Source organism: Triticum urartu, chromosome 2A (genome assembly GCF_056163025.1).
Source record: "Triticum urartu cultivar PI428250 chromosome 2A, HENAU_Tu73, whole genome shotgun sequence".
Taxonomy (NCBI): Eukaryota; Viridiplantae; Streptophyta; class Magnoliopsida; order Poales; family Poaceae; genus Triticum; species Triticum urartu.
This window is the reverse complement of record NC_141874.1, coordinates 558,716,305-558,788,393: the sequence shown is the minus strand read 5'-3', so window position 1 is coordinate 558,788,393 and position 72,089 is coordinate 558,716,305. Positions and strand designations below refer to the sequence as shown.

The window sequence follows — 72,089 nt, the reverse complement described above, 5'->3', positions numbered from 1 at the left end:
GCCTTCGGAGGACTTCATGGATCAAGCAGGAATTAAGGAAGAACTTAACGCATATTTGCGTAACGCTGATCTTGTGAGCTTCGAGGAAGAAAAATGACGTCAGTACCACTACCTCACTAGCTCCTTTGTGAGGAGGTTTGAATTTTCATCTTCACATAATTCTCAAACTGTCCTATTTGATCTTTATGAAAATTCTTACACTATGGACTTAGAGGACTTTACCACTGCTTGCAAACTTCCACAATGGGGTAGTGCCAGTGAACCTCGCAAATCTGAATTTAGAGATTTTCTTGGTAGTATAACTGTGGGGGAATCTAGAGATATAGCACAAGATACCATAGGGAGCATTCACTTTCCTGCTATACATTATTTTGCTCTCTTCATAGGTAGATGCATTAACGGTAAAGATGAAGCATGTCACATGTGTGTCCCTGACCTCAGTATTCTTAGGGGTGCTGTGTTAGGAGATAAATCTTATAATTTGGGAGCCATTGTTGCACGTAGGTTGCATCTTAATAGATTTAATGGAGATTTCTTCGGTGGAATTTATGCAACCTGCATAGCTAATTTTCTTGGTATAACCATACGTGAGGATGATATTGAGTTGCCTCCTGCTTATTTGGATTATGAGGCTATGGTTCGTCATCAGTTTGTTGAGAGGAACGATCAGTTCCTCCAGTACCGACTAATCTTTGACAGACGACGCACCTATCACGTCGCTCTCCCTGCTTCTACTTTCTTTGACTTTCAGGAAAAAAGGAGATATTTTATAACCAGAGGGGAGGCAGAAAAGTATAAGAGGAGAGCTGAGATAGCTCGCCTCCAAGCTACAGCCCACGATGCAATGACTGCTGCATCTCAGTACGACCCCAACTACAACTTTGGATATCCGCCAGGCCATCCATGGCATTAGACCAACTTAGGCCAAAAGCCTAAGCTTGGGGAAGTATGCATTTCTCACCGACATTACATTCATGTTCACACACTCATTGCTAGATGTCGGTGCTCATACTTTTTCATTGTAATATCCATGCTAGTTTATTTCCTTTTTATGTTTTCTTCTTGTGTGTTTGATAAACCTTAAGAAAAACCAAAAAAATTAGTTGTAGATTTTAGCTAGTTTTAATTTCCATGCTTGTAGTAGTAATTAAAAAGAAAACCCAAAAAGATTTCATGTTCTTCTTTTGCTTGTTGGGAGCTTTCCCGTGTAAATAGTTTTATTTCTTTCCTTTTCTTTGGGGGTCGATAGGAGAAGACCATAATTAAATTTTTGAAGTGGCTCTTATATGCATTATTGTTGATCTGACAAAAGAGCCCATATTGCCTTGTCTTCTCCTGTTTATTGAATGCTTGCAGATTCCAGCTTAGTCCAATGCACGTGCACTATTATTATTATTATCCACATCGTTCGGTCGTGCAAGTGAAAGGCAATAATGATGATTATATGATGAACTTATTGAGATGAGAAAAGCTGGTATGAACTTGACCTCTCTTGTTTTTGTAAATATGATTAGTTCATCGTTCCTGATTCAGCCTATTATGAATAAACATGTTTGCAATGACAACTAGAGATCATAGTTTCTTGTGCCATGCTTAATTAGCTAGGAGCTTATAATGGTTTACCTTGCGTGCCAACATGCTATTAAAATGGTTGTGATGTGGTATGATAGGGTGGTATCCTCTTTTGAACGATTCGAGTGGCTTGACTTGGCACATGTTCACGCATGTAGTTGAAACAAAATCAACACAGCCTCTACGATATTTATGTTCATGGTGCATTATATCCTACTCATGCTTGCATTCGGTGTTGATTAATTTTAATGCATGTTCGTGACTGTTGTCGCTCTCTAGCTGGCCGCTTCCCAGTTTTTTTCTAGCCTTCACTTGTACTAAGCAGGAATACTGCTTGTGCATCCAACTCCATAAACCCCAAAGTTATTCCATATGAGTCCACCATACCTACCTATATACGGTATCTACCTGCCGTTCCAAGTAAATTTGTATGTGCCAAACTCTAAACCTTCAAATAAATATCATGTTTTGTATACTCAAATTGCTCATGTATCAACTAGGGTTGTCCGTATCTTCCATGTTAGGCGGGTTATTCTCAAAAGGAGTGGACTCCGCTCCTCACTCACGAGAAAATGGCTGGTCACCGGGATGCCGAGTCCCATGCTTTATGCAAACTAAATCAAAATAATTGCAGACAAAACTCCCCCTGGGACTCTTGTTAGTTGGAGGCACTCGTTGTTTCGAGCAAGCCATGGATTGATGCTTGTTGGTGGAGGGGGGGTATAAACTTTACCATTCTGTTTGGGAACCGCCTATAATGTGTGTAGCATGGAAGATATTGCCATCTCTTGGTTGTTATGTTGACAATTAAAGTATACCGCTCAAAATATTATCCATCTCTATTTCAAAACGGAGCTCTGGCACCTCTACAAATCCCTGCTTCCCTCTGCGAAGGGCCTATCTATTTACTTTCATGTTGAGTCATCATCCTCTTATTAAAAAGCACCATTTGGAGAGCACCGCTGTCATTTACATTCATTACTGTTAGTTTACATTGAGTATGACTTGACTGGATCTCTTTTACCATGAATTACAATGTCTAGTCAGTCCTTGATCTTTAAAGGTGCTCTGCATTTATGTTTTACGGTCTCAGAAAGGGCTAGCGAGATACCATCTTGTTATATCATATTGTGATTGTTTTGAGAAAGTGTTGTCATCCAAGATTTATTATTATTGCTCGCTAGTTGATTATGCCATTGATATGAGTAAACATGAGACCTAAGCGTTATTGTGAATATGGTTAGTTCATAATCTTTGCTGAAAACTTGAATGCTGGCTTTACATATTTACAACAACAAGAGCAAACAGAGTTTGTAAAAGATTTTCTTTATCACTTTCAGTTTATCAACTGAATAGCTTGAGGACAAGCAAAGGTTTAAGCTTGGGGGAGTTGATATGTCTCTGTCGTATCTACTTTTCAAAGACTTTTGCCCTTGTTTTGAACTCTAACTTGCATGATTTGAATGGAACTAACCCGGACTGACGTTGTTTTCAGCAGAATTGTCATGGTGTTATTTATGTGCAGAAACAAAAGTTCTCAGAATGACCTGAAACTCCACGGAGCGTATTTTTGGAAATAATAAAAAATACTGGCAAAAGATCAAGGCCAGGGGGCCCACACCCTAGCCACGAGGGTGGGGGCGCGCCAACCCCCCTGGGCGTGTCCCCCTACCTTGTGGCCCCCTGGAGCTCCTCTGACCTCAACTCCAACTCTATATATTCATTTTCGGGGACAAAAAAATAAAGGAGAAGGATTCATCATGGTTTACGATACGGAGCCGCCGCCAAGGCCTAAAACCTCTCGGGAGGGCTGGTCTGGAGTCCGTTCAGGGCTCCGGAGAGGGGAATTCGTCGCCATCGTCATCATCAACCTTCCTCCATCACCAATTTCATGATGCTCACCACCATGCGTGCGTAATTCCATCGTAGGCTTGATGGACGATGATGGGTTGGATGAGATTTATCATGTAATCGACTTAGTTTTGTTAGGGTTTTATCCCTAGTATCCACTATGTTCTGAGATTGATGTTGCTATGACTTTGCTATGCTTAATGCTTGTCACTAGGGCCCGAGTGCCATGATTTCAGATCTGAACCTATTATGTTTTCATGAATATATGAGAGTTTTTGATCCTATCTTGCAAGTCTATAGTCACCTACTATGTGTTATGATCCGGCAACCCCGAACTGATAATAATCGGGACCACTCCCGGTGATGACCGTAGTTTGAGGAGTTCATGTATTCACTATGTGTAAATGCTTTGGCCTGGTACTCTATTAAAAGGAGGCCTTAATATCCCTTAGTTTCCGCTAGGACCCCGCTGCCATAGGAGGGTAGGACAAAAGATGTCATGCAAGTTCTTTTCCATAAGCACGTATGACTATATTCGGAATACATGCCTACATTACATTGATGAATTGGAGCTAGTTCTGTGTCACTCTAGGTTATGACTGTTACATGATGAACCACATCCGGCATAATTCTCTATCATTGATCCATTGCCTACGAGCTTTCCATATATTGTTCTTCGCTTGTTTACTTTTCCGTTGCTATTATTACAATCACTACAAAATACCAAAAACATTACTTTTGTTATCATTACCTTTTGCTACCGTTACCACTACTATCATATTACTTTGCTACTAAATACTTTGCTGCAGATATTAAGTTTCCAGGTGTGGTTGAATTGACAACTCAGCTGCTAATACTTGAGAATATTCTTTGGCTCTCCTTGTGTTGAATCAATAAATTTGGGTTGAATACTCTACCCTCGAAAACTGTTGCGATCCCCTATACTTGTGGGTTATCAGAAGGTGCACCAGGTGGGCACAATCCACCTGGGCGTGCCAGGACCCCCAGGCATGCCCTGGTGGGTTGTGGTCCCCACATGGGCCCCCTCACTTATCTCTTCACACCACGTCGTCACCTACCTCCAGAAAAAAACATTGCTCTCTCTCTCTCTCTCTCTCGTGTTCTTGCTCTCAAACCCGCAGATTTTGATCTCTTTGCTCGAAGCTCCATTTCCAAAATTGTTTCGGGGGATTGTTGCTTGGTATGTGACTCCACCGTTTGTCCAATTAGTTTTTGCTTTAGTAGTTTATATTTTGAATAATTAGCTACTCTAGGTGCTGCTGTAGATGAGCTTGCATGTTGAATTCTTAGAGTTCTAAGTAGTTTGAATGCTTGCTATGGCCTCTATATATGTATCCCTCTAAGTAGTTGCTATCAATCTTATAAAGTTTTGTTGAGAAAATTTTGTGGACTAAAAATTTCAGAATTTTTGTTCATAGGAAAAAGATGAATATCTTTAGGAAGTTTGCTTCTAAGAAGAACTCCAATGGAGTTATTGGGGCGTCGTATGACAGTTATCTCCATCCCCGGAGGTTGGCGGAAGTACGGCCGTGCGAATGGCCACATACCCCGTTCATGGAAGAGGCTGGAATCGTTCAGGAGTTCACACAATATGCTGCTAATGCCGGCCTCACCAACTTCATCGCAGCTGAATGTGAACAGTATCATCTCCTCACAAACATCTTTGTTCAAAGTTTTAATTTCCTTCCTAGGAATAATCCTCCTCAGGTGCAATTTAAATTATATGTTGAAACCCATCGGATACCACTTACTGAATTTTGTGACATATGCATGATCCTTTCTGACGGGAGCTTAGTTGAGCCTAGACTGGCAGAGTTTGAGGCCTTCTATCGTACCTAGATAGTGGGAGATGAGAGGGGGGTGTCGGCTACCACTGCCACTGGCTTGCATTTTCCTACTGTTCATTACTTTGCTCTTTTCATTGCAAAATGCTTGCTTGCTAGAGAGAAGGTGGGTGCACTCAGTTCACCAGACCTTGATATTTTACGACGTGCACTAGAGGGCGACAACACTTATAGCTTGGGAGCTATTGTGGCACGCCGCCTCCACATTAATATGAAGAAAATATGCCCTAGAGGCAATAATAAAGTTGTTATTTATATTTCCTTATATCATGATAAATGTTTATTATTCATGCTAGAATTGTATTAACCGGAAACTTAATCCATGTGTGAATACATAGACAAAACAGAGTGTCCCTAGTATGCTTCTACTTGACTAGCTCGTTAATAAAAAATGGTTAAGTTTCCTGACCATAGACATGTGTTGTCATTTGATGAACGGGATCACATCATTAGAGAATGATGTGATGGACAAGACCCATCCATTATCTTAGCATTATGATCGTTGAGTTTTATTGCTATTGCTTTCTTCATGACATATACATGTTCCTCTAACTATGAGATTATGCAACTCCCGAATACCGGAGGAACACCTTGTGTGTTATCAACCATCACAACATAACTGGGTGATTATAAAGATGCTCTACAGGTGTCTCTGAAGGTGTTTGTTGGGTTGGCATAGATCGAGATTAGGATTTGTCACTCAATCTATCGGAGAGGTATCTCTGGGCCCTCTCGGTAATGCACATCACTATAATCCTTGCAAGCAATGTGACTAATGAGTTAGTTGTAGGATGATGCATTATGGAACAAGTAAAGAGACTTGCCGGTAATGAGGATACCGACGATCGAATCTCGGGCAAGTAACATACCGATGACAAAGGGAACAACGTATGTTGTTATGTGGTTTGACCGATAAAGATCTTCATAGAATATGTAGGAGACAATATGAGCATCCAGGTTCCACTATTGGTTATTGACCGGAGATATGTCTCGGTCATGTCTACATAGTTCTCAAACCCGTAGGGTCCGCACGCTTAACGTTCGATGACTATATGTATTATGAGTTATGTGATTTAATGACCAAAGTTTGTTCGGAGTCCCGGATGAGATCACGGACATGACGAGGAGTCTCGAAATGGTCGATAGATAAAGATTCATATATTGGAAGGCTATATTCGGACATAGGAAAGCTTCCGAGTGATTCGGGTGTTTTTCGGAGTACCGGGGAGTTACAGGAATTCGCGGGAGAAGTAATGGGCCTTATTGGGCCATACGGGAAAAGAGGAGGCAGACCAAGGGGAGGTGGCGCGCGTGCCCCCATGGGTCCGAATTGGACTAGGGGAAGGGGCGGCGCCCCCCTTGCCTTTTCCTACTCCCTCTCTCTTTCCCTCTTTCCTTCTCTCATACTCCGAAAAGGAAAGGGATTCCTACTAGGACTTGGAAGTCCTAGTAGGACTCCATACTCTTGGCGCGCCACTAGGAGGGTCGGCCTCTCTCCCTCCCTCCTTTATATACGTGGGCAGGGGCACCCCAAAGACACACCAAATCTTCTCTTAGCCGTGTGCGGTGCCCCCTCCACAGATACACACCTCGGTCATATTGTCGTGGTGCTTAGGCGAAGCCCTGTGCCGGTAACTTCATCATCACCGTCGCCATGCCGTCGTGCTTCTAGAACTCTCCCTCGTCCTCAACTGGATCAAGAGCTCGAGGGGCGTCATCGTGCTGAACGTGTGCTGAACACGGAGGTGTCATACGTTCGGTGCTTGGATCGGTTGGATCACGAAGACGTTCGACTATATCAACCGCGTTACTCAACGCTTCCGCTTTCGGTCTATGAGGGTATGTGGACACACTCTCCTATCTCATTGCTATTCATCTCCTAGGTATATCTTGCGTGATCGTAGGTAATTTTTTTTGAAATACTGTGTTCCCCAACATAATAAGTCCAAGGGCAAAATACATGTTGGTATTTACGCTACTCGTTTGGCGACTCACTTTAATGTTGAGATACGCCTTCATGATTACCCTCTGACTAAGGTCTACTTAGATCGTGCTACCATGGATCACCACCAATTTAGTGATATCAATTCTCCTAACATCCCTATTCCATATAACCTGGTTTTTAGTGTGAGAACTCGTGATATTATTCCATTGCCTGCTCCTGCTCTGTTTGATCCTGTTGCTAGGGGCGTATATAGGATTATGCCTGTGGATATCATCGCCTACCAGAACGACCAGGTTGCAGCAGAGGAGGAGCCTCAGCAATGGGATGCGTGGATGCCTGCTCCTCAGCACCCCGACTACTATCCAGGCCTTTGATCAACTGCCAAGTTAGGCTAAAAGCCTAAGCTTGGGGGAGTACGTGTTTCCACCGACTTTATATTCATGTCCACTTATTCCAGTTGTCGGTGTCTTCACTTTTTCATTGTATCATCCATGCTTAATTTTATGTTCTTGCTTTCTTCTTGTGTGTTTGCAAAACCTTAGAAAAACCAAAAAAATTAGTTGTAGTTAGTTTACTTTCTATGCATGGTTAGCTATTGCACTAAAAAGAAAACCCAAAAAGATTTCCTTGTTCTTCTTTTTCTTATTGGGAGCTTTCCCGTGTAAATAGTTTTTCTCATTTTTGCTTTTCCCTTTTATTTTCTTGTTCAAGAAAACCGAAAACTCCAAAAAATATTTCCGTGTGTTTCTCTGAACTTCTTTTCTTTTTATTCGAGTCATACCGAGGAGAAGACCACGATAAAAATGTTGAGTGGCTCTTCATTTGCATAATTGTTGATCTAACAAAGAGCCCATTTTACCTTGTCTTCTCCTGTTGAATAAAATGTTTGCAGATTCCAGCTTAGTCCATGGCACTATTGCACTATTATTATTTTCACAACATTCGGTCGTGCAAGTGAAAGTAAATAATGACGATATTCAATGAAATGGTCGTGGCAGAGAGAAACGAGTATGAACTCGACTTGTTCTGTTTGTGTAAATATATTTAACCTAGTATCCATGATTCAACCCTTTATGATTAAACATGTTTGCAATGACAATTAGAGATTATAGTTTCTCATGCCATGCATAAGTAGTTGGGAGTGGATAATGATTTATCTTGGATATCAACATTGTGTTAAAATGATTGTGATGTAGTATGATGATATGGTATCCTCCTTTGAATGTTTGAGTGGCTTGACTGGCACATGTTCATGCATGTAGTTGAATCAAAACCAACATAGCCTCTATGATATTTATGTTCATGGTGTTCATATCCTACTCATGCTAGTGTCCAATGTTACTTATGCATAATGCATGTTCATGACCGTTGTTGCTCTCTAGCTGGCCGCTTCTCAATCTAATTGCTAGCCTTCACCTGTACTAAGTGAGAATTCTGCTTGTACACCCAAAATCCTTGAACCCAAGTTATTCCAGATGAGTCCACCATACCTACCTATATGCGGTATTACCCTGCCGTCCTAAGTAAATTTGCATGTGCCACCTCTAAACACTTCTAATAAATATCCTTTTTGTGTGCCTGGATCGTTCATGGAACGACAGGAGGTGGTCGGTATCTTCCATGCTAAGCGGGTTATTCTCAGGTCGAGTGTTTATTCACTCGCCATCGCACGAGAAAAGGGCGGTAATAGGGATGCTCAGTCCCAAACTGCAAACAGAAAAGCTTACAAATAATCAAACAAAAACTCCCAATGGAGTCAAAAGCTTTACTTTTATCGCTTGGGAACCGCCACTAGCGTGCTTAGCATGAAAGATATTGATAACTGATGGTCGTGAAGTAAACAAGAAGGGTGCATGTCTCAAAATATCATTTACCTCTGTTTTAAAACTTAATCTCTGGCACCTTTGCAAATCACTGCTTCCCTCTTCGAAGGGACTATTTATTTACTTTTATGTTGTGTCATCACCTTCTAAAATAAGCATCAGAACCTGAGAGCACTATTGTCATGCTGATGCATTGTGTGTAGCTAATGTTGGGTGCATCATGACTGGATCTTTTCTACCATGAATTACAATGTTTAGTCGTTGCTTGAACTTTGGGGGTGCTCTGCATATATGTCTTGCGGTCTCAGAAAGGGCTAGCGAGATACCACTATTGTCATATTATATCATGGTTGTTTTGACAACATGTTGTTGTTTGAGATACCTTATTATTGCTCGCTAGGTGATTATTTCATTGATATGAGTTAATATAAGCTTTAAGAGTTATTGTCGGCATGGTTAGTTATAATGTTGGTTGAAAACCTTGGTGCTCTTTAAGCTTATTTATGCAAACAAGAGCAAAAGAGTTCGTAAAAGTTTTTCTTTTTCACTTTCAGTTTATCAACTGAATTGCTTGAGGACAAGTAAATGTTTAACCTTGGGGGAGTTGATACGTCTCCAACATATCTACTTTTCCTAATGCTTTTCCTCTTGTTTTGGAATCTAATTTGCATGATTTGAATGAAACTAACCCCAGACTGACGCTGTTTTCAGTAGAACTACCATGGTGTTATTTTTGTGCAGAAATAAAAGTTCTCGGAATGGAATGAAACTTTGCGAGGATTTTTTATATCAATAAAGAGAATTTCTGGAGCCAAGATCCACCGGAGGGGGCACCTGGGTGGGCACAACCCACCAGGGCGCGCGCCCCTCCTGGCGTGCCCATGTGGGTTGTCCCCACCTGGTGGCCCCGCAGACCCTGAAACCTATGCTATAAAATCCTATTTTTCAGAAAAAATCAGGGAGAAAGAATTATCGTGATCCACGAGATGGAGTCGCCGTCACCTCCTGTTCTTCATCGGGAGGCCAGATCTGGAGTCCATTTGGGGCTCTGGAGAGGGGGGTCTTCATTCTTCGTCATCACGGACCCTTCTCCATCGCCAATTCCATGATGCTCCCCACTGGGAGTGAGTAATTCCTTCGTAGGCTCATTGGTCGGTGAGGAGTTGGATGATATTCATCACGTAATCTAGTTAGTTTTGTTAGGGCTTGATCCCTAGTATCCACTATGTTCTAAGATTGATGTTGCTATGACTTTGCTATGCTTAATGTTTGTCACTTTGGGCACGGGTGTCATGATTTCAGATCTGAACCATTTATGTTATCACCATTATATCCATGTGCTAGATCCAATCTTGCAAGTTATAGTCACCTACTACGTGTTATGATCCAGCAACCCCGGAGTAATAATAGTAGGGACCACTCCCGGTGATGACCGTAGTTTGAGGAGTTCATGTATTCACCTTGTGTTAATGCTTTGTTCCGGTTCTCTATTAAAAGGAGGCCTTAATATCCCTTAGTTTCCAATATGGACCCCACTGCCGCGGGAGGATAGAACAAAAGATGTCATGCAAGTTCTTTCCATAAGCACGTATGACTATTTACGGAATACATGCCTACATTATATTTATGAACTAGAGCTAGTGACATATCACTCCTCCTAATGGAGCAGTTGGTAGTCTCCGCTCCGGGGTTTTTTCGTCCCACCTCCCACTTTCGCTGGATTTTTTCATAGGTTTTTTTTGTCCCACCCCCACTTCACCGGTTTATTTTCGCGTCACCCTCTCACACAATGAAAGAAATCTGAACATATCAGAGTTTTCCATGTTGGCGCAAATTATTTAGTAATGTGTAATAAATCATGATCAATCTCTAAAGATCAAATCTAAATTAATTAACATTACCTTAAATGCTCAATCACATTAATTAGAAAACAAATAATTGATTTTCAAAAAAATAGCTCAATCACATTAATTAGGAAACAAATAACCGATTTTAAGAAAATTAATGTGTAAATCGTAACAAAGAAATCTCATCAGGCGAATGAGGCCCCCTCGAACGCCCTTGCACAGCCGCCATGTTCCCTCTCCCCCACCCAAAGTCACCCTCTTCCCCACTGGCGCCGCCCTCCACTCACCTTCTTTTCTTAAAGCGGGGAGGCCCCAGATCGAGTCAAGGAAGTCAGCGGGGCGGCGGCCAGATCCATCACGGCCACATCTCGTCGAGATGGACCGCGCCGGGAGAGGTAGATCGAGGGGGCGGACACCGTGTGCATCTTCTCTCTCGGGACGCCACTCCGACCCGATCCGGTGTGCGGCAACGAGGGGCTGGTGACGGGCGACGGCCGGCCCTCTCCCTCCCCTCCGGCCCTCCACTCTATGTTTCCTCCAAATGATTCTCCTCTAGATGGCGATGTGGGGTCTCTGTAACAGGTGTGTTATTCATTTGAACGGCGGTCGCCTTTGTGCAGTCATCGACCACTATCGCCATGTTCATTGCTCCCATGTGTTGCTACTTCACGTCAATAATACAACCTTGAGTATTAGTTTGATAATTCATCTTGAAGGCGTTACCTTTGGCAGCACATATTAGGTATAACTAGATGATACCCCGCGCGTTGTTGCAGGAGCTCTTAGACGTATTCGTAGGATAATACCTAAATTGAATAACTTTGTTTGCATAGTAGTTAGATATATCTACTATGCAAACAAAGTTATTCAATTTAGGTATTACATAAGCAATCTCACACGACTTACATGGACACTAAGAACAATGATTCTGAAATGGGGACGTTATTAATGGAAATGTACAATTTTTCTTGAGATACTATGTTTACTTAGGATCTACAATGAATGGTAATGCAGGCATTAAGATGTAAACTAATATTAATCTATGTATACTTCATATTTGTAAAAGGAAGTTTATTCCTACAATATAGTAGGGTAACGTGATACTAATTGTGTCACAAAGGAGCCATATCTAGATGTGTGACTTCAAATGTATTTACTTAAAATAACATCATGTCTGGATTCATAAGATAGATACTTAAGCAGAGGAAGACAGGTAGATCAATGACCCAGCAAGGCTTAGTGAACACAGATGAGAGGGAACTTGCAAGAAATATAAAATAAAAGGGTTGAAACTTAAATTGAGTATATATCATACAATAGATAAACCTGTGTTGCTGATGATATATTCAAAACTTCAAATACATCTACATTGCTCGAGAAAGCAGTGGAATGATTTATGTCATCTTCATGTATTCGCTCGTACTTTCTTTGAACATCCGCAGAGCCGCTTTCAATATCTTCTGCAACAACGCATAACATACAAAAAATCAAATGCTAGACAATGTAAAGTTCATATGTATTTATAGTAAATCTTTTTTGGTCCTCTAGGAACAAACTTCCCATGAATATAGGCCTGAATATATTGAGTCTTTTCGTATAATTGAATATTGCATTTCAGACTTTAATCTTCTCATCCCCTAAGAAGCACAAAAATGACACTACATGGTCAACGATGATAACAGATATACACTTTTGAAGAAAATCAAGAAAAATGACCTCTCATATCATTACCAAGGCTCGTAGGAAAGAGAATCCTACAGTACGTAGCTTTGAAGAAATATATTCCACTGGGCTCTGTCTAAATGTTATATCTACAAGATTGAAAACGTTGCAGAGGCCGGTCTGCAGGTAGCTCGGAATCCACCACGCTGAACCAGTATCGGGATGTGTGCTGTCAGCCGTATAGCCTTTTCCAGCGTGGCATGAAAGGTTGTATATTAGCGTATTCCATGGTAGGCCCCTAATAGGAGGGATAAGTATCTGACATAGGCGAGGTAGCATCTCTTCATCCAATTTGGCCAGTCTATGGGCTGACTAGTGATTTGATGGGCCATCACTTCTTTTTGCAGGTCGCCATTATTGAGACTATTGATGAAGGAGAGTTTTGTCAGGGAGGGTTCCTTGAAGATACACGTTTATTAGCACCCTAATCACAAGTCCTTTAGACAATAATTTGCTCACAAAATAGTTTTTTGCTTAAATGTTGTACTTTGAGAGATTAGCGATGTCAAAATAGAGAAATACTTAGAAAGAAAACTAAACAAACGAACAAGAGCGTTCTATGCGATGCCTGATGAACAATACTTTCAATTGTGGTAATTACTTCGATCAAGTTCTAACATCTAATTGTACATCAACATTGCACACGCAGGCGAACCAATCTCTGGTTGAGATGGTTAGATGGACAGTGGTATCTCCAACCCATCAGGGTTCAAATCCCGGTGCTCGCATTTATCCTGGATTTATTTCAGGGATTCCGGCGATACGCTTTCAGTGGGAGGAGACGTTCCCGTCGACTACGAGCCGCCTACAGTGACATGCTGGCTCAGTCTCTCGGATGTGCTTATAGGGATAGGGTGTGTGTTCATAGAGGTGAGTGTATGCGCGTGTATATGAGCGCTTATGTCTGTACTGATGCTAAAAAAAAACATTGCACACGCAGGGTTTGGGTGCAGGTAATCTTTAAATATTACACATGCACACCTTTCACCAAATAATCTTTCCTTAAATATCACCTTCCGGCAAATCACATGCACACCTTCCCGTTAAATCAACTTTATTTAAACATTACCTTCCGCCAAATTACATGCACATCTTCCGCGAAATAAACTTTCCTTAAATATTACCTTCCGCCAAATCATATGCACACCTTCCGCTAAATCAAGTTTGTTTAAATATTACCTCGTCAAAAAACATGCACACTTTCTGTCAAATTACATGTATGCTTAGTACCGCTAATCTATAGCCTCCGCCAAATATAATGTGGACTAAAAGTAGTTTCCACCAAACATTGCATGGATTAAAAGTAGTTTCCGCCAAAGTAAAAAAAATTAGGAACTTCCTTGCGCCATCCGAACAGAGAAAGGGCACATGGTGGCTTTTGATTGGCCAAAAGAATGTTTGGACTCCCGCAAAGCTTCTCTTTGTTTGTCTCCGGTTTGTGGGAATACATATGTTCGGACGCGTCTGCAGACCGATGCAGGATTACGTTGGATGGCAAACCGCGTCCGAACAGTACGGTCCGAACGCTTGCGAGGCGTTTAAGCGTCCCCTTTGAAGATGCTCTTATCCTAATTAGAGTTTTTATTACTCGTCGGTTTTAGGGTACCATTGGCATGGTGAATTGTCCACTAATTAGAGGATTTTTGCTAAAAAAAGAAATACGCAGACGCATGTTTGAAAGTCGCCCAGGACAGCCATGGCTGTAACAGACTGCGATGGGTGAGACGTCTGGATGCTTATAAAATTGATACTTTTTGCTGCCTGCTAGTATATTGATTTCGAGCAGTCAACTCACTGCTTCACCACACGCATCAAACTGTAATACGATTTGCACTATTCCCGTACCTGTATATTGGGCCGTATATCTCAGAAAAACCTGACAGAAGTGAATCACAAAGCATATTTCCACGAGGGGTATACCGAGCTGCCTGACGCTCGGCCTCTGCGACGCCGCACTCGAGTTACAACAGCCTATTGCACCTCCTTTCCAAGGCACTCCTCCACAAGGGCTGCATAGCCAGGATAGGAAACACAGAAAACTCCACGCATTGGGTTTTCAGCAAATCTTGTCCGGAGAGACCTCTGCCGACGGGAGAGACCTCCACCTGAACATCTACACTGGTCAGCAGAAGGGCGGGCGCGTATTAGCAATCAGGGTCGCTCGAGTTTATCTTGCGCAGTGGGTCGCACCTCGCCGGACGCAGGTACTGTCGACAGGGTCAGGGCGGTGTCGTCGAGATTGTGGCAGCGGCTCCCCGAACTCGCACCGGATGGCGTGCCTCGCTTGCCAGGGGTGGTTGAGCAGTCGCGCATGGTAGCGTCGCTGCGCTCGTCGGGCCACTCTCGATCTAGGAGGTTTTGCGTACTGGATGCAGGCTGTTGGTGGACTTTTATGATGAGAGTGACTCATCGGTTACTAAAGGAGGGATGGGAAACGAACAGATTTACGTGAGTGGAACCGAGCGTGGCATTGAAGTATTATTTATCTATATAGTGCTTTTTAAGGATTTGTCTCTAGATGATGTGGTAGCTTGTGCTTCTGGTTGGGCCCCTCATGTAAGCCAGCAGTGGAACGATGACGTGGCTGGGCTGATGATGTGGATAGCCTGCATGTTAAGAGAATTAGTTTAGTGGGGATGAACTATTTAGGTATTATAGATATACTTCACTCTTCATGACTGTTGTACTCTCTTCCCATAAAGTCGGATCTGTTCATCCTTTTAGTGCAATTTATTTCCTGTCAGCAATCTGCTACGCATGCAATCTTATGAGAAATTTTTTATTTAGGCCATCCTTTTCATAGTATTACTCAGGCATCACTTTTTGGTCTCTGGGTATCAGAATTACTATGGACGTGTTCTGATCTCCTCCAGCTTCACAAAACTTCACAAAACCAGCTTCTCTTTGGCAGCTTCTACTCCATGTAGCGATTCCAGATCCGTTCTGCTGCATCGGCAGCTTCTCCAGCGTTGCAGCCCAACTGGGAAACTGTGGCCTGTTCGGGATAATATTGGGCCGACTGGAGGCAGCCCAATTAGGCTAGCGAACATACCGATTCGAGGGGAAGTGGGTCAGCGAGATGAGAGGGATCGCTACAGTAGACAAAGGTTCTATTTTACCGAGAGGGAGAAGCGAACCGGTATCTTTGGCGGTGACATGCTCTCGTAAATAAGGTGAACTCCAGCTTTTTCAATCCGTGAAGCTGGGCCAAGCTCGCTTCAGATTTTTGCACTACGGACTGGCTTCACTTCGAGAATCCAGCTTCTTGGAGCCCAAGCGTTCGGGTCAAAATCGTCCGTGAAGTTTTTGAAGCCTGGAGCTGGAGGAGTTCAGAACAGGCCCTATATCCTACACAAGCTAGATTTGTAGGTAAGACTGACAATTAATCATACTCTGTTGTTATGCAACACCAAGACTCTTGACCTTTTCAGTCCAACAGTATCCCATAGCTACATAGATAGAATAGAACCACCATAATCTGTAAAGTAGCAGAAGAGCTAACCATATTCAAACTGCAAAGAAAAAGTATAAAGTTATTTTTACAGCAAGACTAGCTTTGAGAAAAGAAATGCATATATTTGATTGGGAAAAGAAGACATGCTAGCTCAAATATTTTCTGATGCAATTATGCTCCATTTGATAGCAGAGTGGTAATATGTCCCTCAATGATTCTAAATTTCTATTATCTAAAAAATTTTGTTTGCTGGTCTTTGCCGCGCTGCTTTTAATGCCAGGGTCTCAGTAGAATTGTTGTTCCACCAAAATTCATATGTGAAGAGGAGTTCCTGATACTAGATGAACATAGCAACCTACTTATCTACAACCAAGGTAGAATTATCAGCGGGTACGCCAGTCGGAGTTATTGACTGAAGAAAACCCGCAGATAGCTACCATCAATGTCACTTAAGTAAATAGCCCAGATCTTACACATGACCGTTGTTTTTGAAGCCTTATCTGCAGTTGAGACTATACGGCGAGAAGACACAAGTGCATGATACATTAGATACTACAAAGTAGATGTGTTTTTACAAATGACATTGCAGAATATCACCATAGTGGAAGCAAAGCACCCTATATCCATTAACATAAATAGTATAAGACGTCAAGGAAGAAACGAGACATCAACATTTGATGAAGATTCAACTTCATAGGAAGTAGGAGTGCTTATGAGGGGTGCTGCTATAAGGGGATGGAGGTAATCGGAAGAAATTTGCATGTGGTGAAATAACTACCTTATAGAAGAATTAATTGGTTTTAATGTAGGAAAAATCTACAGGCTGGTTAAGCTTTGGTGTATTTGATGTATAAATATTAGCACTTCGCTCTGTGTAAAAATTTTCTTGCTAAGGTTATTCAATGGGCTAAGAGAATACTTGATGGACCAAGGCAAGTAGTGTTTGTAATGATTTGGTTTATTGTAACGCCCGGATAATCAAGAAACAATAATCCCCTACTAATGATGCCACGTCATCACTCTTACTATTGCTAGTTCTTGTTTGCATTCAAACGAATTCAAAGTCAAATCCAAGTTAATGTCAAAATACAAAACTTCTCAAACATGAAAGCTAAAATGTTCCTCATGTGGAAAATATTCCATAATTAATTGTGGTGGTGAACCAACCTTTTGCAAAGTGTTTTAAAGCCCTAAGGTAATTAAGTGGCTAAATCTTTTATTTAAATGCTTTTTCACTTATAAAAATGCTAGACTAATTTATTTAACTCCTAAACTTATGATGGAAGTGGCCTAAATTATTATACTAATTTAGAGGTAGGTTTTACATTTTATAAAACTAAAATATTATGGTACTAAAAGGAAAATAGAAAAGCTTTTTAAAAAAAGAGAACACAAGCCCCCGCCTCCCCACACGCCGGGCCTAACGGCCCAGCTGGCCGCCGCACTGGCCGGCCCACCAGGCCCAGCCAGGCCTCCTTATCCCCACTCCACGAAACCCTAACCTCCCCTGACCACTTCCCCCCACTCGCTCCTCCCACTCCCCAACCGATCTGGATCGAGGCGATCGACCCCTCCGTCGATCCCGTCGCCTCGCCGCCCATAGACTTTGTCGACGCTGCCCCCCCACCGAACTGCCCCGACCCCATCACCATCGCCCCTCGCCACCACCTCGACCCCACGCCCCCTCTCCTCGCGCGCGGCGCTGCCTGACCCGAAGCCGTTCGTCGCCCCGAAACGTTCGCCCCCGCCGCTATGCGCCGTCGCCGAATCGCCGGCGCCTCCTCGCCCCGACGTCGCCATCCTCCTCGACGTCCTCCTCGCGGCCCCGTCCCCTCTCCCTCGTGGCCAGACGCCTGCTCGACGCCGTCGAGGTCGCCGCTGCCTCGCGCCGTCGTCGGACCCCGCCGGAACGCCTCCTCGACTCCACCGCTCCCCGCCGTCGCGTTCACCCTGCATCGGGCCTCCCCTACAACGCGGGTGAGGAACCCCACCGGCCTCCTCCTCCCTTTGCGGTTGTGCTCACCGTTGCTCGCGCCGCTTGCGCCTCGACCATGCCCGACGCGTGCGCCCGCGCACTCCCGCCTTCCTCGGCGCGCGCTCACCACGCTCCCAGGTCGCGCCCCGCTCGCGCCTGACTCTGGCTGCGGCCGGCCCTGCTCCCCATCCCCGCGCGGCTGCCTTCGCCGGCGTCCGCCACCTCCCCGCATCGTGGCCTCCTTTCCGGCCGCCGCGCACGCCTGCGCTCGCCCGCACTGTCGCGCGCTCCGGTGTCCGGCGTCCGGCGCCCACGACCGCACCTGGCCCCGCACGCCCGCCTCGCTCCTCGCTCGCCGCTGGCGCTACGCCGGCGCCCAGGCGCGTCCTCTGGCTCGTGCCCGTCCGGGCGACGGCCCGCTCCCGTGGCCCCGATAGCCGCTCTAGTGGCCAGATGGGCCACTGCCAGCGTAGCCCCACCGCCCTGGAACGCTTTTTTAAAAAAAGGAATTAAAATAAATAAATAAATAATACACAATAAATATTAATTAATTAATTAACCTAATTAATCATGTTAATTAATTTAATTAAGCCTAATTAATTAACCTAATCACTTTAATTAAATTAACTAATCTTGTTTAGTTAACTAAGTCAATGACCAGTGGGACCCACACGTCAGCGACCCAGTCAACACCCCTGTTGACTGCTGACGTCATCAAGCACTATTCTGGATAATGTTGAATTAAAATAATTAAATAAATCCTAAAAATGTTTTAAATCTTTTAAAATTTAATATAAAATAAACCGTAATTCGGATGGAAAAACTTTGTACATGAAAGTTGCTCAAAACGACGAGAAGAATCCGGATACGCAGGCCGTTCGTCCGTCACGCATCCCTAGCATAGCGAACACACAACTTTCCCCCTCTGGTTCATCTGTTCAAAAACGCGAAACACCGGGGATACTTTCCCGGATGTTTTCCCCCCTTCGCCGGTATCACCTCCTACCGCGTTAGGTCACACCCGGCACATCTTATTGCCATGTTATGCTTTGTGGTGCTATGTTTGCTTTATATTTACTGTTTCTTCCCCCTCTTCTCTCCGGTAGACCCCGAGACTGATGCTGCCCTTGTGATCGACTACGTCGATGATGACCCCCCCTCCTTGCCAGAGCAACCAGGCAAGCAAACCCCCTTGACCATTCCGATATCGCCCATTTATTTCCCTCTCATGCTTGCATTAGAACTGCTACTGCTTTCTGTATGATCCTACTCTGATGCATAGCCTGTTGTTGTTACCTGCTTTCATACCTTACCTGCTTATCCTAAACTTCTTAGTATAGGTTGGTTAGAGACCCATCAGTGACCCCCCCCCACCTTGTCCCAGCTGCCTCACTTTATGTTCGATGACTCGATCAACGTGATTGACGTCCAGGCCCCGACACCGCACATCACCCCCCTAGTCGTACGACTCTGCAGAGCTACCATCGAGTGACGAGGGTGGAACCTCTTACATCACTCCTGATGAGATCTCCGTAGTGTAGCTGTACGGTCGAGGTCATCGAGGGTGATTTCCTCCTTAACCACTTCCTTTACGGCTCTGTCGTGCAACCCATCAAATGTGAACCTCGAGGGTGGATCCTCTTACGTTCACCTTGATGACAACATCGAGTGGAATTCACCGGGGGTGATTCCTCGGGTTTTCCCCTTGGTTTTAGACACACAGTTACTATGGTTACTATGACTTTGCACTGAGCCAGGTTACTAAAGACGGGTCGGCCCTGAGGGGTACCCGCGCGAGCTTAATTGCGAGTGATGTGGAGTCGGGCTGACCTGGAAGGTGCCCGCGAGATACTTACGAGGCGTGGCTGGGCATTCTTAGCCCTTGTCGCAAGTACTCGAGACGGGGCGACGGGGTCACATCAATCGTGAGTCTCTGCTCGTTACCGCGCGTTCCTAATCCACTACGATTTGGATATTTGATCCGAAGGGCCTCTGGCCTGATAGCACTAACCATCACGTGGGCATAGTATGGGCATTCTGCGTCGTGTACATCAACCAAAGCTTAATAGACGTCAGCGACTGAGCGGCGCGCGCCGGGTTGGACTGGTAAGCTCCTGCCTTTTAGGGAGGTAGCTAGGTCTGCTTACCGGCCGCCCTCGCAACATGCAGGAGTTCCCGGGGAGATGTCCCATGACCCCTGGGGGCATAGGTTTAGTCCGGCGTGCTGGCCTCTCTATTAAGCCTAGGTCGGGTTGCGGCGTATTGTTTGGCCGAGGTTGGGCATGACCCAGGAAAGTGTGTCTGGCCGGAGTTAATCGAGCGTGGTGGGTAAGTTGGTGCGCCCCTGCAAGGAAGAAAACATCTATCGATAGCCTGTCTTACGGTAACGGACACTTGGAGTTGTATCCCGATCGATACAACTAGAACTGGATACTTGAGATGAGACATGGAGATGAGACTTGGATATGAGATGATAACTGGATAGTATGGCTCTGGGATTGCTTTCTCGCAGGGAGTCGAGAAAGGATCTCTGGCCGAGGTTGATAACACTTCCACTACTTTACTTTATGCTACTCTACTCCCTCCTGTTGCTGCAAGATGGTGGTTTCCAGAAGATGCTAGTCTTCGATAGGCTAGGCTTTCCCCTTCCCTTCTGGCATTCTGCAGTTTAGTCCACAGATACAACCCTTTCCTTTGATACTGATGCATACTTAGTTTAGATCTGATGTAAGTCTTGCGAGTACTTTGGATGAGTACTCACGGTTGCTTTGCTACTTCTTTTCCCCGATACCTGATTGTTGCGACCAGATAACGGATCCCAGGAGCCAGACGACGCCACTGATGACTACTACTACCCGGAGGATGCCAACTACTACATGACGACCGCTGGCGATTTGGAGTAGTTAGGAGGTTCCCAGGCAGGAGGCCTTGCCTTTTCGATCGTTGTTGTTTTTGTGCTAGCCTTCTTAAGGCAAACTTGTTTAACTTACGTCTGTACTCAGATATTGTTGCTTCCGCTGACTCTTGTGTTTTCGAGCTTATGTATTCAAGCCCTCGAGGCCCCTGACTTGTAATATAAAGCTTGTATTATTTTAATTTGTGTCTAGAGTTGTGTTGTGATATCTTCCTGTGAGTCCTTGATCTTGATCGTACACATTTGCGTGTATGATTAGTGTACGGTCAAATCGGGGGCGTCACAAGTTGGTATCAGAGCCGACTGCCTATAGGAATCCCCATTTCCAAACTCCTTGGCCGAAGTTGAGTCTAGTCACTGAAAAACTTTTACTAACATGGTTGTGTGCCTTACGGGCCCATGTTGCCATTTGGGTGGTATTAGGATCTTTTACTCCTCGTCTATACTCTGGGACTCTGATCTCTCTTCTATTCGGTTTAAATGGTTTTACTAACTTGAACGATAGGATCTCGTGATCACATCCGCCCGGAGAGCCCCTTATTTTTGATGATCGCCTGTTGCATCAGAAGATTCCGAAGATACTCGACGATTTTCTCTCGAGACCTTGTGCCTGTTGCCTTTGCAATTCCCTACCACCGAAATATCCTTATGGCTAACTACACACACTTACCAATCTTACATTCTATCCCGTTGATCTTGTTATTACAAGATGCCCTGAACTGCTCTCCTTTTTCCGAGAATCCTTTGAGCTTACTGCCTTGCAGTTCCTTGCCATCTGAATACCCCTACGGATAACTTTGTGCACCTATCAGGTATCAGCTCATCCTCAGTTGATTCTTGTACTTCACAAAGTCTTCATAATACCATTCGTTCTTGTGAAAATCCTCAACAGCCTATTGTTCTTGAATTTCTTGCTTGCTTGCATTATGTTTAGTACCATAAGTCTAGCAATCTTATTTCTAGCCTTTGTCATTATCATTTTGAGTCCGTTGATATATTATGTTGCGAATGCTCGCAATCCTCAATCAGCTCCTAGAATTCATCCTTTCGGCTCAGACGTCATTTTAACATGTGCTGGATCTCGACCAATCAAATCGCCATCGATTGTACCCCTATGGCTATTCTACCTATCCATCCCTAATCAGAGCATTGCTTCTGATCCCTTGTCTTGGAATTCATAATTCCTTTGCAATTGAGCCTTGAGTTAGTCAGTTGTTTCTATAATCTGATCTCCTTGCATTCCTTCTTCCTCTGGTTGAATACTGATGCTCACATCAAATCCCTTGTGGACCACCAGACCCCCTTTTTCGGATTTTATCCGACAACGTCCTTCATATTCAATAAGCTTGTGAGCCTTTCCTCGGATACATAATGCTATTGGTAAATTGTATCCTCCGCTTTCTCAAACATGCTCTACTACCGAGCTTGTGTTATTTATTCTTGAAATTTATGAGATATGTCCTAAGATGCCCCGATGGGTTGAACCTATGCCTTCCCTAATCTGTGTGAACTCAAAAGTTATGCGGGTTATACTCTACTGGCTTTTCGTTAGATAAAAATCAATACAACAACTTCATCAAGAGCGAGAAGTAAAATGAAAGGTTATGCATTGTAGAAGTGGGAGTCGACCCCGAACCTTTCTGTTCATGCCCACGGACACGGTGTGGAACTTACCATGAAAGCTTCTTGCAAGGATATTTAATCATTCGAATAATTCTTCCGGTATCGTAAATTGGATCCCTTGCAGTTATGCTCCCGACCATATTTCCTCCTTGATCCCATTTATTGGGTAAGTTAAATTACTTATCCTCTACAGCTCATTTCCCCCGTCCAACCTCTACTCTGATTTACCTTCTGGCATTGCACCTAGTACTTGATACTGGGAAGCTTTATGCCCCATCACATCATTCCTAGCCTGATCGGCTATATTTTTATCTTGTCAACTTTTTAACTGCGCTACCTGGTCCTTATGCCCGGAGCAACTTCCGACGGTGAGCTAAGCTTACGCCGATCTTCCTCATCTTAGCATTTCACCTCGAACAACAAGCTTGACTTTAGGCTTGTGTCGAATCCGTGGTTCTCATAGCCTTTCACTTCATCCTCCCTTTTCTGCTCAGTGACATCTTCATAAAATCTCTCGATAAATGTGCCGTGATCATCATCAATATTCTGAGCTTTTCCAGGATATCAATCGAATTCATTATGAGAAATACAATCCTTGCCCCTCGATGATTTATGTTATCATCGACAACATTCCTGCCTTCCCCAACACAAACTTGTTCATATAATTTTGGTAATACATCCTTTTTGACATGTCGATGGATTGTTGCTGAGCCCGTCGGCCACACCCTCATATTTTCCCTGCTAAAATTGTATGACTTGTTTTCTAAGTTGTTTCCGATGGATCCTTGGTGTACCCAAAGTCTGACCTTTGCTTGAAACCATGTCAATGCTATCTCGAAGCATGTCTATGGTGATCCGATCTCCAATGAGAACATTTAAAGCACGATACTAAATTTTCTTTATCAATTATCCAAACACCGTTGTATGGGTAATGTCAGGAATTTTCTTCCCCCTTACCTAAATGGTTCTATACTTCTATCCTGTCATGGATATCATGCTCTGCTTGTCCTTGGGAAGGATATACCCCTGAAATATGTGTTTAAACACATTTTTCCTTTCCATTGTTCTGCTTAACCTGATGATCACATTTTCTTTTCCATTGGTTTGTTTGACCTTTTTGGTGATCTATATGATATAAGCAGAAATATTTCCCTGCTTATGTAAACACCTCGATGTACAAACTGTCAGTAAGACCCTGTTACTATTGTGGACGACTTTCCGGTAGCCACCGATGGACGAGAACTTTGCCTATTGGTCCGCCTCGTTCAATGAGCAAGAGAATGGTTCTCTTCGTCCCTCGCCCTTGGTACCGACGATTGTTGCCGACATAACTGGCAGGCTACCCTCTGACATGCCTTGCTACCATGACCATTCAAAATGAATAGCGCTTTTCCTTCTTTTAACCCACATGGTGGGCCCATAACCCATAGTTCCACAGGATCGAAACCTGACTCTCCTGTACAACCTTGATGCCGAAATATTCTTTACACTTGGCTTCATATAATGTCACGAGCCACCTTCCGAGAGATGATCTATTCCCGATGCTCTGAACCCATTTCTCACACTCTGTTCAGGTATCAATCGTTTGTCCATTCGGTTGTAACTTCTTATTGTACCTTCATACTTTGCTCTCGATGTTATTAAGTTTCAACTCGAGAGATACTTCTGCCTCATTCCCTGAATTGTTCACTAGATAATCAACCCTTTAAGGGTCAGTTCTCCAAAGTTACTCTTTACTTCCCCACTTAAATCTCGGGACGAGATTTCTTGTAGTGGAGGAGATTAACGCCCGGATAATCAAGCTACAATAACCCCCTACTAATGATGCCACGTCATCACTCTTATTGTTGCTAGTCCTTGTTTGCATTCAAATGAATTCAAAGTCAAATCCAAGTTAATGTCAAAATACAAAACTTCTCAAACATGAAAGCTAAAATGTTCCTCATGTGGAAAATATTCCATAATTAATTGTGGTGGTGAACCAACCTTTTGTAAAGTGTTTTAATGCCCTAAGGTAATTAAGTGGCTAAATCTTTTATTTAAATGCTTTTTCACTTATAAAAATGCTAGACTAATTTATTTAACTCCTAAACTTATGGTGGAAGTGGCCTAAATTATAATACTAATTTAGAGGTAAGTTTTACATTTTATAAAACTAAAATATTATGGTACTAAAAGGAAAATAGAAAAGTTTTTTTTAAAAAAAGAGAACACAAGCCCCCCCCCACACGCCGGGCCTAACGGCCCAGCTGGCCGCCACACAGGCCGGCCCACCAGGCCCAGCCGGGCCTCCTTATCCCCACTCCACGAAACCCTAACCTCCCGTGACCCACTTCCCCCCACTCGCTCCTCCCACTCCCCCAACCGATCTGGATCGAGGCGGTCGACCCCGCCGTCGATCCCGTCGCCTCGCCGCCCGTGGACATTGCCGACGCCGCCCCCCCACCGAACCGCCCTGACCACATCACCGTCGCCCCTCGCCACCACCTCGACCCCGTGCCCCTCTCCTCGCGCGCGGCGCCGCCTGACCCGAAGCTGTTCATCGCCCCGACCCGTTCGCCCCCGCCGTTGTGCGCCGTCGCCGAATCGCCGGCGCCTCCTCGCCCCGACGTCGCCGTCCTCCTCGATGTCCTCCTCGCGGCCCCGTCCCCTCTCCCTTGTGTCCAAACGCCTGCTTGACGCCGTCGAGGTCGCCGCCGCCTCGCGCTATCGTCGGACCCCGCCGGAACGCCTCCTCGACTCCACCGCTCCCCGCCGTCGCGTTCGCCCTGCATCGGGCCTCCCCTGCAACGCGGGTGAGGAACCCCACCGGCTTCCTCCTCCCTCTGCGGTTGTGCTCACCGTTGCTCGCGCCGCTTGCGCCTCGACCATGCCCGACGCGTGCGCCCGCGCACTACCGCCTTCCTTGGCGCGCGCTCACCACGCTCCCAGGCCACGCCCCGCCCGCGCCTGACTCTGGCTGCGGCCGGCCCTGCTCCACATCCCCGAGCGGCTGCCTTCGTCGGCGTCCGCCGCCTCCCCACACCGTGGCCTCCTTTCCGGCCGTCACGCCCGCCCGCGCTCGCCCGCGCTGTCGCGCGCTCCGGTGTCCGACCTTCGGCGCCCACGACCGCACCTGGCCCCGCACACCCGCCTCGCTCCTCGCTCGCCGCTGGCGCTACGCCGGCGCCCAGGCGTGTCCTCTGGCTCATGCCCGTCCGGGCGACGGCCCGCTCCCGTGGCCCCAATAGCCGCTCCAGTGGCCAGATGGTCCACTGCGAGCGTAGCCCCACCGCCCTAGAACGCTTTAAAAACAGGAATTAAAATAGATAAATAAATAATACATAATAAATATTAATTAATTAACCTAATTAATCATGTTAATTAATCTAATTAAGCCTAATTAATTAACCTAATCACTTTAATTAAATTAACTAATCTTGTTTAGTTAACTAAGTCAATGACCAGTGGGACCCACACGTCAGTGACCCAGTCAACACCCATGTTGACTGCTGACGCCATGCTGACGTCATCAAGCACTATTCTGGATAATGTTGAATTAAAATAATTAAATAAATCCTAAAAATGTTTTAAATCTTTTAAAATTTAATATAAAATAAACCGTAACTCGGATGGAAAAACTTTGTACATGAAAGTTGCTCAGAACGACGAGACGAATCCGGATACGCAGCCCGTTTGTCCACCACGCATCCCTAGCATAGCGAACACACAACTTTCCCCCTTCGATTCATTTGTCCGAAAACGCGAAACACCGGGGATACTTTCCCGGATGTTTTCCCACCTTCGCTGGTATCACCTCCTAGCGCGTTAGGTCACACCCGACACATCTTATTGCCATGTTATGCTTTGTGGTGCTATGTTTGCTTTATATTTACTGTTTCTTCCCCCTCTTCTCTCCAGTAGACCCCGAGACTGATGCTGCCCTTGTGATCGACTACGTCGACGACGACCCCCCCCTCCTTGCCAGAGCAACCAGGAAAGCAAACCCCCTTGAGCATTCCGATATCGCCCATTTCTCTCCCTCTCATGCTTGCATTAGAACTGCTACTGCTTTCTGTATGATCCTACTCTGATGCATAGCCTGTTGTTGTTACCTGCTTTCATACCTTACCTGCTTATCCTAAACTACTTAGTGTAGGTTGGTTAGAGACCCATCAGTGACCCCCCACCTTGTCCCAGTTGCCTCGCTTTATGTTTGATGACTCGATCAACGTGATCGACGTCCAGGCCCCGACACCGCACATCACCCCCCCTAGTTGTACGACTCTGCAGAGCTACCATCGAGTGCCGAGGGTGGAACCTTACATCACTCCTGATGAGATCTCCATAGTGTAGCTATACGGTCGAGGTCATCGAGGGTGATTTCCTCCTTAACCACTTCCGTTACGGCTCTGTCGTGCAACCCATCAAATGTGAACCTCGAGGGTGGATCCTCTTACGTTCACCTTGATGACAACATTGAGTGGAATTCACCGGGGTGATTCCTCGGGTTTTCCCCTTGGTGTTAGACACACGGTTACTATGGTTACTATGACTTTGCACTGAGCCATGTTACTAAAGACGGGTCGGCCCTGAGGGGTACCCACGCAAGCTTAATTGCGAGTGATGTGGAGTCGGGTTGACCTGGAAGGTGCACGCGAGATACTTACGAGGCGTGGCCGGGCATTCTTAGCCCTTGTCGCAAGTACTCGAGACAGGGCGACGGGGTCACATCGATCGTGAGTCTCTGCTCGTTACCGCGCGTTCCTAATCCACTATGATTTGGATATTTGATCTGAGGGGCCTCTCACCTGATAGCACTAACCATCACGTGGGCATAGTATGGGCATTCTGCGTCATATACATCAGCCAAAGCTTAATAGACGTCAGCGACTGAGCGGCGCGCGCCGGGTTGGAGTGGTAAGTTCCTGCCTTTTTAGGGAGGTAGCTAGGTCTACTCACCGGCCGCCCTCGCAATGTGCAGGAGTTCCCGGGGAGATGGCCCATGACCCCTGGGGGTATAGGTTTAGTCTGGTGTGCTGGCCTCTCTATTAAGCCTAGGTCGGGTTGCCGCGTATTGTTTGGCCGAGGCCGGGCATGACCCAGGAAAGTGTGTCTGGCCGGAGTTAATCGAGCATGGTGGGTAAGTTGGTGCACCCCTGCAGGGAAGAAAACATCTATCGATAGCATGTCCTACGATAACGGACACTTGGAGTTGTATCCCGATCGATACAACTAGAACTGGATACTTGAGATGAGACATGGAGATGAGACTTGGATATGAGATGATAACTGGATAGTATGGCTCTGGGATTGCTTTCTCATAGGGAGTCGAGAAAGGATCTCTGGCCGAGGTTGATAACACTTCCACTACTTTACTTTATGCTACTCTACTCCCTCCTGTTGCTGCAAGATGGTGGTTTCCAGAAGATGCTAGTCTTCGATAGGCTAGGCTTTCCCCTTCCCTTCTAGCATTCTGCAGTTTAGTCCACAGATACAACCCTTTCCTTTGATACCGATGCATACTTAGTTTAGATCTGATGTAAGTCTTGCGAGTATTTTGGATGAGTACTCACGGTTGCTTTGCTACTTATTTTCCCCCATACCCGATTGTTGCGACCAGATGATGGATCCCAGGAGGCAGACGACGCCACTGATGACTACTACTACCCGGAGGATGCCAACTACTACATGATGACCACTGACGATTTGGAGTAGTTAGGAGGTTCCCAGGCAGGAGGCCTTGCCTTTTCGATCGTTGTTGTTTTTGTGCTAGCCTTCTTAAGGCAAACTTATTTAACTTATGTCTGTACTCAGGTATTGTTGCTTCCGCTGACTCTTGTGTTTTCGAGCTTATTTATTCGAGCCCTCGAGGCCCCTGGCTTGTAATATAAAGCTTGTATTATTTTAATTTGTGTCTAGAGTTGTGTTGTGATATCTTCCCATGAGTCCTTGATCTTGATCGTACACATTTGCGTGTATGATGAGTTTACGGTCAAATCGGCGGCGGTACATTTATGATAGTGCAAAATAAATTATAAAGAGAGTACATAGATTATTGCCATGAAATATTTTAAACTTGCAGATATTTCGGTTCGTATCATGATATCCACACAAACCTAACTATCCTGCTTACAATGCTTCACACAAATAGATAAAAAAATACGTTTCTTATCAGAAAAATGAAAAATTATGCCACCATATGTGTGGAGTGTGTTGTAGTGCTCCACAAAATATTTCTCATGACCCTTGAAAAACTTTGAAGGATAGAGCGAATCACCCAAAACAATTTCCATAAAATTCCTTTTGTTGTGGTGGCAAATATAATGCTTAGAGCATCTCCAATAGATGATGTATATTTTGGTGATCCAAACCGGTGATGTAAAAATTTACATCACCAAAAAGTGCTTTTTACATCTCCGAAAAAGGCTTAACTCCAACAGATGGTCCAAAATGGAGATGTAAAAGAGCAACTCCAAATAGATGGTCCAAAACAAAGATGTAAAATTCTGAAAACGACAAACTACTACGTCATCTCAACATAGTTCAAACATAGATGACATAAATTTAAACTAGTAGAACTACTCGTTGTCCGAGGGCATCCAGTACGACTCTTCGGAGTCATCCGAGAGCCCCCAAAACTCCTCGTCCTCCTCCGATGATGATGGAGGATGGGGATCACCGTCAAGGGGCCGTCCTCGTCCTCCTTCTTCACCTCCTCCTCCTCCTTCTTCTTCTTCTCCTCGGCATCATGCTTCCAATAGAACTCCTGCTCGGCCTGGGCATACTCAGGATGCTCCCGCGCAAACTAAGCCATCGCCACCTCGTCGCTCTCACCGGGAGTGATGAAAACTGTAGGTCTCTTCTTCGTCGTCGGCATCTCCTCCATCCGGATGCCCTGCAGCACGAGCCACTCCGCCACCGCCCAGGTCTCGATTGCCGGGAAGTTGAGGTCTGTCTTCAATCGTCCGACACGCCACACCGCCATGTCGTAGGCACGCGCAACCTCGTCAGCGGTGGGATACGTGCCGAGCCACCAATGCCGCCCGACGTCGGAGAACTCCACTTCGAAGCTCCCGGAGGGCTTCACCCTCATGCCGAAGAAACCCGACTTGCCCTTCGACGTCTTCTTCAGCGCCATCGGGTGGTGGCGGCGGCCGGAGCGAGTCAGGGCGGCGGCAGATGGAGAGAGGTCGGGGCGGCGGTCGAGCAGGGAGCAGGTGGTGGCGTGTGGCATGGGGCGGAGGCGGAATAAGCGGGGCGGCGGCGGCGAGCGGTGCGGGCGGGGGCGGGCGGTGGCCGGAGCAGGGCCGCGGCGGGGCGGAGGCGGCGGAGCGGAGGCGGACGGGGCCAGGGCGGCGGAGTAACGACAACCGCCGGTCTCTTCTTCCTCTTCTTCGTCGGCATCTCCTCCATCTGGATGCCCTGCAGCATGAGCCACTCCGCCACCACCCAGGTCTCGATTGCCGGGAAGTTGAGGTCCGTCTTCGGCCGTCCGACACGTGACACCACCACCTCGCCGGCACGCGCAACCTCGTTTGCGGTGGGATACGTGCCAAGCCACCAACGCCGCCCGGCATCGGAGAACTCCACTCCGAAGTTCCCAGAGGGCTTCACCCTCACACCGAAGAAACCCGACTTGCCCTTCGGCATCTTCTTCGGCACCATCAGGTGGTGGCGTTGGCCGGAGCGAGTCAGGGCGGCGGCAGATGGAGAGAGGTCGGGGCGGCAACCAAGCAGGGAGCGGGTGACGACGTGCGGCGTGGGGCGGAGGAGGACGGAGCGGGGCGGCGGCGTGCAGTGCCGGCAAGGGCGGGCGGTGCGGGCGGGGGCGGGCGGGGCTGGGGCGGGTCTAAGGTGGATAGGTCCGGGGCGGGGCGGAGGCGGACGGGGCCGGGCTGGCGTGGTGCGGCGACGGCCTGATCCACCCATACGACGGCGGGCGGTGGTCCAGGCGGGGTGGAGTCGGCGGCGGGGGTAGGGACAAGGCCGGATTTGTGGCGGGACGACATCGGGGAGCTGCGGCGGGGCGGCAGCGGGCGGGTGGGAGGAAGAAGGGGGGAAATGAACTGAAGGGCGGTTGGGCGTTGGTGCGCGGCCGCAGTTTTTACATCTCCTGCCTCCGGAGATGTAAATTTTCACGGCGAGGTGTTGTATTTTACATCTCGTGGAGGTGGAAATGTAAATCTTTTTTTGCATATGGACCATCTGCTGGAGAGATATTTTTTGCCTCATAAGATTCAAAAGTTGATTATTTTTACATATGGACCGTCTATTGCAGATGCTCTTAGTCCTGGAAATATTACACTAGAAAATATTATTTTGTGTATAGTCGAACACTTAAATAACTGATTGAGGGAATTTGAGAGGATGGAGAAGATGAGGCCACAATAGGGAAATAGATGGAGAGAGAGAGAGAGAATAGTATTGGAGATGAGAGGCAGAGTGAGAAAGAGGGTCTTTACATCAAAAAAGGTCGACAATGATGCATAAGCATAATTAGTACGATGGTAAAGTATATATTATACACAACTGATGTTGAACTACTGCTATCGTTACTGTTGCACTTGCTACAAAACTATTACTATCACTATTACCGTTACCATTGCTGCTGTCACTATTATCAAAACTATCATATTACTTTGCTACTGATCATGTTGATGTAGATAATTAATCTTCAAGTGTGGTTGAATTGACAACTCAGCTGCTAATACCTTCAAATATTCTTTGGCTCCCCTTGTGTCGAATCTATAAATTTAGGTTGAATACTCTACCCTCGAAAATTGTTGATATCCCCTATACTTGTGGGTTATCATATTCACACATGTATTTAAGTTTCCAATAAATACAATTCTAGCATGAATAATACAACAACTTTATTATTGCCTCTAGGGCATATTTCCTTCAGTTCTTACAAGAGACTCGCATAGTGGCCCAGTATTCAATGTCGTGCGAGCCTCAAAAAAATGGAGTAACTGAAAGGCGTAGCCATACACTTATGGATATGGTGCGCATCATGATGAGTTACTCCACCTTGCCATTGAGATTATGTATGGAGGCGCTTAAAAGCGCCATTCACATTCTCAATAGAGTACCAAGCAAGTCAGTGCCCAAAACATCGTACGAGTTGTGGATAGGAAGAGTGCCCTCCCTACAACACTTAAGGGTGTGGGGAGCCTAGCTGAGGCCAAAGTGTTTAATCCAAATATTGGAAAGTTAGATCGCAAAACAGTTAGTTGCCACTTCATTGGCTATCCTGATAGATCAAAAGGTTTTCGTTTCTACTGTCCAGAGAGATACACAAAGTTTGTAGAAACAAGACATGCAATCTTCTCAGAGGACAAAATGATGAGGGGGAGTATGGTAGCTCGGAAAATTGATCTTGAGGAGAAGAGGGTGCATGCACCTAATCCGATGATTCGGGATCCATATTTCTCACTACCTGTTGTGCCTGCACCGACAATCCTTGAGGTTGCGGTGCAAGCACCTGTTGTAACTCCACCCATGAAAACTATGGGAGAAGATACGGAACCTGTCCGTTAGGAGCTGACTTAACTCATTGTTGAGCATGAGGGGGGAGCAGCAACCACTTTTAGAAGATATGCCGGAAGTTGAGGCACAGAATGAGCCTAGGAGTGAGGCCCTTAGAAGGTATACAAGACCCCAAAAGTCAGCTATTTCTACTAATTATAAAGTTTATAACATAGGAATAGTTCATGTAGAAGGTGACCCCACTTCATATGAAGAAGCCATGAGAAGCCCTCACTCATCAAAGTGGTTGTAGGCAATGGAAGACGAGATGAAATCGATGAGTTCCAAAGATGTTTGGGACTTAGAGAATATTCCTAAAGGAGTCAAAACAGTAGGCTGTAAATGGGTCTACAAAACTATGTATGACTCTAATGGGAATGTAGAAAAGTATAAAGCATGACTTCTGGCAAAAGGATTTACACAAAGAGAAGGGATATATTACAATGAGACATTTTCCCCAGTCTCATGTAAGGATTCCTTCAAAATCATAATGGCATTAGTTGCACATTTTGATTTAGGGTTACATCAAATGGATGTAAATATGACATTTCTTAATGGGGATTTAAAAGAAAATGTTTACATGAAACAACCCAAGGGCTTTATCATGGAAGGCAAGGAAGATATGGTATGCCTCCTTAAGAAATCTATTTATGGATTAAGGCAAGCCTCTAGACAGTGGCATCTAAAGTTAATGAGGCAATTAAAAGATTTGGATTTAAAGAGAATGTTGAGGACAGCTGCGTTTATGCAAAGTTTTAAATGGGAAATATATTTTCCTAATCTTGTATGTGTATGATATCTTGCTTGCTAGCAGTGATGTTAGTCTGTTACAAGAAACAAAGAAGTTCTTGTCCTCAAATTTTGATATAACAGATCTTGGTGAGGCATCATATGTCTTGGGCATAGAAATCCACCGAGATAGGAAAAATGGAGTTTTAGGACTATCGCAGAAGGCATATTTAGAAAGGTTCTTAAAAAGTATAATATGCATGCGAGTAAAGCCACACCTGCTCCTATAGTCAAGGGCGACAGTTTTGGGAAATTCCAACGTCCCAAGAACTAGTACGAGATCGATCAAATGAAAGCAGTACCATATGCTTCGGCTGTGGAAGTTTATAGTATACACAAGTGTGCACTCGCCCTGACTTAGCTTTCACCGGGGTACTCGATAGATATCAAGAGAATCCAGGCACGGTGCACTGGAAGATGGTAAAGAAAGCATTGCGTTATGTGCAAGGAACGAAGGACCACATGCTAACATACAGGAGATCTGATTCCCTAGAGATAAGAGGGTATTCAGACACATATTTTGCGGGAGATGGAGATGATAGAAAATCCACGTCAGGATACGTGTTCACTCTCGCTGGAGGGGCTATTTCGTGGAGAAGCTTTAAACAGTCAATAGTTGCATCGTCCATGATGTATGCAGAGTTTATAGCATGTTATGAGGCCACGGGGCAGGCGATATGGTTAAAGAAATTTATACCCGACTTGAAAGTGGTAGATTGTATTGACAAACCACTAAAGATGTACTGTGACAACCGGCCCACAATATTCCATGCTCACAACAACAAGTCAAGTAATGCTGCTAAAATAATAGAGATAAATTATTATGTTATGGAAGATAAAATTCAGGATTACACTATAAGTCTCGAGCATATAAGGACAAAGGATATGCTTGCGGATCCGCTTACGAACGGCTTACCACCCAGTGTGTTCAAGGAACACTTAGCCGGCATGAGTTTAAGGGCAAGCCTATGATTCCTGGATCATGAGAGGCCCAAAAGGAACATAATTTGTTTCAAAACAAAGAGGTATGTTGTAGCTATCTGATTCTATTGGCAATTGAGCTGTCATGATGAAACATGCTCTATGTACTAATTGGTGATGAAACTAGTAAAGTATAAAGTATAAAGTTAAAAGGAAAGTTGAGATCAAGGGGGAGAATGTTAGGTTGATCTCATCCCAATCGAGCCCAACGGTTCGACGTGCCCTTGACTCGCGCCCTGATCGGGGGCGCCCAACCGAACTCTGGTTGGTGGGCCCGTGTCGCCGCACTACATAAAGAGGTGGGGGATGCACATGATCGAGGTTCACCGTGCACCGCAGCCCCCCACCAACATCCCTACCGATCTAGGGTTAGCGTAGGCCGACGGGAAGCACCTCCGCCGCCGCTGCTCTCGCACACACACACACCCATGCCATTGCCCCTTCACCATGGCCACCGGCTTGGGATCCTCGAGCCAAGGAGAAGGTAGCCTACCGTTAATCTCTAACCTACCCGGTCCATAGGATCTATCAATGGTTTCAGAGCCAGAGTTGCTTTAGAATTTTCGGTAGCAAAGAAATCAAAGAATTATTTTCCCCTCTCGAAAAACCCTAATCACAGGGCAAAGAAACTCACCGGCAGAAGGGCCTCGGGCTCGCCGGCAAAGTGCGCTGCTGCTGAGGCCGCGTCGTTTCTCTCGATCTCAATGCGCACCGACAAGCTGAGGCATCAGAAGAAGAACACAGGCAGTGGGGGGCACCATGCCTTCGCCACCGCCAAAAGGAGGTACCCCAAAGGGGCAAAGGGCATCGCCGCTGTGCCACACGCTCTCCTTCGGGAGCTCGCGGACGCCGGCAAGGGGGAGAGGGGTGCCGCCGCATCGCGGGTGCCGTCGAGCGCAGGGGAGCAGAGGAGGGCGCAACTGCGTCCCTCTTTCTGCCACATGAGGTGGATGATGGATGTAGAGGAAGAGTGGGAAGGGGAAGGGGGCTCGCACGGCGCGGTGTTTCGACGTCATCGCCGGCGGCCGGCGTTGCCCTTACCCGCCGTGCGGGCGAGAGATAGAGAAGAGGGAGAGAAATGGACTAGGGTTCCCCTGAGCTGCGTAGTGGGTTGGTTTTGTTCGACCTAGATGCGCAAGTGACCGTCCGATCAAATGGATGATGAAGGATCGTGGATGTCGCCTAGAGGGGGGTGAATAGGCGCTTTAAAATAATTACGGCTTAGGCTTGAACAAATGCGGAATAAACCTAGCGGTTAATTTGCCAAGCATAAAACCTAAAACAACTAGGCTCACCTATGTGCACCAACAACTTATGCTAAGCAAGATAAGCAACTATGAGATAGCAAGATATATGACAAAGAACAATATGGCTATCACAAAGTAAAGTGCATAAGTAAAGGGCTCGGGTAAGAGATAACCGAGGCACGCGGAGACGACGATGTATCCCGAAGTTCACACCCTTGCGGATGCTAATCTCCGTTTGGAGCGGTGTGGAGGCACAATGCTCCCCAAGAAGCCACTAGGGCCACCGTAATCTCCTCATGCCCTCGCACAATGCAAGATGCCGTGATTCCACTAAGGGACCCTTGAGGGCGGTCACCGAACCCATACAAATGGCAACCCTTGGGGGCGGTCACCGAACCCGTACACTTTGGCAACCCTTGAGGGCGGTCACCGGTACCCGTCAAATTGCTCGGGGCGATCTCCACAACCTAATTGGAGACCCCGATGATTGCCCGGAGCTTTTCACCACAGTGATTGAGCTCCGAACAACACCAACCGTCTAGGGCGCCAAGGCACCCAAGAGGAACAAGCTCTAGGGTGCCCAAACACCCAAGAGTAATAAGCTTCCCAAACTTCACTTCCACGTATCACCGTGGAGAACTCAAACTGATGCACCAAATGCAATGGCAAGGGCACATGGAGTGCCCAAGTCCTTCTCTCTCAAATCCCACCGAAGCAACTAATGCTAGGGAGGAAAATGAGAGGAAGAATAAGAAGGAGAACACCAAGAACTCCAAGATCTAGATCCAAGGGGTTCCCCTCACATAGAGGAGAAAGTGATTGGTGGAAATGTGGATCTAGATCTCCTCTCTCTTTTCCCTCAAAAACTAGCAAGAATCCATGGAGGGATTGAGAGTTAGCAAGCTCGAAGAAGGTCAACAATGGGGGAAGAACACGAGCTCAAAAGATTAGGTTCAATGGGGAAGAAGACCCCCTTTTATAGGAGGGGGAAAATCCAACCGTTATGTGCTCAGCCCGCACACAAGCGGTACTACCGCTCCACGAGCGGTACTACCGCTCAGGTGGAAGAAACAGGGAAAAGGAGCAACAAAACATGAACCTTGGGGTGGTAGTACCGCAGGAGACGGAGGTACTACCGCTGGGTTAAGTGGTACTACCGCTCCCTTCGGCGGTACTGCCGCGCAGAACGAAGGGTAAAGGGAAAGAGGGAACCGGGCGGTACTACCGCAGAGGAAGGGCGGTACTGCCGCTAAGGAGCGGTACTGCCGCACTACTGACGCAGCGAGGTACCGCACAATCTGACACAGAAAAAGACCCCTCGAAACGACGCAGTAGGGATCTGGTAAGCCAGCGGTAGTACTGCTGCGGAGTCACCGCCGTACTACCACTTCGGAGCGGTACTGCCGCTTGTGACCCCTCAGCGGTACTACCGCTGGGTACCACGGTACTACTGCTGGGACCCTGACAAAAACCACACTCAAGAAAACAAGAACTGCCATAACTTCTGTATATGAGCTTCAAATTGAGCAAACTCAAGCTTGTTGGAAACAAGACGACGAGTAGCATCAAAACAGCGACTGGATATAGTAAGAAGAGGCAGGGAAGGTATGCCAACAAATAGAGGAGTGAAACCTCCAACCGAGAAGAACCGGCAAAACCTCCAACATCGAAAACATCATAGAAGATGCATGTGAACTCCGTTTTCGATGAACTCGAGCTTGTCACCAACATGACCATAAGCTCCAAAACTCACAAAGAGAAGAACCAAATAAGAACCAATAAAGATGATGCAAGGATGCAATGGTTTAAGCTCTCTACAACGATACGATCAAGCTACTCATCGAGAGCCCCCCTTGATAGTACGACAATCGATCCTATAACCTGGTCTCCCAACTACCATCATGAGACCGGTAAAATAGAAAACCTACCAAGGGCAAACCTTTGCCTTGCACATGGTCCACTTGAGCTAGATGATGACGATCTTGACTCCCTCAAGTTGGACCACCTTTCTTGATTGGGTTGGCTCGATAAAGACTAGTTGATTGCTCCCCCATACTCTACTACGGGTGAGCCACTCTTCCGCACATCTTCACAAGTCCATTGTCATCACAAAGGACGACAAGCTTCAAGCATTTGATCTCTTCGTGATGCTCCACTTGAACTTGCACACCGCAACCTTTCTTGATTGTGTTGACTTGATGAAGACTAGTTGATTGCTCCCCCATACTCCACTATGGGTGAGCCACTCTTCCGCACATCTTCACAAGTCCATTGTCACCACAAAGGATGGCAAGCTTCAAGCATTTGATCTCTTCGTGATGCTCCACTTGAACTTGCACACCGCAACCTTTCTTGATTGTGTTGACTCGATGAAGACTAGTTGATTGCTCCCCCATACTCTACTATGGGTGAGCTACTCTTCCGCACATCTTCACATGTCCATTGTCACCACAAAGGACAGCAAGCTTCAAGCATTTGATCTCTTCGTGGTGCTCCACTTGAACTTGCACACCGCAACCTAACCCCATAAAGAACCCTCACGAAGACCATGGGTTAGTACACAAAGCGTAATTGACAATGTTTACCATACCATGGGATCACTTAATCCCTCTCGATACATCTTCTATGCTTTGTGGGTTGATCAACTTGATTCACTCTTTAACTTAGTCTTGATCAACCTCTCACAAGACCAATCTTTAGGTAATTCCTTAAATAGCACCTTGGTCGACACAAACTCTCCTTGAAACCAACACATGTACTCCAAGAAAAGCCTATGGACAAAACCTTCAAATATAACTCAAGGCAACCATTAGTCTATAGAGATTGTCATCAATTACCAAAACCAAACATGGGGGCACCGCATGTTCTTTCAGACGACCACGATGAAGCGGCGCTCGACACAACGGGCCTTTGAGCCGAAAGAGAGGCAAGGCTGGCAGCGGCGGCGCGCGACCAGGCGTTGGGCCGTCTTCGCCGCAGCCGCGCGCGCTGGGCCTAGGCCGAGTCAGCTACCGTTTTTATTTGATTTTTGTCCAAGTTTTTGGGTAAATTTTATACAGTTTTCTCTATTCAAAATTATCCAACGAAAATTTTGTTTAGAAAATAGAAAAATAAAAGAAATGTTTCTGAAAAGTAAAAGTTCATGAATTTTTTATTCATATTTTACCGCTGCAAATAAATAAAAATGCTCTTTTAAAAGTAAATAAAACTAAAGTGAGAATTAAATTTTAAGAGCAGGTTAAAGTAATTATTGAAGCAATTATGATTCTGTTATTTTATGACCAATGTTGTTAATAACATAATCATAATTTATTATCATTATAAAAGGTGCATTTATTTCTACTTTTGTCCAACGGTGATATAGATTTAATTGCATAAACAGTTGTATGTTTAATTTTGACCAACGTTGAATTAATGCATGCAATTCTTGTTATGATCTCACTTCAGTGTGGTTTCAGGAGGGTACCACTTGATGAGTTGTCTCAAGGATATTCCAACCGTCAACAGCGATAACTAATTGAAGATCAGCCAGATCCGATGTTAAAGAGACACTCCTTCTCTTCCATCAGATCTCGATTATAATGGCGATCTTGCGAGGCGTGTGGCTCTGTTGGTTGGCCTTGGGCGGTGCAATGCAGGCCGGACGAAACCCTGGGCTCACGTGCGCCGCTAGTCTTGAAGTGACTTGTGTTTACCATAGGCCGGTCGCTGGGTCAAAAAGTCAAAACCCAGTCAAAGCCAGGATCAAAGGACGGGCTGGGCTGGCCTCGCTATGGGATAGCGTCTGAACTGGCTCGAGTAATCATCTCTCATTTTGGACGAACTGTAATCAGTATTCATCATCAGGACGGAGGTCTGCTGTTCCGTCTCTGCCGTTCGTTCATCGGTTCTACTCTACTATCAACCTGCACGCAAGCCATGGCGAGACTTGACCACAGTCGCGTCAAAGTCAACTTGACTGGACTTTTATATATACAAGTCAAAAAAGCTTTGGGATCGGAGACAGCGGTGTATCTGTGGCCGCCGCATTGCCGTGCCCGTGGTTGTGCGGATGGAACAGGCAGGGGATTTGCCACTAGTATCTTGCTTGCCGCTGCCGCGTGCTGTCTCGGCCGGCAGCAGCAGCAAGCCAGCAAGCAAATGTCTCCTGCGAATCATTTGGTTTCCGTAGACCCAGCGGAAGGCACAGTACCGGCGTAGGCGTACAGGAGTACAAAGGGGCTGTTTGGTTCTAAGCCTAAGGTTGTTACGCCTAATCTTAGTCATACCACAATATCTTAAGCATGTGTTTGATTCATTGCCACACTTGTGGCTTGCCACACTTTTCTAGTTATATGACCCTACAAGTCATAGACTCAATTTTTTGCCAAATCTTGTCACACTTGTGGTGGCCATTTTGTTAGCCACATTTTTTATGGCTGCCACGCTTTGCCTAAGATTAGTTGTGGCAAAGTTAGTCATAAACCAAACATGCCCTTCAGTTTTACGACTAGAGGAGAAGGCGTCGCGGGAGTCAACTTAAGTGTCATGTCACCGTTAAATACATGTACTCCATGATGATTGTAAATAGTACTACATGTACTGGCAGCCATATCCTTAGTGCATTGATCCAGCTCCTACATTTCTTCCCCACAGTGCCAGCCAGAAATACACTCAATACACAATATCGAGCTTTTCCAGGGACACAAAACAGTAATTAAAACGCAATGTGCACCTTCATTCGCAAAAAAAAAAACCCGAACTGTGCGCAAATGGAGCCCATCGTGCACACGAAGTCACTTGCTTAATTCCTCGTCACATAATGCACGGACCGACGGGCAATTAACTGCTGGATTAAACACAAAGGATGGCCTAAAAGAAAAATCCAACACACAAAACCTTTTTTTTACTTGGACACGAAGGAGTGGGCAAAGACGGCAGGGCGACTCGCCAGTCACCTCTCCCCACTCCCTTCCTCTCTCACTGTACATGTGTACGCGTGGTTCCGTGTCTGGGGGAACACGTTGGGCTTACTCTCGGGAGGGGAGCCAGGTGTGTTCTTTCCTTGTTTGCCTTGGAGAGGAAGATTAGGGGGGCAGGGGGCAAGGGCAGCGGGCGTGAACCATTTGACGCTTTGGTGATGTGACGGCAATGCAAGATAAAGGGCCAGGAAGGGTGGGGGTCCCACCCAGCCCCCTCTCACTAGGGCTGGTTGTGCATGGCGACCGAGTCGGGGTGTACAAGGCTGCTCCCGGGGTGGCCTACTGCCCGTCCATGCCTCTGATAGTAGTCCAATAGGCCATATCCATTTCCATGCCTAGGAAATCTCTTTGGGCAGTTTGCCTCATCTGAAAAGAAGATTTTGGTGCACAGTTTGACCAGCAGAAGATCCTTGCATATACTCCCTCCTTTTCTTTTTAGTCTACATATAAGATTTCGTCAAAGTCAAATTTTATAAAGTTTGATCAATTTTATAGAAAAAACATAAACATCTACAATACTAAAGCTATATGGCATGGAAGTTTATTTCATGATGCATCTAACAATATTGATTTCATATTGTGAATCTTAATATTTTTTTCATAAACTTAGTCAAAGTTAAGAAAGTTTGACTTTGACTAAATTTTATATGCAAACTAAAAAGAAACGGAGGGAGTACTACATGAACAAAATGTTGACGAGACTCTTCTTGAACTCAGTAAAGTAGTAAATCCCAAATAGATACTTCTTTCCGAGCTAAAAAGGGCAGTGAAATATGAAAAGCTGGCTTTCTCAGCGTTGGATGGGCAACGGTTGGCTCAGATCAAGGCAGGGCAACCCCTTCACGTGCGCGTTTTACAGCGAGACCATGTGAAATCGCTGCACTCGTTCGCGTCCTCTGTTTCCATTCGTCTCTGAGCCAGGTGCGTTCGTTCCTCGGATCGAATCCATGGTCAAAATGGTCGAATACATGTGAAATCACTGTACAACCGAACGCGATTTCACATCAAAATCAATCTCATTTGGACGGAGGGAGTAGTACACAGTACATACATTCGCAGTGCGTCGGAAGCTGACGGATGGTCTTCTTTTGACGGAGTTGTACAAAGTCTGTTTCTATTTTATTGCGCGGCTTCCCTTGTCTACCAGGAGACACATCAATGGACCATCCTCTCGATTGTCACAAAACACTCCCATAGTCTCATTTTGGGTTAGTGCAGAGTACTGATCGCAAAAGGCGTCTCGGAAAAGTTTCCTCCGGCAGAAAAGAATCTGAGAGCAAGCCGAGTCCACGCCGAACCTGTACCGACCCGAGCCCAGCCCCCGCGGAGCGACACAACCATACCCAAAGCTCCCCTACCGAGCCTAATAAGCAAGGCGGTTTGCTTGCTGCGCCGGGCAAGACATTTTGGACGGTCGACGCTGGTCACGGTGCGCGTCTGCTCGCCCCCCTCGCCTATATAAGGGCGCGCGCACCGGAGGCTCGGACACTCCATCCCACCTCACTTGCCCAGAAGCTCCCACCCTTCCTCCTCGCCTCCCCCTCGGATGCTCCCGAGCTCCTCCGCTCCCTTCTCGCGCACCACTCCGCTCCCGAGCCTCCGCAGCGCCGCCGGGCGCCCATGGAAGAGTAAGTGCGCCGCGTCTGGGCTTTGTCTCTACTACTCTCGACTTGGCCTCTCTCTTTTTCCTGCTCGGGATTTTTTGTCATGCTCGGGTGTTTTTTTTTTCGTTTTTTTTCACACGCGGTTTGGGGGATTATCGGCTTCTGTGTTGCGAGCGGAGCTGGGGATTTGATTGGTGGGAGGGTTTCGGTTTTGATCCAGAGGAGGGCATGGGCGGAGCCAGCGCCCGGCTAGCCTGGGCTCACAAGATATGCGACATACTACGATGGCACTGTCATAACGGGGCAAATTACTCCTTGTATGGTGGTTTACCCGGGCAGTAGGTAGCTGGGTCAATGGGCTTCCGTTTCGATCCTCTCTGGTCAAACACTATTAATTAATTATTAAGCAAAAAAAACGTTCGTACAGGCTAATGGGCTACGTACCTACGTGAGATAAGCCTACTCGTTTGATTTTATTTTTTTACTAGAGATGAGAAGGAAACGATCGGTCCATCGCTCCACGCCTCCACCTCCCCGCTCCGTTCGGTTAATTTCTGTTCGCTCGAGACGGCCGCATCCTCGGTTCATCGGAGACGGAGACAGACCGGCAGCCTAGGCGCGTGGCCGGCAGCGGGCGGAGCTGGAGCTAATCCATTCGAGACTCTGAGGAATGCTTTGCATCATGGCCTACTTATCCCCTTCTTTAGAATTAGGTGAGATTCATAGACTTATTAAGGCTTAAATTTTGAGATCACGACAAAGAAAATTGGTCATCAGGGATGATTACCAATTTATGAGTTTAGTTCTTGTTTAGGGATTTGTTCTACATATAAATATTAAATCTAAATTTTAAATCATTAAATTTGAGAGATGAGGAGGTTTCGGCAGAAAGTGTGCATGGTATGCAACCATAAATAGAAGTAGAGCCACAATCACCGTCTCGTATTGCCTCGTGTTTTTCTTGAATATATTCGCAAATTACAACACTTGATTTATGTGAATATTAAAATCCATTTTTGTCATCTTGTCTCTGCTAGGATGTTTGAATGATAATTTGGACAGCTATACTTTTGTGAGTAATATAATGAGTTTGGTTCTATGTGGCCCCGGTTCTATCACTTAAGGTATCAAGTATCAAGTATCAAGTATATTTTGGTTTATGAAACTAAATTTTGGTATATTATATATTATTTCGCTGTCAAATTACATTTGTGTGATTAATATGGTTATATTTTCACTACATTATTAATGTGGATTTGTGATTTGAAAGTTTGATGCTATTTCATATATTATGTATCTGAACACTTGTTTTTGGTTTTTTATTAGACACTTAGAGCAACTTCAATGGGGCGACCCATTTCGTCCGCGGCCGTCCGTTTGGGTCGGCGCGAACAAAAAAGCCGGCCCAACGCACCGACCCAAACGGATGCGCGTCCGCTTTCATCCGCCTGCCGACCCATTCCCGGTCCATTTTTGAGCCTGATTTGTGTCGGCGCAGACACAAGACGAACGCACGCGCACTCGCCCTCTTTCCTCACTGGGCCCGCTGGTCGGTGGCACATTGGATTCATACCCTCGCCTGCCTGCTACGTCGCCGACGCCGCCGGCCATATTTTCAGATTAATATGGATACATAGATAGTTCTAGCGTACACAGATAAAAAAAAAAGATAACTACTCGTTGCTTTCTGACTCCGACTTGGTAATGTCCTTCTCCGACGTCTGAATGTAGGCGTCAGCAAGCTGCTCGTCTTCAAAGTCCCAACCCGACGTTTGTGTAGCTTCAGTTTCAATTGAGCTGTCTGCTTCCGCGAACGCTTGTCTTCCCATTAGGTGGCTCGCTCCCTCCTCCTCGCGTCCATCTCTAACCTCAATTACTTGTAGAACTGGCGCTCGTCGACGATGTCCTGCCGGAAGCCTCCTCGCCACACCACCAAGGCTTCCACGTCCTTCTCTGTGATGGCGAGGCGACGCTGCCGCCTCCGGTGGACACGACGATCCTCGTTGGTGAAAAGCCGTGGGAGAGGCGTCAGATCCTACGCCCGCTGGCTCGACATGTTGGGAAAATTCATATCCCGACGAGGCCTCAGGAGGCGCCACGCTGCCGCGTCGTGCGCGCGGGCCGCCTCCTCTGCGGTGTCGAAGGTGCCGAGGATGAGACGTTTCTTGCGAAACGAGATCTCAGAGGAGAAGGCGCCGGAGCGGCGCTCGCGGACTCCGCAAAAATCCGAAGCGCCCAGGCGGCGGATCGACATGGTGGCGTAGAGGCGACGAGAGTGGGCGGCGGACAGAGTGTAGAGGGAGCGCCTTCTTTATACCGAGCGCCGGCTGCGGCACGCGCGCGAACCTTTCCCGCGCGGTGGAGCGCCAAAACCAGCGGCCGTTTTCCCCGCGCGTGCGAACCTTTCCCGCGCGCTGGAGCGCCAAAACCAGGGCGACGACATGATCTTAAACACGCGCGGTCATGAAATGGGTCGGCCCGTTAGGCGCACTTTTAACCCAAAATTAAAAGAGGACGGACGGCGGGCAAGTGGCCGACTCAAACAAACAAAAAAAAACAAAAACGCCGTCCGTTTGGATTGACCCATTGGAGTTGCTCTTAGGCTTAAATTCGCTCAGGCTTCACAAAAATTCTGGCTCCGCCACTGGAGGAAGTGGCGGAGGGGCGTCGCGGTTGATCGGCGACCGGTGGATTCCGGTGCCTGGTTTTTGGCGGAGGCCGGAGGGTGCTGGGGTTCGTCCGGAGCTTGACCGCGCGGCAGAGGAGGTGTCAGTCTGACCGAGCAAATGCGCGCCAGATCGTCGGAGAGCAGACCGGTGTGGCGCCGCGGACGCGATTCCGGCCAGTTTCCTCTTCCCCTCATCGCTACAGTGCCAGTGCTGGGGGTTTTGGGTCAGTTTGTGGTGGAGGAGCCGCCTTCCTCCCGAAGGAAGCAGAGTTCTTCAAAGCAAAAAAAAAAAAAAAAAAACCCAGTGAGACGGAAACAGAGAAGGGTAACGCCGCCGCGCCGCCGTCGAGGAATCCGGCCCGGTTCTACTTGTAGTTGCAGCGGCAGTGCAGGGGCTTCGCGGTGTGCTTGAGGTGGTGCTGGAGGAGGAGGAGCCGACCTCTCGGACTCGGAGGAAGCCGAGGAGGGCTCTGTTCAGTTCCGTTCTGTTCTTTGAAGTAGAGACTGATCTGATTCTGATGTCGTGGTGCTCTCCGGTCGAACCTGTGGGGATCTCGTGGTGCTCTACTTTATCATACGGCAGAGATTGCTGATTTGCGATGCTGGATGCGTGGATTGTCGAACTGCTGCAGTATCTGATGGTGCAGGTGCAGCGTTCAGGTTCAGTACCGATGTCTGATGCATCGCGCCTCGTTGGAAGAAATATTACTGGTGGGGGTGGATCACAGAAGACGTTTCAGTATGCTGGACGTTCTATCTGCTAGTGGAAATGCTTATTCAGAACTCCTCTGTTCAGCCTCCAGGAGTCCAGGTTGCCGTTTGCTTGCAGTGCCATAAAACTGACAGCTACAGGTTTCAGTGTGGCGTGATGAATCCCAGTGTTTCTCGCAGGAAACTGTCGATTGGCAGAATCGATTGCATTCTGCCAATCTGAATATCTGATCATGATTGGACATGTTGTCACCAAGTGCATGTTGGTTAAATCACTGGCTCTTCAGATCAATCAATGGGCATGCTCTGCTTTAAGCTCCTCTTTCTTCAGAAACAGAGGGTAAAATAGAGATTGATGATCTGTATTTGTCTCTGGCCACACACGTTGAAAATAGAAATGCAGGGCAAAAGATCTGCAAACAAGTGCTAATCTATCAAATTTATCAGAATTTGTGAACATGACCATTCTTCACTAGTTGGCTTTAAATCTGTTTACCGCAGTTAATATCCTATGACTGAACCTAGAAATTCAGATAGATGTCTCTGTGTGTACAAATCCGTTCATATACTCCCATTTAGTTTAGTTGCTACATTGTGAATCTAAAAAAGGAAGATAGCTTTTTGTTGAGACAAGTGGGATCTGTACCATACATCATTAATTAAATTCTTTGTCTGTTAGGCATCAAACGATGCTTCCAAAAATAGATTTATCTCACACGTTTCTACTTCAGGCCATTCATTGTTACTGGCAAGATAATTGCTACGATGATAAGAAACGGGGAATTGGTTCCAGAAGCAGGGATGGAGTGCCCAAACTGCGAACATCGCATTGATAATAGTGATGTAAGTACCATTAACTATTTAATATGACTGCTTCATTTACTTTTATGCATGGTTCTCTAGTAGTTATCTTTTCGCCCATTAAAATCTAGTGCATAAAGTTCAACCTTGATCTTCACAAATGCATTAGGTCCAAACAAAACATCAGATGCAACACCAGTACTCCATGGATTACTTGATGAAGTACTTCATTCATGCACATACAATTTGTTTTTAAATTGATGGGCTCTGGTTAAAACCTAGCTGCATGGCAAATGACATGTAGTAAGTAATAGTTTCATTGTATCCGTTATTGCACTTGATAAGCTTGTTCAAACATTATGTTCTAAACTACATAGTAGATGCTTAATTTGTAACCTCGCCATTATGAGCAGGCAAATATAAACCAGAATGGTGGTCCTTCAGTTAATACAACAAATCAATGCATGTTGTTTATCCAGGCAAGTAAGAACCTGTTTTTATGGTCATATGGTATAAAACATTGTATGTTGTCTCGCATTAGAAGAACTCTGAAAAGATGCAGAAGTTTACAAAGCAAAACGAAACAAAACAAAAGCCAATGCTAGCAAAACCGAAAAAATAAGGCAAAAACAGGGCAAACTGCAAACTTCTACAACTTCTGGATATTGCCTTGTACTCCCTCTGTTCCTAATACTGTAATATATCTCATTCTAGCTTGCAAATTTTGTTCTAAATACATGTCATTCTACAATTCGGGAGATAACTCTGCACCACCCTTTTTCTCATTTGCTATTTCAGTGTCACTTAATACTAATAACTAAACTAAAACTTCCCGCAAAAACGAACACACACACACACACCATCCAGACAACAATATGTGACCCTCTGTTTCCAAATAGTGGTATCGTGGTCTTTTCATCCTCTTGGTTAAAGTGAGAAATGCTAAATCCTCATGTCTTCATATTGCAGGTTTCATCACAGTGGCCAGGACTCCCTATTGGTGTTAAATTTGATCCAACGGATCTTGAACTGCTTGGACATTTAGAAGGCAAGATTGGCAGGGCAATGTCCCATGTACTAATAGATGATTTTATTCCAACCATAGAGATGGCGGAAGGAATCTGCTACACACATCCGGAAAATCTCCCTGGTACATGATTCTTGTTTTGGAATTGTTATCAGGGCTTTCTGAATTAGAAAGTTAGCTCATACTATGCAGAGTAAGTGTTCGTTAGCTAATTCATATACATCTGCAGGTGTCAGATTAGACGGGGTCGCCAGTCATTTCTTCCACAAAATATGTAATGCCTATGATGTTGGCACGCGCAAGCGTCGCAAGATTAGCAACAGCGACTACAATGTTTGTGATGAGCATCTCAGATGGCACAAGACTGGAAAATCCAGACATATCTTAGATAATAATGGTGACATAAAAGGGTGGAAGAAAATAATGGTTCTTAGGAAAGGAGGTTACAAGGCAGAAAAGACTAACTGGACGATGCATCAGTATCACCTTGGGGTAGATGAAAATGAAAAGGATGGGGAGCTTGTTGTTTGCAAAGTCTTCTTTCAGTTGCCGTCAGAGAAAGCTGGGCAGTCTGTAATGTTCGCTGTTGATGAAGAATCCGATTCATTTGCTGTGAAAATCGATCCTACAACCCCAATGACATACGCTCCGCAGCCTTGTCGCCCAAACGGTAGTCCATCCGAAACCGAGCAGAATCAGGTAAATCTTCATTCACCAATGAAACTATCATCAACTTTGTGGAAGGTTTTGTCTAACTTTATGGACCATGCGAAGCTTCAGTCTATCTATATCTGTGTACACCGATAAACTCTGTTTATAGGACTGTAGGGTATTGACTTGAACAAAGCCTTGCAATACTAGGATCCCTCCGTCTGAACAATTCCTTCCTCAACTGTAGGTTTTATGTAGTACAGATGCTATACTGCACAAAAATAACTAGATACTCCTACTAGACAGGAGAATTTTCTCTGCTTGCAAGAGTGCATCCAGCAGTCTCACAAATAGTACATGAGAAGCTGTCAAGTCCTTATAAAGATCCATCCATAGCAAGTTAGAGTAGTATATTATCAAGCCTTCTGATTCCTTCACTACCAGATTCAACACATAATCGATCCTGATCACTACTCCCTCCGTTCCAAAATAGATGATCCAACTTTGTACTAGGGAGTACAATAAAACGTTGTAAACTGTTATAATAACTCCTTCATTTCACTGTTATTCATGTTACGTGACAGGAGGAGGAAGAGTTCCGCCAGTCAGCTGTTCGGGGAGCCGCCGAATGGCTTGCTGGAACCTCGTCGCACGCCGTTGATGACGTAGCGCTGCCTGCCCTGGATGAACACCCGTCACGCGGCGGAACCCCGGACGCCGCCTACCCTGAGAAGCAGCATCTGCCTCTTGTTGACACGGACGCGCTCCAAGGGTTCCCTGACCTCGGAACGTCTCCGCATTTCTCCTCTCTGGCCGTAAGTGCCGCCGCGTTCATCATGCAGTTTATGGCAGGACATGCAGTTTCGTTTCCCGGTGCATGTTTCTCATGGCTCATCTCCTTCTTTCGTATGTGTTTATGGCAGGACATGCAGTTTGACTCGCTGGATTGCTTCAACAGCTGGCTGGACCGCATGTAGCATTGCGCGTAGAGGAGGTTTTTCTTTTTCCCTTTCGAAACAGAGGCAAAAGTCATCGAGGAGGGGTTCTCAAGTGGGGGCGCAACGCGAAGATGCTGGTTTTCTCGTGATGTATGTTGTACTATATCTGTGTACGAGTGATGAATCTCCGCGAAAATTTTGTATATGATCCTGCAGCTGCTGATGAACGTAGCTCTGCTATGTTGACCGTTTAGTGGTAGCAGACTTTTTTTCTTGGCCAACTTAGGAGCACCGCTCCAAATTTCATATCCATGAAACTGACGAACAACAGCCAGTCAGCCCCTCAAAAGGGTTTGAAACTTATTAGTACTCCCTCTGTACATTAGTTAGTTACTAGGCTTTGGTTTTTCTGTGTTTTTTTACTTTTCTTAAGCATCTACTGTTCATTTATTACATCGACATCAGTGAACAGTAGCAGAGAACGGCAAATGAATGTGAACAGTACCCACATGAACATTATCTCCGGTGAACAGTGCCCTTGGATAATCTGATTTTTTTTGTTTTTGTTTTTTAGCTTCCACTTGAGTAAAAATACACATGTTGTTAAACAAAAGTTGATATTTTTTTTACACATCATTTCTCTCCTCCTCCACCATCGTGTTCTTATATAGAGGGTTAAGATTTAAGATTTTTCAACACATCATTTTTCTCCACCGGCGTATCGACGCAGAGCTGTCTCAATCGTCTCCAGATCCTTTTCGGTGATAGTGTTGCTGAGGCACAAAACAATAGGCCAAAACAGTATATTTGCACAGTAATCTGTGGGGAAAATAAGTTTACCATACTAAAGCGGGAAGGCTTTAGTTTCTTTTTTCTTTTTACCTTTTTAAGCTTTTACTGTTTGTTTATTACATCGACATTTGTGAACAGTAGCACGTGTGAATAGAAAATGGATGCCACAGTACCCCACACAAGAACAATACCGTTTGAACAGTGCTCTCGAATAATCTGATATTTCTTTAGCTTTTTTAGCTTCTACTAGCAAAAGAGCCCATGCATTGCAATGGGAGAGAAAACATAACACACGCTCTTAACTCAACAACCATCACTCAAGACCATAATAAGTCCATCTTCTTTATTTTTGCGAGGCATCATATTTGTGTTGCCGCTTATCCTCCTTCTCGCCCTCACCGGCGATGGCCTCGGCGTTTACACAAAACAACAAAAAATGTGTGTTGAATATGGTTAATCCTAAGGCGTCTCTCTCTCCCTCGATCTTCCCTCTCCCTCTCTCTCTCCCTCTCTCTCGCTTGCTTTCTCTCACTCTCGCGATTAGAAATCTGTTGTTTTCCCCTGCGACATTTTTTAGAGGTATGCATGTGTAGTTATCGATATTTTCTTTTCCGTATATGGTTACAGTGGGGTGTTTATTTGCAATCCGGATCGCCGCCGGTATGAAAAAAAACGAATCTTGCGCTATAAATTATAAGTTTACTTCCATAACAATATTTAACAGGTAAAATTAACATCATATTTAGATTCCACACATTTTTTAAATAAAATTTCATATATAATATGTTAAAATCGAAGTTACGGTTTAAAAGATATAGATAATTTAGAAAATCATTTGGTTTGACTCAAAAAATATTCCAAAATAATATTTAAAAATACTTAACAGGTAAAAATAATCTCATATTCATATTCTACATATTTTTTCTAATCAAATTTAATATATAACATGTTCAAATCGGAGTTACGGTTTAAAAGATATGGATTATTCTAAAAAGCATTTGTTTGACATGATAATAATCCGCGGATGAATTACCTAAAACATCAGGGTTTTTTCAAAAAATGTAAAATAACGGTTCGGGCGTGACTTAAATCCAGACGGCGGGTTGATTTCAAGAAAAGACAGGGACTTTTGTGTAAAATACAAAAATAACGATTCGTTTTAACTTAAAACAGGACTGCGGGTTGAATTATCTGAAATAGAGGGACTTTTCTGAAAAATGCCATGATGGACGAAAGAAATCCAATTTGCTTTATTATTAGGTAAAGATAAAGACTGGAGAAAAACTACGCACATTGTTAAATAAAAATAGTTGTTTGTGGTTCGTACTTTACTATTGTGATGAATCATTACTAGATTATGAGAAGTTATATAACGAATAGTTGCTGCAATAATAACGAACATGATGCTATCATGTCCGTATTTTATTTTATCGACACCTCTCTCTCTAAACATGTGGTCATGATTATTGAGGACAACCGAGGTCTAAGATTGGAGTTGATACGTCCATTTCGCATCATGTTTTTCTACTGTTATTTATAATGTTTTTGGTCATCATTTCATTTTATGATGCAATTCTAATGTCTTTTCTCTCTTAACTTGCAAGATTTATATGGAGAGGAAAATTACTGGTAGCTGGAATTCTGGACCTAAAAAGCTACAACAGATATAGCTATTTTTGTTGGGAAACATAGTAGAAAAAATATCATCCTACGCTCACCCAGGAACAATATGAAGATGCATAACGGGTTTAGATCAACGATTATTACCGAATCCGAGAGTGTAGCGGAAGTAGATGAGTTGGTGTAGATTGTACTTGAAGTCCCTCAAACGTCAATGATGATCCCGCGAATCGCCCTCGAACGATCCCTCGAACGAAAGACCGAAAGCATGACCTCTCTACTTGGTTGCAAGCATTCGGTCTTCACGATCGGGCAGCGCTTCGCCATCTAGAGCTAATTGTCGTCGAAGAATTAGAGGGAGAAGATTAGAACTACACATGGCTTCTAATTATGAGGATTAAAAGTGGCTAGGGCTTACTCTAATTAGTCAATTAGGACCAACAAGAATTAGAACTAGGTCAACTAAAGGGCCCTCCAAAACTTGTGTATCCAATAAAGCAAAATCCCCTAGTATATATAGATTAGAGGGGAGGGAGAGGGCAGCCATCAAGGAAGGAAAAGTGTTAGGGAACGCAGTATTTCAAAAATTTCCTACGATCACGTAAGATCTATCTAGAAGATGCATAGCAACGAGAGAGGAGAGTGTGTCTACGTATCCTCGTAGACCAAAAGCGGAAGCGTTAAGTAACGCAGTTGATGTAGTCAAACGTCTTCGCGATCCAACTGATCAAGTACTGAACGCACAACACCTCCGCGATCTGCACACGTTCAACTCGGTGACGTCCCTCGTACTCTTGATCCAGTTGAGGCCGAGGGAGAGTTTCGTCAGCACAACGGCGTGATGACGGTGATGATGAAGTTACCAACGCAGGGCTTCGCCTAAGAACTACAACGATATGACCGAAGTGGAAATCTATGGAGGGGACACCACACACGACTAAGACAACTGTCAACTTGTGTGTTCTAGGGTGCCCCTGCCCCCGTAAATAAAGGAGCAAGGGGGGAGGCTGACCGGTGATACGTCCATTTTGCATCATGCTTTTATATCGATATTTATTGCATTATGAGCTGTTATTACACATTATGTCACAATACTTATGCCTATTCTCTCTTATTTTACAAGGTTTACATAAAGAGGGAGAATGCTGGCAGCTGGGATTCTGGGCTGGAAAAGGAGCAAATATTAGAGACCTATTCTGCACAGCTCCAAAAGTCCTGAAACTTCACAGAAGACGTTTTCAGAATATATAAAAAATACTCATTGGAAGAAGTTCACCAGGGGCCACACCCTGCCCACAAGGGTGGGGGCGCGCCCTACCCCCTGGGCGCACCCCCTACCTCGTGCCCCCCCTGGTGGCCCTCCGGTGGCCATCTTCTGCTATATGAAGTCTTTCGATGGGAAAAAACCAGAAGCCATCTTCTCGGACGAAACTCCGCCGCCACGAGGCAGAACCTTGGCGGAACCAATCTAGGGCTCCGGCGGAGCTGTTCTGCCGGGGAAGCTTCCCTCCGGGAGGGGGAAACCATCGCCATCGTCATCACCAACGCTCCTCTCATCGGGAGAGGGCAATCTCCATCAACATCTTCATCATCACCATCTCCTCTCAAAACCCTAGTTCATCTCTTGTATCCAATTCTTGTGTTCAAGTCCGGGATTGGTGTTAGTAGGTTGCCAGTAGTGTTAATTACTCCTTGTAGTTGATGCTAGTTGGTTTATTTGGTGGAAGATCATATGTTCAGATCCTATATGCATATTAATACCCCTCTGATTATGAACATGTTTATGCTTTGTGAGTAGTTACGTTTGTTCCTTAGGACATGGGAGAAGTCTTGCTATTAGTAGTCATCTGAATTTGGTATTCGTTCGATATTTTGATGAGATGTATGTTGTCTCTCCTCTAGTGGTGTTATGTGAACGTCGACTACATAACACTTCACCATTGTTTGGGCCTAGAGGAAGGCATTGGGAAGTAATAAGTAGATGATGGGTTGCTAGAGTGACAGAAGCTTAAACCCTAGTTTATGTGTTGCCTCGTAAGGGGCTGATTTGGATCCATATGTTTCATGCTATGGTTAGGTTTACCTTAATAATTTTGTTGTAGTTGCGGATGCTTGCAATAGAGGTTAATCATAAGTGGGATGCTTGTCCAAGTAAGGGCAGCACCCAAGCACCGGTCCACCCACATACCGAATTGTCAAAGTACCAAACGCAAATCATATGAACGTGATGAAAACTAGCTTGACAATATTCCCATGTGTCCTCGGGAGCACTTTTCTCTATATAAGAGTTTGTCCAGGGTTGTCCTTTTCTACTAAAAGGATTGGGCCACCTTGCTGCACTTTTTTTTACTTTTGTTACTTGTTGCTCGTTACAAATTATCCTATCACAAAACTATCCGTTACCACTTATTTCAGTACTTGCAGAGAATACCTTGCTGGAAACCGCTTATCATTTCCTTCTGCTCCTTGTTGGGTTCGATACTCTTACTTATCGAAAGTACTACGATAGACCCCCTATACTTGTGGGTCATCAAGACTCTTTTCTGGCGCCGTTGCCGGGGAGTGAAGCGCCTTTGGTAGGTGGAATTTGGTAAGGAAAATTTTATATAGTGTGCTGAAATTTACTGTCACTTATTACTATGGAAAGTAATCCTCTGAGGGGCTTGTTCGGGGTATCTTCACCCCGACTAGTAGAGCAAAGAGTTGCTCCTCAACCTACTGAAAATGAAAATGAAAATGAAATTTTTTGCTTTGAAATTCCTTCGGGTATGATAGAAAAACTGCTAGCTAATCCTTTTGTAGGAGATGGAGCAAAGCATCCTGATGAGCATCTAATATATGTAGATGAAGTTTGTGGATTATTTAAGCTTGCAGGTATACCCGGAGATGTTGTTAAGAAGAAGGTCTTCCCTTTATCTTTGAAGGGAGATGCATCGACATGGTATAGGCTATGTGATGATATGGGGTCATGAACTACAAACGATTGAAATTGGAATTTCATCAGAAGTTTTATCCTATGCATCTTGTTCATCGTGATCGTAATTATATATATAATTTTTGGCCTCGCGAAGGAGAAAGCATCGCTCAAGCTTGGGGGAGGCTTAAATCAATGTTATATTCATGCCCCAATCATGAGCTCTCAAGAGAAATGATTATTCAAAAAATTTATGCTCGACTTTCTGATAACAATCGCACCATGCTTGATACTTCTTGTGCTGGCTCTTTTATGATGAAGACTATTGAATTCAAATGGTATTTATTGGAAAGAATTAAACACAACTCTAAAGATTGGGACCTCGACAAAGGTAAGGAGTCAGGTATGATACCTAGGTTTGATTGTGTTAAATCTTTTATGGATACCGATGTTTTCCGTAAATTTAGCACTAAATATGGACTTGACTCAGAAATAGTAGCTTCTTTATATGAATCTTTTGCTACTTATGTTGATCTCCCCAAGGAGAAGTGGTTTAAATATCATCCTCCCATAGAAGTAAAAGTAGCTGCACCTATTAAAATTGAAGAAAAGACTATCACTTATAATGATCCTATTGTTCCTACTTCTTATGTTGAGAAACCACCTTTTCCTGTTAGGATAAAGGATCATGCTAAAGCTTCAACTGTGGTTTGTAAAAGCAATATTAAAACTTATACACCTCCTGAGCAAGTTAACGTTGAACCTAATATTGATATTGTTAAAGATCTCTTGTCTGATAATATTGATGGGCATGTTATTCATTTCCTTGATGAGACTGCTAGAATTGCTAAATCTTGTGCTAAAGATAAAAACAGACCTGTGGTAGGCATGCCTGTTATTTCTGTTAAAATAGGAGATCATTGTTATCATGGCTTATGTGATATGGGTGCTAGTGCTAGTGCAATACCTTACACCTTATATAAAGAAATTATGCATGATATTGCACCTGCTGAGATAGAAGATATTGATGTCACAATTAAACTTGCCAATAGAGATACTATTTCACCTATGGGAATTGTTAGAGATGTTGAAGTCTTGTGTGGGAAAACTAAATATCCTGCTGATTTTCTTGTTCTTGGTTCCCCACAAGATAGCTTTTGTCCCATTATATTTGGTAGACCCTTCTTGAACACAGTTAATGCTAAGATAGATTGCAAAAAGGATGTTGTTACTATCGGTTTAGATGATATGTCTCATGAATTTAATTTCTCTAAATTTAGTAGACAACACCGTGAAGAAGAATTACCTAGTAAGGATGAAATTATTGGTCTTGCTTCTATTGCTGTACCTCCTAGTGATCCTTTAGAACAATATTTGCTAGACCATGAAAATGATATGTTTATGAATGAAAGAAGGGAAATATATGAAGTATTCTTTAAACAGGAACCTATTCTGAAACACAATTTGCCTATTGAAATCCTAGGGGATCCTCCTCCACCCAAGGGTGATCCCGTGTTTGAGCTTAAACTGTTTCCTGATACTCTTAAATATGCTTATCTTGATGAGAAAAAGATATATCCTATTATTATTAGTGCTAACCTTTCAGAACATGAAGAAGAGAGATTATTGAAAACTCTGAAGAAGCACCGTGCTGCTATTGAGTATACTCTTGATGATCTTAAGGGCATTAGTCCCACTCTATGTCAACATAAAGTAAATTTGGAAGAAGATGCTAAACCAGCTCGTGATCATCAATGACGGCTGAATCCTAAAATGAAAGAAGTGGTAAGAAAGGAAATACTAAAGCTCCTTGAGGCAGGTATAATCTATCCCATTGCTGATAGTCAGTGGGTAAGTCCTGTCCATTGTGTCCCTAAGAAGGGAGGTATTACTGTCGTTCCTAATGATAAAGATGAATTGATCCCTCAAAGAATTATTACAGGTTATAGGATGGTAATTGATTTCCGCAAATTAAATAAGGCCACTAAAAAGGATCATTACCCCTTACCTTTTATCGATCAAATGCTAGAAAGATTATCCAAACATACACATTTTTGCATTCTAGATGGTTATTCTGGTTTCTCTCAAATACCTGTGTCAGCTAAGGATCAATCAAAAACTACTTTTACTTGCCCTTTTGGTACTTTTGCTTATAGACGTATGCCTTTTGGTTTATGTAATGCACCTGCTACCTTGATGTCTACTACACAACCTTCTTCTTGTAGACGTTGTTGGGCCTCCAAGTGCAGAGGTTTGTAGGACAGTAGCAAATTTCCCTTAAGTGGATGACCTAAGGTTTATCAATCCGTAGGAGGCGTAGGATGAAGATGGTCTCTCTCAAGCAACCCTGCAACCAAATAACAAAGAGTCTCTTGTGTCCCCAACACACCCAATACAATGGTAAATTGTATAGGTGCACTAGTTCGGCGAAGAGATGGTGAAACAAGTGGTATATGGATAGTAGATAATAGTTTTTGTAATCTGAAATTATAAAAACAGCAAGGTAACGAATGATAGAAGTGAGCGTAAACGGTATTGCAATGATAGGAAATAAGGCCTAGGGTTCATACTTTCGCTAGTGTAAGTTCCCTCGACAATAATATCATAATTGGATCACATAACTATCCCTCAACATGCAACAAAGAGTCACTCCAAAGTCACTAATAGCGGAGAACGAACGAGGAGATTATGGTAGGGTACGAAACCACCTCAAAGTTATTCTTTCCAATCAACCCGTTGGGATATTCCTATAAGTGTCACAAACAGCCCTAGAGTTCATACTAGAATAACACCTTAAGACACAAATCAATCAAAACCCTAATGTCACCTAGATACTCCAATGTCACCTCAAGTATCCGTGGGCATGATTATACGATATGCATCACACAATGTCAGATTCATCTATTCAACCAACACAAAGGACCTCAAGGAGTGCCCCAAAGTTCCTACCAGAGAATCACGACGAAAACATGTGCCAACCCCTATGCATAGGTTCATGGGCGGAACCCACAAGTTGATCACCAAAACATACATCAAGTGAATCACGTGGTATCCCATTGTCACCACAGATACGCACGGCAAGACATACATCAAGTGTTCTCAAATCTTTAAAGACTCAATACGATAAGATAACTTCAAAGGGGAAACTCAATCCATTACAAGAGAGTAGAGGGGGGAAGAAACATCATAGGATCCAAATATAATAGCAAAGCTCGCGATACATCAAGATCATATCACCTCAAGAACACGGGAGAGAGAGATCAAACACATAGCTACTGGTACATACCCTCAGCCCCGAGGGAGAACTATTCCCTCCTAGTCATGGAGAGCACCGGGATGATGAAGATGGCCACCGGAGAAGGATTGCCCCCTCCGGCAGGGTGCCGGAACGGGTCTAGATTGGCTTTCGGTGGCTACCAAGGCTTCTGGCGGCGGAATTCCCGATCTAATGTCTGTTCTGGAAGTTTTAGGATACGTAGGTATATATGGGTGAAAGAAGCACGTCGGTGGACCGAAGGGGTGGCCACGAGGCAGGGGGGCGTGCCCTAGGGGGGTGGGCGCGCCCCCCACCCTTGTGGGCACCTCCCTTCTTTCCCGACGTGCACTCCAAGCTTTTCCGGTAGGTTTCCTTCCAAAAATAACTTCTCCAGTTGATTTCGTTCCGTTTCGACTCCGTTTGATATTCCTTTTCTTCGAAACACTGAAACAGGCAAAAACAGCAAATCTGGGCTGGGCCTCCGGTTAATAGGTTAGTCCCAAATATAAAAGTGGATAATAAAGCCCAATATGGTCTAAAACAGTAGATAATATAGCATGGAGCAATCAAAAATTATAGATACGTTGGAGACGTATCAAGCATCCCCAAGCTGAATTCCTGCTCGTCCTCGAGTAGGTAAATGACAAAAACAGAATTTTTGATGCGGAGTGCTACTTGACATAATTTCAGTGTAATTCTTCTTAATTGTGGCATGAATATTCAGATCCGAAAGATTCAAGATAAAAGTTCATATTGCCATAAAAATAATAATACTTCAAGCATACTAACTAAGCAATTATGTCTTCTCAAAATAACATGGCCAAAGAAATCTATCCCTACAAAATCATATAGTCTGGCTATGCTCCATCTTCACCACACAAAATATTTAAATCATGCACAACCCCGATGACAAGCCAAGCAATTGTTTCATACTTTTGATGTTCTCAAATTTTTTCAATCTTCACGCAATACATGAGCGTGAGCCATGGACATAGCACTATAGGTGGAATAGAATGGTGGTTGTGGAGAAGAAAAAAAGGGAGAAGATGGTCTCACATCAACTAGGCGTATCAACGGGCTATGGAGATGCCCATCAATAGATATCAATGTGAGTGAGTAGGGATTGCCATGCAACAGATGCACTAGAGCTATAAGTGTATGAAAGCTCAACAAAAGAAACTAAGTGGGTGTGCATCCAACTCGCTTGCTCACGAAGACCTAGGGCATTTTGAGGAAGCCCATCATTGGAATATACAAGCCAAGTTCTATAATGAAAGATTCCCACTAGTATATGAAAGTGACAACATAGGAGACTCTCTATCATGAAGATCATGGTGCTACTTCGAAGCCCAAGTGTGGTAAAAGGATAGTAGCATTGTCCCTTCTCTCTTTTTCTCTCATTTTTTATTTTTTTATTTGGGCCTTTCTCTCCTTTTTATGGCCTCTTTTCTCTTCTTTTTTTATTTGGGCTTCTTTAGCCTCTTTTTTTTCGTCCGGAGTCTCATCCCGACTTGTGGGGGAATCATAGTCTCCATCATCCTTTCCTCACTGGGACAATGCTCTAATAATGATGATCATCACACTTTTATTTTCTTACAACTCAAGAATTAGAACTCGATACTTAGAACAAGATATGACTCTATATGAATGCCTCCGGCGGTGTACCGGGATGTGCATTGACTCAAGAGTGACATGTATGGAAGAATTATGAACGGTGGCTTTGCCACAAATACAATGTCAACTACATGATCATGCATAGCAATATGACAATGATGAAGCGTCATAATAAATGGAACGGTGGAAAGTTGCATGGCAATATATCTCGAAATGGCTATGGAAATGCCATAATAGGTAGGTATGGTGGCTTTTTTGAGGAAGGTATATGGTGGGTTTATGGTACCGGCGAAAGATGCACGGTATTAGAGAGGCTAGCAATGGTGGAAGGGTGAGAGTGCGTATGATCCATGGACTCAACATTAGTCATAAAGAACTCACATACTTATTGCAAAAATCTATTAGTTATCGAAGCAAAGTACTACGCGCATGCTCCTAGGGGGATAGATTGGTAGGAAAAGACCATCGCTCGTCCCCAACCGCCACTCATAAGGAGGACAATCAATAAATAAATCATGCTCCGACTTCATCACATAACGGTTCACCATACGTGCATGCTACGGGAATCACAAACTTTAACACAAGTATCTCTCAAATTCACAACTACTCAACTAGCATGACTCTAATATCACCATCTCCATATCTCAAAACAATTATCAAGTATCAAACTTCTCATAGTATTCAACACACTCATAAGAAAGTTTTATTATTAATCTTGTATACCAAGCATATTAGGATTTTTAAGAAAATTACCATGCTATTTAAGACTCTCAAAATAATCTAAGTGAAGCATGAGAGTTCATATATTTATTCAAAATAAAACTACCACCATGCTCTAAAAGATATAAGTGAAGCACTAGAGCAAATGACAAACTACTCCAAAAGATATAAGTGAAGATCAATGAGTAGTCGAATAATTATGCAGCTATGTGAAGACTCTCTAACATTTAATAATTTCAGATCTTAGTATTTTATTCAAACAGCAAGCAAAGCAAAATAAAATGACATCTAAGAATACCAAACATCATGTGAAGAAGCAAAAACTTAGGATCAACCGATACTAAGCGATAGTTGTTGAAGAAGAAAGGTGGGATGCCAACCGGGGCATCCCCAAGCTTAGACGCTTGAGACTTCTTGAAATATTATATTGGGATGCCTTGGGCATCCCCAAGCTTGAGCTTTTGTGTCTCCTTAATTCCTCTCATATCACGGTCTCCCTAAATCTCAAAAGCTTCATCCACACAAAACTCAACAAGGACTCGTGAGATAAGTTAGTATAAACCATTGCAAAAACCTTATCATACTCTACTGTAGCAAATCACTAAAATTATTATTCAACATTGCATACTAAATGACTCTGCATATTTAATAGTCCTATCCTCAAATAGAATCATTAAAGAAGCAACCATATGCAAACAATGCAAACATAACAGCAATCTGCCTAAACAGGACAGTCTGTAAAGAATGCAGAAACATCAATACTTCCCTAGCTCCAAAAATTATGAAAGAAAATTCCCACTGTAGTAAATTTATAAGATCCTAATATGCAAAAGGTTTCAACATTTTATCACATTCTGACTTTTCTAGGGAATTATTGCAACAGCGGTAAACTTCCCGTTTTCAAACAGCAACATGTGGACTTCTAAAATAGGCATAGTAAAGGCTATCAAGGCCACTTTTATTGAAATAAAAGATGCAAAACATTGTTTTAAATAACATAAAGCAAATCCTAACAAAATAAATTGACGCTCCAAGCAAAACACATATCATGTGGTGAATAAAAATATAGCTCCAAGTAAAGTTACTGATGGAAGTAGACGAAAGAGGGGATGCCTTCCGGGGCATCCCCAAGCTTAGGCTTTTGGTTGTCCTTGAATATTTCCTTGGGGTGCCTTGGGAATCCCCAAGCTTATGCTCTTGCCACTCCTTATTCCATAATCTATCGAATCTTTACCCAAAACTTGAAAACTTCACAACACAAAACTTAACAGAAAACTCGTAAGCTCCGTTAGTATAAGAAAGCAAATCACCATCATAAGGTACTGTAATGAACTCATTCCAAATTCATATTGGTGTAATATCTACTGTATTACAACTTCTCTATGGTTCATACCCTCCGATACTACTCATAGATTCATCAAAATAAGCAAACAACACAATGAAAACAGAATATGTCAAAAACAGAACAATTTGTAGTAATATGAATCAAATGTATACTTCTGGAACTCATAAAATTCTCAAATAAATTGCTGGACCTGAGGAATTTATCTATTAATCATCTGCAAAAATAATTAACTAAATATCACTTTCCAAATAAAAATGGCAGCAATTCTCGTGAGCGCTAAAGTCTCTGTTTTTTACAGCATGATCAACAAGACTTTCCCCAAGTCTTCCCAACGGTTCTACTTGGCACAAACACTAATTAAAAACATAAAAACTAAATCATAACAGAGGATAGATAAATTATTTATTACTAAACAGGAGCAAAAAGCAAGGAATAAAAATAAAGTTGGGTTGCCTCCTGTAACGCCCTCGATGCGGCTATATCTCCCACGTGTCGAAGCACGACTTAAAGGCATAACCGCATTGAAAGCAATGTCGCAAGTGAGTTAATCTTCACACAACCCATGTAATACATAAGGGAAATAGATACATAGTTGGCTTACAATCGCCACTTCACACAAATACATGAATAAAGCATTACATCATCCAGATACAATCAAGGTCCGACTACGGAACCAAAAATAAAAGAAGACTACCCCAAATGCTACACAGATCCCCGATCGTCCCGACTGGGCTCCATTACTGATAAACTTGAAACGAAACAACATAAAGGACAAGATCTTCATTGAGCTCCTCGTTGAGCTTGGTTGCGTCATCTGCACGGTTCAACGACACCTGCAAGCTGGTTTTGGAAGTATCTGTGAGTCACGAGGACTCAACAATCTCACACCCTCGCGATCAAGACTATTTAAGCTTATAGGAAGGGTAAAAGGTATGAAGGTGGAGCTGCAGCAAGCGACTAGCATATATGGTGGCTAACATACGCAAAAGAGAGTGAGAAGAGAAGGCAAAGCACATTCGAGAAACTATGATCAAGAAGTGATCCTAGAACAACCTACGTCAAGCATTACTCCAACACTGTGTTCACTTCCCGGACTCCGCCGGAAAGAGACCATCACGGTTACACACGCGGTTGATGTATTTTAATTAAGATCAACTTCAGGTTTTCTACAACCGGACATTAACAAATTCCCATCTGCCCATAACCGCGGGCACGGCTTTCGAAAGTTCAAATCCCTGCAGGGGTGTCCCAACTTAGCCCATCACAAGCTCTCACGGTCAACGAAGGATATTCCTTCTAGCGGGAAGACCCAATCAGGCTCGGAATCCCGGTTACAAGACATCCTCGACAATGGTAAAACAAGTCCAGCAACACCGCCCGAATGTGCCGACAAATCCCGATAGGAGCTGCACATATCTCGTTCTCAGGGCACACTCAGATGAGCTCTCCATACAACTAAAACCAAACCTCGAGTTTCCCCGAGGGGGCGCTGCACAGGGCTCTAGTTTGGACCAACACTCAAAGGAGCACTGGCCCGGGGAGCTTAAAATAAAGATGACCCTTGGGCTGGCCGACCCAAGGGAAAGAAAAGGCTAGGTGGCGAATGGTAAAACCAATGTTGGGCATTGCTGGAGGAGTTTTATTCAAGGCAAACTGTCAAGGGGTTCCCATTATAACCCAACTGCGTAAGGAACGCAAAATCCGGGAACATAACACCGATATGACGGAAACTAGGACGACAAGAGTGGAACAAAACACCAGGCATAAGGCCGAGCCTTCCACCCTTTACCAAGTATATAGATGCATTAATTAAATAAGAGATATTGTGATATCCCAACAAGTAAACATGTTCCAACAAGGAACAACATCTCCATGTTCCAACATGGAACAAACTTCAATCTTCACCTGCAACTAATCAACGCTATAAGAGGGGCTGAGCAAAGCGGTAAAATAGCCAAACAATGGTTTGCTAGGACAAGGTGGGTTAGAGGCTTGGTTCAACAATATGGGAGGCATGATAAGCAGGTGGTAGGTATCGCAGCATAGGCATAGCAAAAGAGCGAGCAACTAGCAAGCAAAGATAGAAGTGATTTCGAGGGTATGGTCATCTTGCCTGAAATCCCGCAAGGAAGAAGAACGAGTCTGTGAAGAAGACAAACAGACGTAGTCGAACGAATCCTCACAACACGACGTTATCGGGACTAACCCGAAGAAGCAACACCGGAAAGAAGCAAATAATCATGGTAAACAACCAACACATAATCATGGCATGATGCACAATCAAGTATGATGCATGTCCGATTTAATGAAGCATGACATGGCAAAGTGCAACAAACAACACTACAAGTTAAGTGGAGCTCAATATGCAACTCCGTTGCGTATTGACGAAACACCACGTGACTTATTTAGTTCTCTCTCGTTTATGTACCCAACAATATTAAATGTTGATTAACATGGCAAGGGGTGAAGCACAACAAAACTACCTATATAGGCAAGTTTAAATGAGGCCGGAAACAACGATCAACAACTCTGGAAAAACCTCATATGCATAAATTAGGTTTGGTACTGTTCTGCCCTAAACATAATTTTAGAGTTGTTAAACATGCAAAGCAAGTACACCATGTTAAACTAGGCATTTTTCTACCCCATTTACACATAAAGTTTATTACAAACCGAGTTACGGTTATTTAGTTATGAAATAAATCATTTTAACATGGCATAGGAGCAAATTTAACCAAACGGCATTTTAAACATTTTAAACATAGATGAGAATGACATATTATGAAACTAGACAAGATTCTAAACAAGTTTCATATATAAAACATTTTAATCCGGTGCACGGATGATGAGTTATTAAATGCACGAACATGGAGGGTTTTTCTGCAAATCTGTAAAACACTGGAAAAAGGCTAAATTCGTCCCGAGAGAAAAAAAATACTACATGGGCCGAATCCTGTTGGCCCAACGGTGCACAGGAGGGGCTGGGGGGTCTCTCACCATGGGCCCCGGCCCAGCTGGTGGAGAGGTAGGTCGGATCTGGGCCTGGAGGCTTCTGGGCTGGAGGCGATCGAGGCTTGGTCCGTGCGGCGCGGTCAACGCAAGGCAAGCGGAGGCGCAGGCTGCGTGCGTCTTCGATTCAAAGGAAAACAGGGTGCGGCGCTAGTCTCGAACAACGGCGGCGGCAGCAGGAACTCCGGCGGCCATGGGGGGCCCTGAACATGGCAGGAGAGAGAGAGAGAGGTTAGAGGGAGGAGAGGGAGACGGCCAGGGAAAAGAGCAGTGCGGCGGGGTACTGGCTTGGTCGGTTTGTCCGACAATGGCGCTCGCCGGCGATGAGGTAAGGAGGAGGAGGAGGTTCGGCCGGCGCGGGGACGCACCAGATCGAGCGGGAGGAGCCCGATGCAGCGTACGGGCGATGCGGCGTTGTTCGGTTCCTGCAGGGGACGCGAGGTGATGGTGACTCCGGCAGTGCAACTGCTATGGGTTGGAGCTAGGACCTCCATGGCGGCGCTGCGAGACAACATAGAGAGAGAGAGAGAGAGAGTAGCGTGAGAGAGAGAAAAGAGAGAGCAGGTGGGGAATGAAGGGAGCAGGGCACGGCAGGAAACTCATCTCCGGCGAGGTCCGATCTCTGACGGGGATGAGAAGGCGTCGGGGTCCTCTCCCGCTTGGGATCGAGCGAGGAGGCAGAGAAGGCCCTCATGTCTGTTGGATGGATGGATTTGTGGATCTGGAGGTGAGCGCTAGTGGTTGGCTTGCTGGTGATCCCGAGGGAAATGGAGAGGGTGCCGGCGGCGTGGGAAATTGGAGGAGAAGGTGGACGAGGGGATCAGGGAGGATCCCGATGTGGGATTTGGTGGAGTGTGGCGGCGGCTGAAAGGGGACAAAAGACCTAGATTTTAGGGTTGCTGCCTAGGGGATAGGTCTATATATATAGCGTTGGATTTTTGGGTAGGGGCTAATCCGTCCCTCCGATCGTAATCGGACGGTCGGGAAAAGTAGGCTAGGGAGCCCAAATAAGAAAACAGAGACGTTTTGTAGACGTTTGGGGATGATCCGGACACAACGGTGACGACTGCTCGGGTCGGGTCCGGGACAACTTTTCGGACGCGCGCGCGAGGAGGGCCGCGGGCTGACGAGAGAGGTTAGGTTGGGCCTGGCGGTAGGTAGTGGACTGTGCAGAAGGCCTCAGACTGAGAGAAGAGAAAAGCGAGAGGCCCGGCGACTGTTTCCGGAGACCGAAAATGTCCGATGTGTGACCGGCTATACTGCCTCTATAGTTTAACGGTTGGGCTATCAAACGAACTCCGAATGCGATGAAACTTGACAAACGGTCTATCTAGACTATAATAAGACCGCACGCCAACTTTCAACCCATTCTGAGAACATTTTCTGACCACTTATAAAATAATATTTCGGGCGTGCCGCGGGCGCGTGCAAGTGTGTCTGGGCTCGGAACGGACAACGGAGAGAACTGGGAGAACCCGGGCGAATGCAAGTTTCAAAACATGATGATGCAATGCACATGATGACATGACAAGATGCGACACGCAAGCAAAAGACATGGCAACGACATCGAATAACTGGAAGACACCTAGCGCAACGGTCTCAGGGCGTCACAACACTCCACCACTACGAGAGGATCTCGTCCCGAGATCTAGAATGGCACCGGAGGAAAAAACAGAAGAGAAAGAGAAGAGGTAAAACTAAATTGCTTCTTTTACAAACGAGTGAATCCAAAGAACCTTGCAAGGTTGAGAAAATTGAAAGAAAGAAAGCAACGAAGGTGAACGAAGTTGAAAGCACTCCGTTAGGAAAAAGGAATAAGGAAGAACAAATTCGGACAGCACTCCGATTGAAAAGAAAAGGAATTGAATAAGAACTTGATAAGATGAGCAGATACTTGATGAAAACACAACACACTGCCTCCGGAACTATTGAATGAATGGAACAAGGGGTAAGAAAGATCTCAGACAACACTCCAGTTGAAAAGAGTTGCAAGGCTTGATAAGGCGAAAAGAACTTGAGCAAAAGGGCACAACACTCCGGTTAAATGGATAGGCATGAAAAGAAGATGATTTTTGACAAAACGAGCTGATGGGTTGGAGAGAGAAATATCACAATGCCTCCGGAAGAAAAGAATAGAAGTTAGATCATTGTAATAAAAGAATGGAGTTGAAAAGGCCAACTTCTGCCACAAATGAGCTTGGAAAGCACCCTTCCAAGACAGAAATAACGAAGTTGTTGGAAAAACCAACAACGAAAAGAACAAGGTTGTAGTGGACTTATGGAAAACATCTCGAAATTACATAATACCACCTCCAATAATATGGTAGAAAGAATTGCACTCCGGATTTCAAGATGAAGAATGCTTGAGCTCCTCTGAAAAGAATCTCGATGAACACTTCAAGAAGGAATTAAATCCCTGATGAACCATCATGTAGAACCTCCATGAAGAACTCCGATAAACAAAGGAATGAAAAGAAAGAGAAATTTAAAACACAAGGTGAATCCTTGCAATGATTAGATGGATCTCCATGGCGATATAATTGAAAGAGGTTGGAACTCCGGGAAAAAAGATAAGATGAACAATTGACAACGAGAGTTAGTTATTGTGAACAAACTCCGGAGGAACGAATCCATCATTTGGGTGAAGCAAGAATAAGAATTATGTTATGCGTATCCTTCACCAATTCAAATTGATGACAAACAACAGATTTGGCATACTACTTATTCCAGTTGCAAAGGATTAAGAAAGATATAGCATAAACTCATTGGACCACCGGTAGGATTTAACCAACGAATAAATTGATATGGTAATGAAGGAATAGAAATCTTGAATGAACCACCGTAAGAATTGAAAAACGATTGAAGAAAAGGTAAAGAAACACCGGGAAGAATTATGAAATGAACTAAGAAACTTGAGAGAATTTAGATGCAAGTGAATGAAAATTTCACGAGCTGACTAGAGGATATTTGAATGATGCACCAGTAAGATTTGGAGAATGATAGCTGAAGGCTGAGAATGAAGAAGCCTGAATTTATGGACTCTGGATAATCAAACTGAGAAGACTCTTGAATTGCTCCGGATAGGTGAAAATAAATCTCACAACCGAAGAGAATTATGAGAGGATGGCAACAAGCTAGAATCACGAATCTTGAAGAGAAAGGAGCAAGATTGAGAGAAAAATCTTCTTCGGTCTTCAAATGATGACGAGAAACACCACCAAGAATTATTGAGGCACACCGGAATGAAGAATGGAAAGGTTGAGCCAACGATGAAAAGAATTGCGAAAGATCTAGGAGAAGGCATTTGACTGATGACAATTCATTCTTACGTCAACTTTGAAAGAATTTGAGGATAGCTCCAGAAAAATAAGAAGAGTCAGGTAAGATCCTGGGAAAAGACCTGTGGGTTAGGGCCCACTCAAAAGAAAACACCGTTGAACGATTTAAAAGAGAGAATGCACCGGTTGAATTAAATGGCTTGAATGAGATAACAACCTCGAAATAGGTTGAATTGATCTTGAAAGACAAGACGAGCCTTCTGAGATATCTTCAGCACTCCCGAACAAATGAATAGCGAGAAGTGAATTATTATGAGGTGCACCGGTATGAGAAGGTATTTGAAATGAGGAAAAAGGATATGAACAACACCAAAAGCTTGAATTGAATCCACCGGAGAAGAAAAGAATGAAGAATGACGAACTAGAAGCTCTGTTAGAATCTTCATGAGAATCACCGGGTAAGGACATTGAAAGGAAAGAAAGAAGAGACTTCGCAAGAATAAAAGGATGCTTGATTAAGAAATCTGGGTCCTTGAAGAGAAAGGGAGGGTGGGCGGGAAAACAAAGGCAACTTGAAGACGGATGAAGCAAACACCGTTGAGAAGAACTAAGAATTGATGTCGCTGATGTTGAAATGAACGGATCCGCTTGAAGAGAAACACCCCGGTTGAAAAAGGATTGACATGACAATCTCGATTATCATGAAGGATTGGTATTCACATAGGAGTATGCGAACACCACTTAGAAAGGTATGGAATCAACATTTGACTTCGAAGCAACTCGAATACCACAGCTCAGAACAAAACAAAGGATTGGCTTGCAGAATAAGCCGGAACAAACATATGATAGAGATTTCGTCCGAAGTTTTCGTGGTGGGGCCTACACGGGCTCGATCGTACAACACCATCATGTACAAGGCAGTGCACATGACATACGAAGCGTTCCCGAGTCGGCATAGCCAAGGACTCTTTAAGACACAACGAGACCACTGTAAAACCAATTGTGAATAGGCGGACCACTAGACGTCGAACCCCAATTTCATATCATATATCCGTCAGAAAGATATCCTAAGAGCTACTTGAATTCCCACTTATAAACTCCCGAAATTCTCCCGGTTATGCAATCAGGTGTTGGGGATACAGGGGAAGCATAATATCTCACCCAAAACTAACAAATCCTACATCCAGCTGTATCCATCCTTCAACACATAACCAAGAAACCTTCGGAAATCATCTACCTCAACCTTCGAAAAGCATCCATTATAAAACTTATGGCAATACTCCCGAACTCCCGCCCCAGTACTGGGTGGCGTCGAGGTTATCTCACCAACAACTGCATAAAAGAGATTTTCGATGTCGGCGAAACTAATCTCAGGTATTCCAGAACTGCAACGATAAAATTGTGACGACAACACCTCGGAGCTCAACTCCCCGGGACACTGCCACAACCCCTAAATGTCAGGAGGCACCAAGAACAATGTTCTTGTCACAAAACCATCAGAACGATTCCAAGATACCCGCATGATCCTGAATTTTTTTAGTGAAATTTGAGAAGAGAAGAGTCAAAACTCTACGTCAGGATGCCTTACCAGAGCGACGAAGGGACTGAGGAGTAAAAAGAATTCCTAACTCTCCGATATATATAATCCTAAATGACTCAAAACATTTCTAGACTCAATAACGCCAGCGATTCGATCAAGCAGGGGGCTCCTAAGGTCGGGAAAGGCTCTGATAACCAACTTGTAACGCCCTCGATGCGGCTATATCTCCCACGTGTCGAAGCACGTCTTAGAGGCATAACCGCATTGAAAGCAATGTCGCAAGTGAGGTAATGTTCACACAACCCATGTAATACATAAGGGAAAGAGATACATAGTTGGCTTACAATCGCCACTTCACACAAATACATGAATAAAGCATATACATCATCCAGATACAATCAAGGTCCGACTACGGAACCAAAAATAAAAGAAGACTACCCCAAATGCTACACAGATCCCCGATCGTCCCGACTGGGCTCCACTACTGATCAACTGGAAACGGAACAACATAAAGGACAAGATCTTCATTGACCTCCTCCTTGAGCTTGGTTGCGTCATCTGCACGGTTCAACGACACCTGCAAGCTGGTTTTGGAAGTATCTGTGAGTCACGAGGACTCAGCAATCTCACACCCTCGCGATCAAGACTATTTAAGCTTATAGGAAGGGTAAAAGGTATGAAGGTGAAGCTGCAGCAAGCGACTAGCATATATGGTGGCTAACATACGCAAAAGAGAGCGAGAAGAGAAGGCAAAGCACGTTCGAGAAACTATGATCAAGAAGTGATCCTAGAACAACCTACGTCAAGCATTACTCCAACACCGTGTTCACTTCCCGGACTCCGCCGGAAAGAGACCATCACGGTTACACACACGGTTGATGTATTTTAATTAAGATCAACTTCAGGTTCTCTACAACCGGACATTAACAAATTCCCATTTGCCCATAACCGCGGGCACGGCTTTCGAAAGTTCAAATCCCTGCAGGGGTGTCCCAACTTAGCCCATCACAAGCTCTCACGGTCAACGAAGGATATTCCTTCTAGCGGGAAGACCCAATCAAGCTCGGAATCCCGGTTACAAGACATCCTCGACAATGGTAAAACAAGTCCAGCAACACCGCCCGAATGTGCCGACAAATCCCGATAGGAGCTGCACATATCTCGTTCTCAGGGCACACTCAGATGAGCTCTCCTTACAACTAAAACCAAACCTCGAGTTTCCCCGAGGGGGTGCTGCACAGGGCTCTAGTTTGGACCAACACTCAGAGGAGCACTGGCCCGGGGAGCTTAAAATAAAGATGACCCTTGGGCTGGCCGACCCAAGGGAAAGAAAAGGCTAGGTGGCGAATGGTAAAACCAATGTTGGGCATTTCTAGAGGAGTTTTATTCAAGGCGAACTGTCAAGGGGTTCCCATTATAACCCAACCGCGTAAGGAACGCAAAATCTGAGAACATAACACCGATATGACGGAAACTAGGGCGGCAAGAGTGGAACAAAACACCAGGCATAAGGCCGAGCCTTCCACCCTTTACCAAGTATATAGATGCATTAATTAAATAGGCGATATTGTGATATCCCAACAAGTAAACATGTTCCAACAAGGAACAACATCTCCATGTTCCAACATGGAACAAACTTCAATCTTCACCTGCAACTAATCAACGCTATAAGAGGGGCTGAGCAAAGCGGTAACATAGCCAAACAACGGTTTGCTAGGACAAGGTAGGTTAGAGGCTTGGTTCAACAATATGGGAGGCATGATAAGCAGGTGGTAGGTATCGCAGCATAGGCATAGCAAAAGAGCGAGCAACTAGCAAGCAAAGATAGATGTGATTTCGAGGGTATGGTCATCTTGCCTGAAATCCCACAAGGAAGAAGAACGAGTTCGTGAAGAAGACAAATGGACGTAGTCGAACGAATCCTCACAACACGACGTTATCGGAACTAACCCGAAGAAGAAACACCGGAAAGAAGCAAACAATCATGGTAAACAACCAACACATAATCATGGCATGATGCACAATCAAGTATGATGCATGTCCGATTTAATGAAGCATGACATGGCAAAGTGTAACAAACAACACTACAAATTAAGTGGAGCTCAATATGCAACTCCGTTGCGTATTGACGAAACACCACGTGACTTATTTAGTTCTCTCTCGTTTATGTACCCAACAATATTAAATGTTGATTAACATGGCAAGGGGTGAAGCACAACAAAACTACCTATATAGGCAAGTTTAAATGAGGCCGGAAACAACGATCAACAACTCTGGAAAAACCTCATATGCATAAATTAGGTTTGGTACTGTTCTGCCCTAAACATAATTTTAGAGTTGTTAAACATGCAAAGCAAGTACACCATGTTAAACTAGGCATTTTTCTACCCCATTTACACATAAAGTTTATTACAAACCGAGTTACGGTTATTTAGTTATGAAATAAATCATTTTAACATGGCATAGGAGCAAATTTAACCAAACGGCATTTTAAACATTTTAAACATAGATGAGAATGACATATTATGAAACTAGACAAGATTCTAAACAAGTTTCATATATAAAACATTTTAATCCGGTGCACGGATGATGAGTTATTAAATGCACGAACATGGAGGGTTTTTCTGCAAATCTGTAAAACACTGGAAAAAGGCTAAATTCGTCCCGAGAAAAAAATACTACATGGGCCGAATCCTGTTGGCCCAACGGTGCACAGGAGGGGCTGGGGGGCTCTCACCATGGGCCCCGGCCCAGCTGGTGGAGAGGTAGGTCGGATCTGGGCCTGGAGGCTGCTGGGCTGGAGGCGATCGAGGCCTGGTCCGTGCGGCGCGGTCAACGCAAGGCAAGCGGAGGCGCAGGCTGTGTGCGTCTTCGATTCAGAGGAAAACAGGGCACGGCGCTGGTCTCGAACGGCGGCGGCGGCAGGAACTCCGGCGGCCATGGGGGGCCCTGAACATGGCAGGAGAGAGAGAGGTTAGAGGGAGGAGGAGAGGGAGACGGCCAGGGAAAAGAGCAGTGCGGCGGGGTACTGTCCTGGTCGGTTTGTCCGACAACGGCGCTCGCCGGCGATGAGGTAAGGAGGAGGAGGAGGTTCGGCCGGCGCAGGACGCACCAGATCGAGCGGGAGGAGCTCGATGCGGCGTACGGGCGATGCGGCGTTGTTCGGTTCCTGTAGGGGAGGCGAGGTGATGGTGACTCCGGCAGTGCAGCTGCTACGGGTTGGAGCTGGGACCTCCACGGCGGCGCTGCAAAACAACAGAGAGAGAGAGAGAGAGTAGCGTGAGAGAGAGAGAGAGAGAAAAGAGAGAGCAGGTGGGGAATGAAGGGAGCAGGGCACGACGGGGAACTCATCTCCGGCGAGGTCCGATCTCCGCCGGGGATGAGAAGGCGTCGGGGTCCTCTCCCGCTTGGGATCGAGCGAGGAGGCAGAGGAGGCCCTCATGTCTGTTGGATGGATGGATTTGTGGATCTGGAGGTGAGCGCTAGTGGTTGGCTTGCTGGTGATCCTGAGGGAAATGGAGA

The 72,089-nt window shown here is 44.9% G+C and overlaps 2 protein-coding genes across 3 annotated transcripts; one reads left to right on the top strand and one right to left on the bottom strand.

Annotated features, from left to right (window-relative positions):
• Positions 1 to 29,378: 29,378 nt before the first annotated feature.
• Positions 29,379 to 29,711, bottom strand: LOC147985883 (ethylene-responsive transcription factor ERF109-like). The gene has a single exon (XM_087541774.1). It carries the CDS (start codon positions 29,709 to 29,711, stop codon positions 29,379 to 29,381), a length of 333 nt encoding a protein of 110 aa, XP_087397900.1.
• Positions 29,712 to 41,581: 11,870 nt separating this feature from the next.
• LOC125538720 (SUPPRESSOR OF GAMMA RESPONSE 1-like) lies at positions 41,582 to 48,929 on the top strand. 2 transcript variants are annotated; one of them, XM_087544359.1, is made up of 7 exons: positions 41,594 to 41,707; positions 42,172 to 42,396; positions 45,794 to 45,905; positions 46,833 to 47,013; positions 47,120 to 47,589; positions 48,126 to 48,356; positions 48,465 to 48,929. In XM_087544359.1, the coding sequence occupies exons 1-7, from the start codon at positions 41,700 to 41,702 to the stop codon at positions 48,516 to 48,518; spliced, it is 1,281 nt and encodes a 426-aa protein (XP_087400485.1). In that variant the 5' UTR covers positions 41,594 to 41,699; the 3' UTR covers positions 48,519 to 48,929. The 2 variants fall into 2 exon arrangements, with proteins under 2 accessions (XP_048557952.1, XP_087400485.1); XM_048701995.2 differs by lacking the exon at positions 42,172 to 42,396 and having other exon boundaries at positions 41,582 to 41,707.
• The last annotated feature ends 23,160 nt before the right edge of the window (positions 48,930 to 72,089 follow it).

Excerpts from the sequence above, each read along its gene's own strand:
- LOC125538720 (XM_087544359.1), top strand. Across the intron at positions 42,397-45,793 it reads ATCCCCTTCTTTAGAATTAG|GCCATTCATTGTTACTGGCA; the intron begins GTGAGATTCATA and ends TTTCTACTTCAG. Across the intron at positions 47,014-47,119 it reads ACATCCGGAAAATCTCCCTG|GTGTCAGATTAGACGGGGTC; the intron begins GTACATGATTCT and ends ATACATCTGCAG.
- LOC147985883 (XM_087541774.1), bottom strand. The coding sequence starts at position 29,711 with ATGGCGCTGAAGAAGACGTCGAAGGGCAAGTCGGGTTTCTTCGGCATG.